Here is a 72,089-nt window from a genome sequence, read left to right as displayed (position 1 = left end):
CATAGTGTTCTTTTTTTGGAGTGCTACACCAAAAAGGTGGGAAAGATTTGAAAAGGCGACACAACAATTACGTATTTCAACTACAAAAAAGTTATATTCTGATATTAGAACACGGTGAAATTCTACCTTTTTTATGCTCCAAAGAACTTTATCTTATAAGGATGTTTTTTGTCATTGTGTGCATTTACATCGTGATCATTTGTACAAGCACTTGCCAACTGATGATGATTAGGTGTTGAGTTAATCGAATGACGAAATTGGCCAAGAGGGGGGTGAATTGGCAATAAAAATTTTGTGGAAGCTTTTGCAGAAAATTGAAAGCAATTGCACAGCGATTTACAGTGGTTCGACTTTCTCAAACAAAGTCTACGTCCACTACCTTAGCTATCCACACTAAGGATTTTCCAACAAATTCACTAATTTGTTCTTTCTTTTGAGGCCAAAGAGATAACCTTACAATTCCCTCAAGAGTATACCCCAACTCTTGAGAACACTCTTTTCTCAAAGAGAAGATTACAAATTTGCAAACTTACAAGAAAACCTCACAAGGTAAGATGTTTGCACAATTCTAGAACAAAGAAAAGAACACTCAAAGATGAATACAATTGAGCACAAAAAGTGTTCTTGAAAGCAAAATGAATATTGAATGAAAATGGGCTTGAAATGCTCAAACTTGAGGTTTGATGCTTTCTCTTTGATTCTCTCTTGATTCTAGTTGCTTGATGTTTCTTGTTATTGATCAATGGCTTCTAAGCTTGCTTAAATACACCTTGAATCACTTCTGAACGTTGGGGATAATTAGAGAGATATTATAGCCGTTTTAGTGTGAAAACATTTAATAAAACAGCTTGGACAGTGGGGGGAATCGGTTCCCTCTCATAGGGAATCGGTTCCCTAAGTGTAAAATTCAAATATTTCGACCGTTGAACAGGGGGGAATCGGTACCCCCTTGGGGGGAATCGGTTCCCTCCGAGCATTCTGGAAATCTCGGAGCCAAACCATTCAGGGGGGAATCGGTTCCTCCTATGGGGGGGAATCGGTTCCCTCTGAGTATTCTGGAATTTTTGGCTTTGAATTGGTTCGAAATACTTTGTAAAATATTTTGAAATTGTTTTATGATTAAAACTTAATTTTACACTTAAGTAAGGATCAAAAATGATTTTTGAAATATTTGGAGTAATGTTTTGATATTCGAATAGTTATATCGAATATACTTAGAAAATCATTTGGAAAATCTTAAAATCCATTTAACTTAATTTGTTATATCGAAATATTAAAATGTTTCAACAATCTCCCCCTTTTTGATATAACAAAACATTTTAGTAATTTTAAGATTTTTGAAATCAAGTTTTGAAATTAGAAAATTAAAATTAGAAATTAAAATTAGAAATTACTAATTACTCCCCCTTACTTTAACACTTATTCTTCTCCCCCTTTTTGTTAAATCAAAAAGACATTGTAAAACAAGGTTTTGTAAATCATTTAGCCAATTGATTTATTAATTATAAGCTTAAGCTGCTAAGATCATAATCAAAAGAGAGGTTAGCCATTAGTTTCATAAATCAATATTCATAAATAATGTGATATGGCAAAATTGGTCATATTGCTAATGATAATGTAAATGATGCAAAAATGAATAAAACACACCAAACATATAAGTTCACACCATTCATATATCCAAAATCCACAATCCACAAAATCAAACATCAAAATGTTGAAACAATATTCATTTTGTTCAAAGTTTTAAAGCTAAACATAAATCAAGCATCCGGATCGGTAGGAGGAAAATGGGCTCGCATAGCGGCCATCTCGTGTGTGAGTTCATTGATACGAGCGTTGGTTGATTCATTGTTTGCACGCATCTCCCGAAGAATCTCTAATTGTTGAGCTCCCATTGTGGATAAATGAGACTCTATAGAGGAAAAACGCGAGTCCATGGTAGCGTATCGGTAATCGAATGTCTCCATAAAGGATTGAAAATATGGAGGCATTTGATGCGTTTGTTGTGCTTGCTCCTCGGGCTGCTCTTCGGGCTGATCAGGTTCTTCTTCAACTTCATCAATATCCCTCATTAATTGTTCAAACTCGGGATCTTCGTCAGCTTCGGGTGGAGCTTGTGAAGAACTAGCTCCCGGAGTAGAAGAACGAACCCATTCACCGGTTTCTTTGTCCTTTACCCATCCCGCTCTCGTTAAGGAAAGAAGATTTATTTGTTTCTTAAGAGGAAAAACGGCATCTAGACCGACTCTAAGCCCAGCTTTGGAAAACAGATTACTCAAAAAGCAACCGTAAACTAGAGATGAACAGTGTTTCTTGTTAGGAACAAGATTTACGGTTTCAACAATTTCAGCAAAAATAATCTGAGGTAGGTTAATTTTAATACGGTTTTCAAAACAATGTAACCACCAAAGATCCAAAGCTCTAAGAGTAGAATAACGACCTCCGGATGGTCGAAACCACCAAGAAATCATTAGATGAAGAAAACGCTCATGTAGGTCTAAGACACTCGCACTATCCCTTCTTTTATAACGAGAACCTAAGATTTGTTTTTCATTCGAAATACCATCATTATCTAATCCAAAAGTATTGGCTATATATGCCGGGTCAATATATAAGAATTGTCCTAGAAGGTAGGAACGAATTCCTATGGTTTCGGTTTCAGCTTGGTTTTTAACACATACGGCATTAGAGTAGAATATACGAACAAGTTGATGGTAAACGATGGGTTCAAGATCAAATAGTTTATCAAATTTCCATTCTTGTAAAATGGGAAGATATTTAAAATTGATAGCTAACATAGCTTGACGAGAAGGAATACGTTCTTCCCGGATTTTGTAAGAATCGAAATACTGATAATACCAATATCGGTGATTTCTAGACCCAGGATGATTGAAACACGAATTTTGGATAGTCAAGTAAGGATCAGTGGGATTGGGATTAGAAATTGGAATAGAAGGAGGATTTTGAGGTGGATTTGGTTGACGACTAGAACGACTAGATGAAGACCTAGGACGTTTAGGATTTGACATGGTGAAGAAAATCGGAATAGATATAATAACCTGCAATTTTAAAACAAGTGTATGCAATTCAATTAATCCCAAAACTCAAATGAGTCCTCAATATTTCAAGATTCTCTAAAACAATCCTAATGGGCAAAGTTTTTGAAAAACTTTTGAAAAATATGGTTTTGAGAAACAATATATGTATAGTTTTTCATAATAACAATATAATTTGATCAAAACACAATAATTTGAAAAATAACATTTTTTTTTTATTTCGAAAATTTTAAAAAATTTGAAAAATTCTTGTGTTTTTGATGAAATTAGTTGTAACATCTAGTTTCTAATCACTAAATAACCAATGCCCGATCACTATTTCAACCTAGAACTAATTGAAACTAATCCTATGTTCAAAAATAATGAAATAAAGAGTTTAGAAAAATTTACCTTGAAATATGAAGATTGAGGGGATTTAGATGTTGTTTGCACGATTTTAATGATTCCAACAGGTTTGGAAGATGATTTATGAAGCAAAATCCGATTATTATCGTTGATTTGAGGCAAAAATGGAGATTTGAGGGGTTTAGAGAGTGAGAACGGCGGAGAGAGAGAGAGGAAGAGGGTTTTTGGAGAGTTTAGGTTATTCTGCCCGATTTTAGCAGAACCCCAGGGGGTATCGATTCCCCTGTGGGGGGAATCGGTTCCCCTTCAAAGGGGGAATCGGTTCCCTCAGGGGGGGATCGATTCCCTCTGCACAAAAATGCTAAAATCCGAATTTTTTAAGCACAAAATGCTAAATTAATCTTTTCTAGTGGTTTTGGCAACTCATATATCAAACTTTAATTATGTTCAAATAATTAAATTAATCTTTAATTGATTTTTGAGCATAAAATTAATTTTCATTAAGAATCACAAACTCCCCCTAACTAATAGCAAGAATGCAATCAAAAAATATAAGCATTTTTCAAGATTTATTAAAAGTGCTAAAATTATTTTAAACACTAAGTGAAGATAGATTGGTCAAACCTAATTCTCTCCTAAGTGTCCAAAATCTTTCCTTGTCTAAGGGTTTTGTAAAGATATCCGCTAATTGGTGCAAAGTATCAACAAATTCTAGAACTACATCTTCCTTAGTGACATGGTCTCTAATGAAGTGATGTCTTATTTCAATGTGCTTAGTTCTAGAGTGTTGGATGGGATTTTTAGTGAGACAAATAGCACTAGTATTGTCACACTTGATAGGAATAGTACCTACTTCAATTCCATAATCAAAAAGTTGTTGTTTCATCCATAAAACTTGTGCACAGCAACTACCGGCTGAAATGTATTCAGCTTCAGTGGTAGATAATGCAACACAATTTTGTTTCTTTGAAAACCAAGAAATCAGCATATTTCCAAGGAATTGGCAAGTACCGGAGGTGCTTTTCCTATCTAATTTGCATCCTCCATAATCCGCATCAGAAAAAGCATGCAAGCTAAAACTAGAGTCTCTAGGATACCAAAGTCCTAAACTAGGAGTGTCCTTAAGGTATCTAAAGATTCTCTTAACAGCTAGTAAATGTGATTCCTTAGGACATGATTGAAATCTAGCACATAAGCAAACACTAAACATAATGTCCGGTCTACTTGCAGTTAGATAAAGCAAAGAGCCAATCATTGACCTATATAATTTAACATCTACACATTTACCTCCTTCATCTAAGTCAAGCTTTGTTGAAGAGCTCATTGGAGTGTTATGAGGTTTCCCATTTCCAGTCCAAACTTCTTGAGCATATCTTTGACGTACTTAGCTTGATTAATGAAGATGCCATCTTTTCTTTGCTTGATTTGGAGTCCCAAGAAAAATGAGAGCTCCCCCATCATGCTCATCTCAAACTCACTTTGCATTAGCTTAGAAAATTCTTGACAAAGAACATCATTAGTAGAACCAAATATTATATCATCAACATAAATTTGAACTACTAATAAATCTTTACCTTTTCTTTTTAAAAACAATGTAGTGTCAACCTTTCCTTTAAAAAAATCTTTTTCAATTAAAAAATTTGACAATCTTTCATACCAAGCTCTAGGAGCTTGTTTTAAACCATAAAGAGCTTTTGTCAATTTTAAAACATGATCCGGAAAATTTGAATCTTCAAACCTGGAGGTTGTTCCACGTACACTTCTTCTTTTATAAAACCATTTAAAAATGCACTTTTAACATCCATTTGATATAATTTAAATTCATTGAAACATGCAAATGCTAATAACATTCTAATTGCTTCCATCCTAGCTACGGGAGCGTATGTTTCATCATAGTCTATGCCTTCTTCTTGAGTATAGCCTTGAGCAACAAGTCTAGCCTTGTTCCTCACTATATTACCACTTTCATCAAGTTTATTTCTAAAAACCCATCTAGTACCTACAGTAGATTTATCACTAGGCCTTTCAACTAATGTCCATACTTTACTTCTCTCAAATTGATTTAATTCTTCTTGCATAGCCATAATCCAATGTTCATCTTTTAATGCTTCTTTGATGTTCTTAGGCTCTATGCATGAAATAAATGCAACATAATTACAGATATTTCTAAGAGAAGATCGAGTAGTTACCCCTTTTGATGGATCACCTATAATTTCACCATCTTTGACATAGTTGTACTCTCTTGGAAAAGATACTTCCCTTTCTTCAATGGTTGGATTCTCGGGGATCATGAGTTTCCTCATCTTTTGTTTCTTCCTTTGATGATGATTCTCCAACGTCATATCTAACGTCATTTGCTTGTACAATACCTACATCATCATTAACAGAAGAATCCTTCCTCGGAAGGGGATTATCATCGAAAACAACATGTATAGACTCTTCTACAACTAAAGTTCTTTTATTAAATACACGATAAGCTTTAGAGTTTAAGGAATAACCCAGAAAAATTCCTTCATCACTTTTAGCATCAAATTTACCAAGATTTTCTTTACCGTTGTTTAAAACAAAACATTTACATCCAAAAGGATGAAAATAGCTAATGTTAGGCTTTTTATTTTTGAGAATTTCATATGGAGTTTTCTTTAAAATTGGCCTAATCATTACTCGATTTATAACATAACAAGCGGTATTTGTGGCTTCCGCCCAAAAATATTTTGGCAAATTATTTTCACAAAGCATGGTTCTAGCCATTTCTTCTAAAGTTCGATTTTTCCTCTCAACAACTCCATTTTGTTGAGGGGTTCTAGGTGCTGAAAAATTGTGGCTAATACCATTAGAATTACAAAACTCAATAAATCCAAGATTTTCAAATTCAGTTCCATGATCACTTCTAACACTAGTGATAGAGTAACCTTTTTCATTTTGGATTATTTTTGAAAATGTGATGAAATTTTCTAATGCTTCATCTTTAGTACTTAAGAATAGAACCCAAGTGTATCTAGAATAGTCATCTACCAAGACAAATGCATATTGTTTTCCTCCCAAGCTAGTAGTTCTAGTTGGCCCAAAAAGATCTAAATGGATCAATTGTAATACTCTACTAGTTGATACATCATTAATAGATTTAAAAGAAACTCGTTTTTGTTTTCCTTTAGCACAAACATCACAGATTTTATCATTATCAAATTTAAGCTTAGGCAACCCTCGAACTAAATCACCTTGAATTAGTCGTTGCAAAACACTCATACTAGCATGACCTAATCTCCTATGCCATAACCAACTATCATGCTCATCCTTAGCAACTAGGCATAAATTAGTCATATCAATAGAATCTAAATGCACCATGTAAATGTTTCCTATTCTATGACCAACAAGCATAATCCGATTAGATGCAATGTCAATGACTTTACAACCATTAATTTCAAATAAGACATTGAATCCTTTATCGCATAATTGACTAATACTCAATAGATTATGCTTTAATCCATTCACATATAAAACATTTTTAATTTGTATGGAAGAGGTATTACCTATTGTACCAATACCTTCAATGTGACCTTTTGAATTGTCTCCAAAAGTCACTTCTCCTCCATTTTTGGCGTTAAGCTCAATGAACCGGCTTTTGTCTCCGGTCATATGTCTTGAGCATCCACTATCAAGGTACCATGAGTTTGAATTTGTTTCCCGTGCCTTGTAGCAATGCTCCTTTCCCTACAAACATAGATTAATTTTTGATTTTTGGTACCCAAATTCTTTTGGTCCATATTCATTAGTTTCCAAAATCCTAGTTCCCTTAGGTATCCATTTTTGTAGGATATCTTTATCTTTAGTAGTAATGAGTCCTTTAGGAACCCATATACTTCTAAATATTTTACCATTTAAGGTTCGTTGAGGATTTCTATGATTGTAGTTTCTAAAATCTTTTCTAACAAAGTTGGATTTTGAATTTTCTCCTTTTTCAAAACGTTTTGTTCCAACTTTTTCAAAAGAGATTTTAAGATCATCAATTTTCTTTTGATGATCATCATTGACCTTTGAAAGTAAATTTTGCAAATCTTTAATTTTACTTTCAAGATCATTGTTGGTTTTGGATATGAGTTTATTTTCATTTTTCAATTTTGAAACATCATTTTTATATTTTAAAAATAATTTCTCATAATCCGAAGCCAACCCATTATATTCCTCTAATAGCTCATCATAAGATAATCATCAAAATCAGATGAGTTAGAGGTTACCTTAGAATCTTCCCCGAATGCCATCAAGCACAAGTTTGCTACTTCTTGTTCCTCTTCATCGGAACCTTCTTCATCGCTCCATGTAGCCACATGAGCCTTGTGCTTATTCTTTGATTGACCCTTTTTCTTCAATTGTGGGCAATCATATTTGACATGCCCCGGCTTTTTGCATTCATAGCAAATAATTGGGTCCTTCTCTTTTGGTTCATTTTTGAGGCCTTCGTTTCGTTTGAATTTTCTTCCTTGGTAAGGTCTCATCATTTTTCTGAACCGTTTGGCAAACAATGCCATTTCCTCGTCATCATCATCATTAGAATCACTCTCATCTTTTGTGGATTTGAGAGCAACTCCAATGTTTTTCTTCTTCTCCTTCTCCTTTGGTGTCTCTTCAACTTTATCAAGGTCCACCTCATCTTCAAGCATCATCTCATGAGTGAGGAGTGAACCGATAAGTTCTTCAAGAGTTAAAGACGATAGGTCCTTAGACTCGATGATTGCCGTCTTCTTTGATTGCCATGATTTTGGGAGGGAGTAGACTAACTTCCTCACAAGCTTTTCATTTGAGATGATCTCTCCATATGATTTGAGACCATTGACAATCGTTGAAAATCTATCCGTCATAGCTTTGATGTCTTCATTTGGTTTCATCCTGAAATTTTCATAGCTATGCGTTAGAATACTAATTTTTGATTTCTTTACCTCATCTGTACCTTCATGTGTGACTTGAAGTTTGTCCCATATTTCTTTGGCGGTTGTACACGATGAAACTCTTCCGTATTCATCTGGTCCAAGAGCACAAAAAATAATATGGATGGCTTTGGAGTTGAGCTGGAACATTCTTGTCTCTCCTTCACTCCACAACCTTGGATGAGTGAGAGGTTTGATGTATCCTTCTTCTACAGCATTCCATGCTCCCATGTCACTTGCTTGAATGAAGTACATCATTCTATTCTTCCAATAGGCATAGTTAGCTCCATTGAAGAAAGGAGGCTTGTTGACGGGCATCGAATCAAGACCGGAGTCGAAGTTTGAAGTGGAGGCCATTGATGACTTTGTAATCGATGTAACTCTTCCCGGATCGACTCAAGAGGCGATTAAACCTTCAAATGAGTTAGGCTCTGATACCAATTGTTGAGTTAATCGAATGACGAAATTGGCCAAGAGGGGGTGAATTGGCAATAAAAATTTTGTGGAAGCTTTTGCAGAAAATTGAAAGCAATTGCACAGCGATTTACAGTGGTTCGACTTTCTCAAACAAAGTCTACGTCCACTACCTTAGCTATCCACACTAAGGATTTTCCAACAAATTCACTAATTTGTTCTTTCTTTTGAGGCCAAAGAGATAACCTTACAATTCCCTCAAGAGTATACCCCAACTCTTGAGAACACTCTTTTCTCAAAGAGAAGATTACAAATTTGCAAACTTACAAGAAAACCTCACAAGGTAAGATGTTTGCACAATTCTAGAACAAAGAAAAGAACACTCAAAGATGAATACAATTGAGCACAAAAGTGTTCTTGAAAGCAAAATGAATATTGAATGAAAATGGGCTTGAAATGCTCAAACTTGAGGTTTGATGCTTTCTCTTTGATTCTCTCTTGATTCTAGTTGCTTGATGTTTCTTGTTATTGATCAATGGCTTCTAAGCTTGCTTAAATACACCTTGAATCACTTCTGAACGTTGGGGATAATTAGAGAAGATATTATAGCCGTTTTAGTGTGAAAACATTTAATAAAACAGCTTGGACAGTGTGGGGGGAATCGGTTCCCTCTCATAGGGAATCGGTTCCCTAAGTGTAAAATTCAAATATTTCGACCGTTGAACAGGGGGGAATCGGTACCCCCTTGGGGGGAATCGGTTCCCTCCGAGCATTCTGGAAATCTCGGAGCCAAACCATTCAGGGGGGAATCGGTTCCTCCTATGGGGGGGAATCGGTTCCCTCTGAGTATTCTGGAATTTTTGGCTTTGAATTGGTTCGAAATACTTTGTAAAATATTTTGAAATTGTTTTATGATTAAAACTTAATTTTACACTTAAGTAAGGATCAAAAATGATTTTTGAAATATTTGGAGTAATGTTTTGATATTCGAATAGTTATATCGAATATACTTAGAAAATCATTTGGAAAATCTTAAAATCCATTTAACTTAATTTGTTATATCGAAATATTAAAATGTTTCAACATTAGGCTTTTGCATCGATGATTTGTGATAAGCTGCAGTTATTTTACAAGATCACCTAAGGTTTTTTAGGTACAAAATATATGACCTAAAATCTTTATTTTCCTAGTATTTGTAGGATTAGGGTGGCATTGAATGGGTGAATTACACATAGTAATATCATTATTTCGAGAATGATAAAATGCATGTTGGAGAAATTTGAGAAATATTAGAATGATATGAATGATATCATGGGTGTTGCCACAATTTTATACCCAAGGTACAAAACAACATTGTTGGAGTATTATTTTGAAAATATTTATGGGGTTACCACTTAACATGAAGTCGAAAGAATTGTGCAACTACGTCGGGATTTGGTCACAAAGTATGAAGAAAGAATGATGTCATCAAATAATGAACCTCAACCGTTCAACGGTGCATCTTTGGATAGTGTTCCACTTGATTTGGGTAACCCAAGTGATTTTGATGCTTATTTTTCAAGGAAGAGACAAAAGAAAACAAAAGTCAGATATGAGTTATATCGTTACTTAGAAGTGGATGTTATTTCTAGGATGTTAGACTTTGATATATTGACTTGGTGGAAGACAATTGGACCACAATTTCCTATATTGCAAGCTATTGCAAGAGATATTTATGCCATTTCGGTTTCTATTGTTGTTTCGGAGTCTACTTTTAGTACTAGAGGGAGATTGGTGAATGCACAACGTAATAGACTTCATCCATCAACAATAGAAGCTTTGGCATGTTGTCAAAATTGGTTATGGGATGAAGAAGGTACAAACATATTTATCGTGTAATTTAAATTATTTTACTTATATGTTTTGTCATTATTTCTTATTAGATTTTATTTTCATTTACGATGTTTTAGAATCAAACTCAAATGAAGGAAACTTTTATGAAGATGATGAAATCAAACAATATGAGATAATTGTAAGTAATAATTTCATATTTGTTACTTCTATTATAATCTTATTTTTAAATATTAATTTATAATTTTATTTTATAGGATTTGAGTGGTTAGCTAAGATTGAAGAATGTGAACTTGTGAAGCCAATGATAATGGATGATTTTTTTCCATCAGACATCCATATTTATGTCTTGTTTTATTATAATTATGTTTGAACTTTGAACTTATTTAAGTATAATATGGATTTATAATTTTAATTGTGAACATGTATTTTAATTGTGAACATGTATTTTACTTCTTGATACTAACTACACTATATAGTTAACTAATCACATTCAAAATCATCATTAAATAGATCTTGAGGAGAATAATAGGTATTATGGTGGTATTTATTTTATTTTTGTATTGCATTATTATCAAGAATGACTGATATGTTTTGGTCATGCTTTATAATCTCTAGGGGCGATACAACATTTAGGTTTATCGATATCTTCGGAATTTAACTAAGGGCATTCACTTATTCTAAATCACGAGGGTATTTGGGTTATTTCGGTACTCAAGGTTATTTTAGTCATTTCAGAGTTTGAGGGTATTTTGGTCATTTTATTCGATTTAATTGCATGTAATATTTCCAGTAATTTAGTCTTTGGGTGCTTGTTCAAAAAATCAGAAATTATAAGCCTTTTACCCTCTCATATGTTAGAAACTGATTACTATAATTTTTGTAACCATATTAGAGATTTAAAATGTGAATCAGTAAGTTTATCTGGTCAAAAATGAGTTATCAAGTCAATTGCACTATTGGGGTCATTTTAGGTTATTTTTACCTCTTAAGGATAATTTTATGATTTCTTATCCCAACATTTCTCACATTAAAACTTTTAACGAGAAATATCAGAAAATAAGGATGTTGAGGTTAATTGCTTTATCGATTAATGCATGAATTTTGAATTATTTCTTATCAGTCTTTTAGTTTCTTATATGCGTCATCCGAGTCTTATTCAATTTACTAATATTTTATCAAAATCAAATTGGGTTTAAAATAATCATCTGTAACTCATGTCCAAAACATGTAGAATAATGTCTCAGATACATTGGTTGGCCATTTAGAATCCATTCAATCACTATCGAGTATGAATTCAATGTCCAATAATATCTCAAATACAAGACAAAATAAATTACATCATAAACAAAACTTAATTGCGAAAATCGAATCGAATTAAAAGATAAAATGCTGAAAAATAACTTACCAAGTTTGAATTTGAAAAACCCAACTCCAAAAACGGACTAACGACATTAAAAAATGACAAGATTGATGATCTTGAAAAAAGTTAACAGTCAGTCAACGTCCGTCAACAATCAATTAACGACGGTCAACGATCATCAATGATGATCAACAATTAATCACTCGATGACTGAATTGCTCCGTCAATGGCTCGATCAACGAATCGATTGGTTAGATCAATGGCTCAATGGACTTGGATTGGTATAACTTAGTCCGATTTAGCTCAAACTGATTCAGTCAATTCTAGAAGACTCTTTTGGCGACAAACAAAGCCCACACGTCAAGGGTGGCGCGTGGGGCGCGTGACGACCATCAAACTTTCTAGAAAGGCAATTCATGGGCTGCCTAGTCCGTTGATGGTGTTGTTTCAAATCGAAAAATGATGGAGAGCGATGAAATAAACATCACACAAACGATCAAGCTTCTGCTTACTTGACTCTCCTCAACTTCGATGGCGACGGCTTCACCTCCGGTACCAGAAGAAGCAAAACTATTAGGGGGGCCCATTGATGCCAATGGTGTTGAAAATGAACGACGGAGGTGACCGATATCCACAAAAAATAGTAGGAACAACTTGGTTTTTCGACGAGCATTGGAGGGGTTTTCTATGGCGAACGAAGAAACACTTCATGATGAGTAGACTGCTGGACTTTGGTCGCAGGATGAAGGCGGTCACAATAGCGGTGTCGATGCACACCACGGCTAGCCGGTGAGACGATCAACGATGAGGGGTAGGATGGATGGTGAAGGGACTTAAGGATTCTCTAGGTTTTTGGTTTGATACCCAAGGGGTAACTAATTTTTAGGGATTTAAATCTTGTTTAAGTCTGATAATATTTAATTTCACATACAAGAGCCTAGCTTAGATGTTAGAGGCATGGGCTCCCTTGTTGCCTGAGTCACGAGTTTCACTCCTACTTACCAACTATTTCATCATTTTTTTCTTGGTTGATAAAGGTTGGGTAAATTTAGGGTTGGGCCCCTAAATTATCTGAAAATTTTAAAACTAACCTAATTTTTTAAAATATCACAATTTAGTCACCAAAATTAAAATAAATAAATTTAAATTATGTTTTTTTAGCCCCTAGATTGGAGTGTGAAATTGTTTGTGTTAGTAGAAAGTCACTTATTAAAAATATATGTTTCGATTATTCAATGTTTGTTTCATGAAAACAACCTAGTCAACAGAAAATTGTATACAAATCAATAAAAAATAATGTCATTTTTCTAAAAATAATGTCATTTTTCTGTAAATAATCTTACGAAATCCAAAAAGTTTAAGTTAAAATTTGGGTAAACTACTCGTATAACCACTCAACTATTGTCACTTTTCACTTTTACCATCAAAATTTTGATTTTATCAATAAAACTACTTAACTATTTAATTATTTCAATTAGGCCACCTATCGTTAACATTTAACGGAAATGATGATGTGACAGTTAACGAAATTGATATAATTAAACATTTAGTCATCAATATTTTTAGAAATTGATGTGGCAGTTAACAAAATTGATATAATTTTAATTCAATTAAATAAATTAATCTCTAACTAGATGGTGATATATATCATTATTAGATTTAAGGATATTTCTAAAAATATAACTTATATATTTTCTAAAAAATAATTATTTTTTTCAAAAATCAATTTTCAAAAGTGATTTTAAAAAGATAAAATATCCTAATATTATCTTATAAATTAAAAACATAACATTTAAATTATATTTACACTTATTAACACTATGATATAAAAATATATAAACTTAAATTATAATAAAAGTATAAAAAAATATTTTAAGATAATTAATTAATAATATTTTTATATATTTTAAAAAATATATCAACTTTCCACATTATTGCATTCACTCAACAGCAACTTCGACATTTTATCTTCAAAATTGGTACACCATATAATTAACTTCAATAAATTATTCCATCCTCCTCAACCATATTTTTTGGGACATTTTAAACGTATATAATTTCTTGTCCACAAACTATCTGGATGGGATAAAATTATCAACATATTTTTATTGGTTTTTTTTATTCTTTTACTTTATAAATTTTTAAAAATATTTTCCCTTGAATAATATAATCATTTTGGTCACAACTTTTTTTTTGTTTTAATCACAAAATGATTTTTTTTAAATGTTATTAACGCTATATTTTTATTTTAACCATTGAGGATTAAAAAAATTAATGTTGGCGTTGACGTAGATTTTTTTAATATTTTCTCTTTTTTTATCAATTACCTACTTGTTAATAATTTTATTTAAATTAATAATATGGTGATGCATATTACACATTTATTTAATTAAAATAAAAAAAATGGTGTTGAAGAAACTTGAATCATGGTCTCTTAGATAAGAGGTCTAACTGGATTATTGGTATATTATTGGTGGAAGCAATCAGATAACCCTTAGGGTGCGTTTGGTTCACGGAATATAAGATTACCAGTGGGAATGTAAGATTACCAAGGAATAGCATTACTGGGAATGTTGTATTTTGTGTTTGGTTGGCTTAGCAGGAATGTAAGATTACCGTGTTTGGTTAAAGGAATAAAAGATTATTGGAATGTATATTTGACCAAATTGTCCTAATTATATATTTGTGTAATATTACAAGTTGGAAAATATTTATATATTTTCTTTAAAAAAATTAAATTCATAATATTTATATATTTTTTACAAAATTAAAAATAAAAAAAAAGTTCAATGAAAGGGTAAAATTTTATTTAAACCCTTGATCTTTATATAAAATTTTAATTATAGATTTTTTTTTGTAAATCTAAAATAATTTAAGGATAATTTGTAATTTAACATTCGTAAAATTTTTATTATTCGATGACAGAATAAATATTTTTGAAAAAAAATAAAAATTTAAGGGCATTTTAGTCCAAAACGCCGGTAATCCAACAATACCTAAGGAAAGGGAGGTAATGACATTCCCGGTAATATACCCCAAAAATCCACTATTGGTAATCTTACATTACCGGGAATAGGATTCCTGGGCTAACCAAACGGGGGAATGTGGATTCCATTCCCATGGGAATCCCACATTCCCCAATCCAAACACCCCCTTAGAGTACGTTTGGTTCACGAAATGTAAGATTACCAGTGGGAATAAAAGATTACCAGGGAATAGGATTACTGGAATGTTGTATTTTGTGTTTGGTTGGTTTAGCAGGAATGTAAGATTATCGTGTTTGGTTAAAGGAATAAAAAATTATTGGAATGTATATTTGACCAGATTGTCCTTATATTTGTTTTTTAACAAGTTGGAAATATTTATATATTTTCTTTAAAAAATTTAAATTCATAAAATTTATATAATTTTTTTACAAAATTGAAAATATAAAAAGGTTTAATGAAAGGGTAAAATTTTATTTTAACCCTTGAACTTTATATAAAATTTTAATTATAGACTTTTTTTTTGTAAATCTAAAATAGTTTAAGGATAAATTTGTAATTTAACCTTTGTAGAATTTTTATTATTCAATGACAGAATAAATATATTTTTGAAAGAAAATTTTTTTAAGAGCATTTTAGTCCAAAATGTCGGTAATCCAACAATACCTAAGGAAAGGGAGGTAATGACATTCCTGGTAATATACCCAAAAAATCTACTATTGGTAATGTAAGATTACCGGGAATGACATTTCCTGCCAGCCAAACGGGATAATGTGGATTCCATTCCTATGAGAATCTCACATTCCCCCAACCAAACACACCCTTACTACTTGAGTGTGGCCTTTCAAGGTGGTTTAAAGTAACCTGTCAAACAATTAACAGAAGAGTCGTAAAAAAGTAAGAACATTTTATCAGCACACTAAATCATGTATGAAAAAGGAAGTATTGCACATGAAATAGGCTATTTTACCGAAAAATCACCCTGATAGGAAATAATTACCTGTCAGGCATCACTTATCCAAATTTTATCGATATAACACCCTTTCTGACAAGGCACGGATCGTCATCCATGCCTGTCTGGGGTTTCGTCTGAGTTGGTGCCATGTCATGAAAGGCGCGAATGGTCATTTGCGCCTTATCCGAGCTGGCGCCACGTAATGACAAGCGTGAATCGTCATCCGTGCCTTTCTGGAGTTTCTGACACACAAAGCGCATAACCATCTGCGCCTTTCATTATTTGTTCCAAAAATCTCGGCCTTTAAACTCTCCCTTCACCTATAAATAACACCCCTTCAACCTTAAACATCACCACATCAATTCTTTATATTTTTGCTTCACCAATTCCTTCGATTTTCTATTGTAAGGTAAAATTATTTTTTATTATATAATATTTATTTTATATATGATTATTTAAAAAAATTATTGAACTAATTATTTTGTATTATTTTTTGCAGTTGTAAAATTGGAAAGTGTGATCATACGTCGGGACATTTTTTGCCGATACGGCAATAATATAAAATTATATTATTTAAATTATTGAGAAATTTTTAAATTTTTTTATTAGGTTATATTTTAATTCATATACTATTTATTTAATTAAGCATATTTTAACTATTGTTTTTGTAGATATAAGACTCTCAATCTTTCAAACTCTCATAATGACGCGTATTTAAGATATTGTTTACTATGATTGATAAATTTGGGAAGATGAAACTGGCGTCCTGTTCTCATCAAATCATTCTGTCAAAATATCCTTCAAGAGAAACATAACTCTTGAGGAGCTGATAACGAAGATTTCAAGGAAGGTTCATGTTGGAAGTACTAGAAGACTGTCCTTACTTCAGTACAAATTTCCAATCGCAGTATTTCCGTTAACTTATACAACGTTCGAACTATCTAACGATGATGATGTTGCTATGATGGTTGATTCTCAAAATCATTATTAAAACGCTGATACAGAGATGTATGCAAAATTTGTTGAAGAGCGTGCTATTCGTGGTATGCCATTATGCTCCCACTATGGACTGGTTCAATAAGTTGATAGCCCAACTCAAGTAATATGTAATGATTTTAACTTGTTAATGGGAAATTCACATCATGGTGTCATCCCATCAAGTTCAATGGGGAGACATTCATCAGTAACTTCTTACAATCTGTACCGAGGTGGCTCTACAAACAATCTGTATGACAACATCGCATTCATTTCAAGGGGAAGGCTTTCATCTGCCAATTTCTTTGACCTGAATATGGAGATGCCCTCGACGTAGCAATATGTGAAGTACCTATTTAACACGATGCCTTCAAGCTCCAGGGGGAGGCATTCAACTACGAGTTTCTTCGACCTCAATGTCGAGATGCCTTCACGTTCAAGGGGAAGGCATGCAACTACCAGTTGCTTTTGCCCTTGTTGAAGAAGAAGATACAGATTCTTGGGATTTTTTACTCAGAAACTTACGCTTACATGTTATCACGAGGGAAAAATCTGTGTCATTTTAGATTGCGGATCTGGGATCAAAGCAACAATGGATTATTTGGGTCCAATGTGGCAACCACCTATGTCAAACATCGGTACTGTATCCGACACATTGCTATAAACTATCATGGAAGGTTCAAGAAGAATGATGAGCGTATTTTACTTATGCGCATGGGTATTTCAAAATGCTATTTTTTATTTATCAATCATTTTCACTTTTTATGGAAACAAAGTTAGTAAGTGCTACATTTAATGCTCAGGTTACGAACTACTATATGAAACATTTGAGTCCATGCTTCAAGAGTTGTGAGGAAAGAACGAGGAAGGATACGATTACATCAGCCTCATCAATAAAGAAATGTGGAAAAATACATATGATGGTGGATATCAATTTGACGACCAAATTGACCGAGGCTATCAATTTGACCTTAAAGAATTGATGCATCAAATGAATTGATGCATCAAATGAAATGTCTGTAACAAGCTTCTCTAGAACCCATGAATTATTTCGTGTCATAGAGATCCCGCGGCCTCTTCAAGGGATTTAATCTAACTCATTCAGAGTTAATCTACGAGACAGATGGTGCGACTGTGGGTTTTTTCAAGCTCTGACCCATCAAGACTATAACCGTTTTATGGACCCCGTATACCTACTTTCAGGAGCGTTAAGGTATATGAATTTGAGTTCCTCATAGGTAATGAGAAAAACCCTAATGAGGTTCAGAATTAGCTTCCGATTGTACTAGATCCGTCCTTATTGAGGGAGCCCGGTCGTCCAAATTTCACTCGAATTTATTGTGATATAGATATTTGAGAAATGTCCAGAGAAAACAAAATATGTGGGCATTGTAGAAACTTAGGAAACACTAGGAAAAATTTCCATCTCTTTTGTCATCAAGTAACCATTGATGTTGTGCTTGATGTAGTTGTTGTTTATGAAATCTAAGTTTATGTAATTTAATTTTCATTTACTTTCAGTTAATGTCATTTGAGCATCACCGATTAATTAAACAAGAAAACAATACAACAAAAAATTTAAAAAGCATTAAATAATAAAAACATCCGAACAATTAAGTAATAAAAAAATTAACAAACAAAATAAATTAAGTAATAAAGGCAAATAATTAAATAAAAAAAATACAATTGCTGGTTCTGAGTCCTCACTCTCATCATCATCATCATCATCATCACCACCACATCATCATAAAATTTAATAAAAATAAAAATTTATTAATTTATTATAATACAATAAAATTTTATCTTCTTAATATAATTTGACCGGGTTTTAGCTTTGAGAGGGTTTGAGAGACTTTGAGAATTTGGTGTGTGTTTGAATGAAGAATGGAGAGGGTATTTATTGGGAGAGGGGAGGGGTTTAGCCGGATGGGGTATTAATGTGGGAGGTGTGAACGGTTGAAAAATTAATGGAAGGCGTGGATGACCATCCACGTCTTTCATGACGTGATGCCAACTCGGACGAAACCCCGCAAAGACACGGATGATGATCACCCTTTGTCAGAATGGGTGCTAGATCGGTAAATTGGGTGCCCAAAAGGTAATTATTACCTGTCAATATGATATTTCGGTAAAAAACCTATGAAATATGCATAAAAATATAATCAAAACATCTTAGATATTGATTCATGGGCATATACAAGGATGGATCGAAGGGGTTAGCATGGTGATCACCTTTTAAAAATTTTAAAATTGTATATAATTTTAATTGATAATATATTTTTCTTCTAAAATTTTATAAATTTGTTTTCGGTAAAATTCTGCACCCGTCCACGGGCATAAAACTGTATTGTATTACTTCAACGTTTACAACAGACTTAGTGTCACTCATGTTATTTATAGTACAGAAAAATAAGTCGATACTACAAGTCCCCAAAAAAAAAAGCTAGCAGATACATTATAAAGCGCACCTTTCTTATTTATACGGTGACATTGTTCTACATATTTTTTATGGAATTTCGTCCTTTTGTTCAGCAAAGCATCCACAACAACAACATGCAGCACATAAGTCTGACTGCCATAATCATACAGGGGGCATATATTTACTTTGCAAATAAGAACAATACAATCAGATTAAAAAACATAAATTTAATGACCCTAAAGATACATCTTTTAACCATGGAAGCTTCATAGGGACTAGGGTAATTCATACAAACAATGGACAAGCATATGGGGGATTTCTTATATATTTCTCTAATTTAACTTAAATATTTTTAGTATAATTTTATCAATTTCTTAGTCTAGCTCAATGACTAGACATTAGACCCCTTATTCTAGAGTTCTTGGGTTCCAAGCCTCCCCAAAAGTCAAAATTTAATCATTCTATTGATTAAAATGAAATTTATTAAGAAAGACACGTAGATGGTAGAGGAGAGATAAACCTATGTAAAAAAATCATGTTAATATTGAAGCTAATTTTGTAACGATCAGTGACCAAAAGAGAAAAATTATATATTGGTGATATTTTATATAAAAATAGTTTGATAACCAAAATAAAGAAGAAATAATATATCTGTGAGTAACGATGCAGTTTACTCTTAAATTGGGAATGATTTTGTTTTATTAAATTAATTAGTTTGGTAAATATGGGTATTATAGTATTTTATTTATACAAACATGACATTTAGATAATTTTTTCACAGCCCGCACATTTGGGTCTGGGACTTGTGCACCGAAACCCACATAAAAGGTTCGTTAGTCAGACTTGGGCCTGATAAGACAAGCTTTTGGCCAAATTCTTAGAGAATGCTAATTCAGTGAAGGATTAAGTCTGAGGTCGCCCGAGAGAAGTGACGAAGGGAGTTAGAAGTTTCAATGGGAGCAATTTGTCGAGTTTCGTGAAGTTCAGACCGAAACATGTCTGCGGATATCGTAGAAAAGTCACACAGAGTGTTGGGCTTGTCTAAAACCACCAGACCTAACCCGTTCTTTCCATAAGGATGAAATTATCTCTTAATTTAAGAAGATAAATACTTAAATTAAAGAGATAATATCGTATTTGAATTTGAAAGATTCTGATATGATTTCAATTCAATTTGAATCTTTGATGTAATTCAACCTATATTGTTAGATCTAGGGGAGCTCAACTATAAATAGGAGCCTCTCCTTCTTATTTGTATTCATTCAATTCATTCATCCTCTTCAGACTAATACAACTTTGCATTTACTCTAAGTTTTCTCTTTTGTTTAATTACTTATTTATTACTTTGCTTTTTCTATGCTTTGTTTCTTTGTTTCTTAGCTTTTCAAATTTGAATCTCTTTTTTTATTAAGCCGTTGTGCTTTGTTACCAATCTTTATGGCTAAGATTGTAACACCCTCAGACCGATACTGGTGACCTAATCCAATCCGAGGTGTCACATTAGGGCCACTAGAGTGACCCACAATAAAAATAACAGAGAAATTTAAAAGTTTTATTAAAACATATAAAAATACAAGTATATTAATCTTTCAAATTGTAAAACATAATTCGTTCATACATCCCATCATAAAAGTTTCATATTCAATATAAAAATCAAATGTGCATTATATACCCCTAATTGCACTTATACCAAACTCTATAGGCAAAGCCAGAGGAACTCTCATAACTGAAGTCGATAGTTGCATTGGATCGATCTTTTAACTTGAAATGGTGAATAACACAGTGAGCTTTGGGAAGCTCAGTAATACAGAACTACCAGATGATACTGAAGGACATGCATATAATTAACAAGCATAAAAATTTTCTTACTGATTCTAGTATCTACAGGTTTTCGTGATGAGCTGAGGTTCCACTGATATTTCTTCAAGTAAAAGACATGAAGCTTACAGTTCAAATGAAAAGTTCAGAAGACCAAGTTTAGGAGATCGAACTAGGATGTCTAATGTGTTCCCACATATTCAGAATAAATAAAATCATATATTAAAATAGTAGTATCTTATTTCAGTTAAACAAATTTTTAAAATCATTGTAATACCCTTTACCCGAACACTCCATATGCAGTTCTCCAACACTTGATGCATAAGGGTTTACCCTAAGCACACAGAAAAAGAGCCACCCTAAAGGAGTACCTTGGGGCCTATCGGCCTACCCAAGGGTCACCTTAGGTCCGTAAGGAATTACCACCTTGATCAGAGCTGAACCTCCGTACTTCAGACTCCTACCCATACAGTATCCAATAGAAATCAGATTGAATAGTAAGTTATAATATCAAAATCATGATCCAAAAGAATATTGTAAAAATGACAATGTAGTTATTTAAATCACATAAATGCCCTCCACCCAGACAACATATGCAATTTCCAAGAACTGTATCCATAAAGACTTACCCTGTAACACCCCAATTTAGGGGCTAAATTTTAAGAAATTATAAAGTATTGGATTTAATTGGTATATTGGAAGAAAATTAGGGATTAAATTATAAAATCGTAAAGTTGGCATACCATTTTAAGAAGTGCAAGAAGTTCAGTGACTAAATTCATAATTTAGCCATTTTTTTAATGAGAGAATTTATAACCCCCTTTCCCGTACTGCAGAATTTATTTTTTCAGTTTTTCTATTCCGTTGACCCAACTTTCAACTCCGATCTACTCGCCGTCTGACCTCCGATCGACAAGCCGAAACCACCATCGTGTTCGTTGTCAAGCAAGGAACAAAACCCCTCAAACCTTTCGTCGTGAATCGTCACCATTCGTCGTTAATTTCAGTCGGAAGTATCGTCGGTAATAACTCGATTTTAGTTGGTTTTTCATCGATTCACGATGATCGAGTCATCCGTTTACGACACCTCCCGCACCATCGTGTTCCTTGTTCCGTTCCGAGTCTGCCGGTGTCATCCTTGGTCTCTGTCGACGGCGGCGCGTGAGAAGGTGAAGCGGTCAAAGTTTCTGATTTGTTGAAATCGAGCTCTCTGTCGTTCAAAATTATGAACCGAGCTTTGTAAGTATCTCAGAATCGTTCAAAATAATTTTTAATAAATTTTCCATGTTTTTTAGGCAGCCGAAAGGGGCCCTACGTGCCCCCACGCGCTGCCACTGCTCGTGGGGATGGTCCAAATGACCGGTTTGACCGGTTTTGGAGCAGAGTTGACTGGTTTGACAGGTCACAACCCGACCCAACCCGTTGACCCGACCCGACCCGTTGACCCGACCCGTTAACCGTTGACCGTTGATCGGCGTTGACCACTATTGACCAAAACTTTGACTGGCTTTGACCGGGCATTAAACGACCTTTGACTTTGACTGAGTATACCTATCCTGACATTTTTCGACGTTCCAAATCCGATTCCGCTGTCCGTTTTTCGAAATTTGAACTCGAAGACCTTGAAATTACCAGTCAAACCCTTTGACTTTGATTTTGACCGAAAATTCCAAATTTTTGAATAGTCATATTTTATGCTTTCGACGTTCTAAATCCGAATCTGAAGTCCGTTTCGCCAAATTTGAACCCGGTAAGCTATTTTTCACTGATTTATCACCCGATTCGATCCGTTTATCATAATTAAGCTCCGTTTTTTATATAATTTATGTTGATATGTATCTGAGGAATTATTGGAAGTTGAATTGAAGATCAAAGGCGTTCGAATGTAATTTTTATGGTCGATCAATATTGCACAAAAATCGAGGTAATACTTTACTACCTCTTTATGCTTTATGGAACATGTGAATATTGGTAAATGCATGATTAAGATAATGTTGGTCTCATTTTTTTAATCAATTAGTTTCTACACTCGATCTGAATATGGTAAAAGGGTTCAGTAATTGATTATGGTTTAGATGATTTTTATAAGAAATTGAGGGATTGTTAGAATTAAATTACAAGTTTTGTGCTTAGTGATAAAGAAATCAACATGGATTTGTAACTTATAGTTTATTTCATCAAAGATTAAATGTTAAAGGTACTTGGATGGGAAATTATGATAATAATCTGATAGGGTAAAATTACGAAAATACCCTTAAGTTGTAAGATGTCAAGCATTGTCCCTGGAAATTGATTAATAACTCTGGAAAGACATATTGATCCGATATAATTACAGATGTGCATAAGAAATGCTAGTTTTGCTTAGAAAATTTGGATAATTGGTTTTTAACACTAAAAGGGTTCGTATAAGATACTATAAGTCTGTTAAGGAATCATTTCGAGATCAAAGAATGTTCGGGAAAGTAATTAACCATTGGATCTCTAAAGTATAATTATTTTCGTTAAGAGTTAATACCGAAATTATCTGATTAAGAAATTACGAAAATGCCCTTGAGAGGTAAAAATAGTCCAAGTTGACTCTGAATGAGAAAGTAACAAGAGAATTTGTTTTTAAACCGATAAATTACTGATTTGATTGTTGAGATCCTATTTTTGTATGGAAAATTCTGATAATCTGTTAGTAACATCTGAGAAGGCATTTAACTTGGAAATCTCCGATTTGAGTAAGTACGTGAAGAATAATAATTTATCGATGTTGATATTTTGTCAGAATAGTTCAAAGGGACTGACATAATTGATAAGTTTGAATTAAATAATAAGACCGAACAGAAGGAAATGATTGAAATATTCTAGATTGTAAAATGACCAGAATACCCCTGGAATGAAAATGACTCAAGAATGTCACCAAGCTCAGGAATGAATGGATATACTCAAGCTTTGAAATGAATAGAAAAACGTTGAGCACCAAAATGATCAAAATACCCTATTGGCCTAGAATAAGTAAATGTCTTGGATTAATTAAGGAATTCAAATAAACATGGATGTTGTACTGCTCTTAAAAGTTATGGAACGTAACTTAAGTGATCAACCACCTTTAGTGCTATATCATTACCTGAATGATATAAGTACCACTTGAATGTTTGTTCATCTTCTCAAATTTGGATCGATGATAATTATGGAAGTACTTGGCTCAGCTCAACTCTAGAGCACATACAGTACTAATAAGTGGGTATTCGTGAGTCAAATCAACCACAAATACCATAATAACTTTATTATATGAATAAATTGAACTAAAATGAAGTACAACGTGTATTTGAAATTCAGAAACGTCTGAATTATTCTAGAAAACTTTAAAGTAATCGAGATAGACTTGCTTACTAAACGAACTAAGTAACATCAATGACTGATGATTGAATAGGTGATTGGATGAGTTTGGAAACACTGTTGAACTTACATGATGAATTTTCCTTATGGGTTATGGGCCATGGATCAAGTACGTCCGTATTTCCTGATATTGTTGAAACGTAGAAATGAAATAAAGACCGTTGGAAGATTTATTCAGTGGTGATTATGGGGATGATCTATGGATTTGCATTATGGTATTAATGAGTGAATACACTGGAAGGATAATGAATTGACTTGTTGACATGCATCAGTTTGGGAGTTGTGTAACTGGATTTGTTTGATAATACGATCGATAGTCATAGATTGTAAATGACTTGAATCTTCGATTCTATATTTTCATCTAAAATCACTTCGGTCATGTTGGAAAACGCAAGTAAGCAGAAGGAAAAGATTCTGAATACCTCATTTGGTTCAATTAGGCTGAAAACCTATGAATTCAAAGTATATTCCTGAATACCCCTGATTGTTTGGGTAATGGAATCACTCACAGTAAATCTGAATTTAGAATTATTCTGTATAAAGGTTCCTGAACGTTTTCCTGATGCATATAGAAACTTAGTGGAATTCTAAAAGTATCAATCTGAAATGTCTGATTAGATCGGTTAGAAATCGATTCTCTTCAATAAGATCTTATTATTGGAATCTGATCAAATTGCACAAGTTCATGTTATCCATATTGATAACTACAAAATGCATCTGAAAAATAATTGGATTCTCTAGTGTATTCCTTATATTTTGAAAAATTATTTTATTGTTTTAACATGTGGTACACTGAAATCTATGGTTACTGTTTTATGGATGCACCGACTTAACGGTGATGACTTATGGATTTGTATCATTGTATAAAATGTATCTTGGAGATACAGATTTGTAAAGTACAACTCTGATCAAGCTGGAAAATTTTTATCGATCTAATATGACTCTTAAGTAGGCTCTGCGGCCCTAAGATATGTTCTTAGGTAGGCCTCAAGGCCCCAAAATCTATCTTGGGTAGGCTCTCAGACCCTAAGATATTCCCTTAGGTTAACGCTTCGTAAGATGGTTTTAAAATACGAGTTTAAAAAGCTCTACTACAATATGATTTATGGGATTTTACTGAACTATCATTTGATTAGTGTACCTATTATGATTTTATCGTACTGATGGAACACACTAGAAATCCTATTCGACCTCATGAAAACGTGAATGTATGAAAGGTTTCTTATGAACTGAGATTCATGGCTTCTACTCGATGAACTACTAATGGAAACCCATATTATTCCGCAATTGGTATACGGTTGATTCAATAAGGAAATTATGGTTTCCCATTTATCTACATGTCCTATAGAATCATCTGGTAGTTCTGTATTACTGAGCTTTTCGAAGCTCACTCTATTACTCACCATTACAGGTTAAAAGATTGTACCAGTACAACTATCAACATCAGTAAGAGAGTTCTTTCGACGTTGCTTGCAGAGTATGATACATGTGATTAGGGGGCATGTAGTTGTATTTTGCTTTATATATGAGTCTGAAAATCTGTTATATTTCGAATACTGATAAATTTTATTTTGTACTCATAAATGATTTTATGAGTTTACATGTTTTAAGAAAAGTTTTAAATTTTTTGCTATTTTACAGTGGGTCGCTCCAGTGGCCCTAATGTGACACTCCAGATCGGATCGGGTTATCCGCATCGGTCTGAGGGTGTTACATACCCTAGGCCCAATGGACCTAGGAGCAAACCAAAGGGAATTCCTAGGGGTTTGAGAGCCTATGCAAGGTCACCTTAGGTCCGTAAGGAATTACCAGCTTGATCAAAGCTGAACCTCTATACTCCATAATCCTACTCAGACAATATCCCAATAATCGATTCATATCATAAACAAAAAATTCCATGATCCATAAATCATGCCTAATTATATTTTCTAGTTGAAACAGGTAACCAAAGGACATATATCATGTAGCCATAGTTCATGACCAATAAATCAATAATTAGTAATTCATAATTTTAAACAGTTATAAGACTCAGTAAATCAGTAACTTCGATAAATCGCATCCCAGGATCGATAAAACAATCATATAGTACATAGGGAACACACTAGAAAATTCAGTTATTTTTCGAATGCAAGTAGCAATTATCGGAAGGGGAACACGAGCTTCGGCAAGTTGATTGGATTTCAGAAATAAGGTCCCTACTAAAAAAAGGGTTTAATTGCTAACAGATCTAAACATACCTTCATATATTGATGCTTCATGACCATTTAAGATTTCAGGTGTACCAGAAAGGTATTTAAGAACCTTTACATCAAAATAAATTAAGTTTTCAGATATAACCAGAGTGAATTATTTTTATGCCATCAGGGTATTTCGGACGCTTTGATTTCTAGTGGATTCTTAGCAACTTAATCCAATAAGGATGAAACGATGATTTATGGTATTCAAGATTCGTGTCGATTTATCAGGATATCGGTAAACTCAAACTAAACAAATCCAACACTGTGATACCTGCCATGCACTCAAATCGATGCATTTAAGAAGATTCACACTATAAATACTGATAATGCTAGTTGAACTAATCATCTATATAACCATCGTTGAACGAATCTTAATGAACTATATGTATTCTGATGGTATTTGTTTTATTTATGTATTGTAACAATCTCCAACATAATCAACATACTTGATTTGTAATCTATAAACTTTAGGGTTGATATAATACTTAGGTTTTCTCGTTGTTTCCAGAATTATCAAATAACATTCACTTATTTCTAGGTCATGAGGATAGTCAAGTCATTTTTGTACTCAAGATTCCTTCAGTCATCGTAGAATTCAAGTTATTCTAATCATTTTCTTCGATTCAGTCATATATATATATATATATATCATTTCCAGTAATTTAATCATCGAGTGCTTATTCCAAAAATAAAAAATTCTAAATATTTTATCGCCTTGGGGATTTAAAATCGATAAACAAGATGTTTCTGAACAAACCAAGTATTTATCAAGTGAATAAGTAGTTTATCAGATCAATGATGACGTTTTAGTGTTTTTTAGTTATTACTGATCTTGAGGATTAAGAACTGATTTTCAGGTCTTGCAACCGATTTACAGGTCTTGCAAACAAGTCAGGAGTTCAGTCGGTGGATCTATAGTTCTATCAGGTCAAGAATTAATTATCATGTTAATTCCAATATTCAGGTTAATTCCTTTCTCTTTTTACTTCTTAAGGGTATTTTCGTAATTTATTTTTCAAAAATTTTCAACGTCAAAACATTTAATGATAATATTAATAGTTTAAGGATTCTAAGATTAATTCCTTTGTATATTAATCACTAACCTTAAATTTATTTCTTATCAATCTACCAATTCTTTGTGCAATTCAATCGACTCTTAACCAATTTATCAATCAAACCGTATTCAGTTCAAGTCCATCCATAACCAAACATACATAATAGACCCATCATATATATCCATGCATTTATCTACTATGGACATGTTCTATAAAACATGTAAAGAGGTAGTAAAGTATTACCTTGATTTTTGAGCCATATCGGTTAATCAATTAAACTTCATTTGATCACCCTCGAACTTTAATTCCACTCCCCATAATGTCTCGGACACATGGAAAAACCAATTACATTAAAAACCGAACTTAAACGTGCAAAATCATATTGAATCGGGAGATAAAATACCAAAAAGTAGCTTACCAAGTTCAAATTTGGCAAAACGAACTTCAGATTCAGACTCAGGATGTTGAAAAACATAAAATATGGCTTTTCAAAAAAATTGACTTTTTGGTCAAAGTTAACGGTTAACGGTCAAAGTCAATATGAAGGTCAATGATAATGGGCAGGTCAATGGTCAGGTTAAAGTCAATGGTTCTAGTCAAGTTCAATGGGTCAGAGCAGTTTGAGTAGACTCGGTTCGATCCGAGTTGACTTGGTCAGGTCAAACATTCCCGGTTCAGACCGGGTAGGGCCAATTCAGTCCACTTGGACCGTTTCTATAAGGAGCTACGGTTGGAAGAGGAGCCCCAAATACACACGATGACACTTGGGGATCATGGCGATGACGATATAATTAGGGGGGATAGCCGTCTACTCTGGGAGCACCAAGACATCACTAAAAAGCCATTTCAATACTCAAAACCAGCTAAAACCATCGGAGTCAAGAGAACAAGGTTGAAACACTTACCTAAATTAACGATCGATGATGGAGCGATAATGGGTTACGATCTTGGTTGAGTTTTGAGCGCACAGAGGCGAAGGTAGCTGCTAGATTTTACAATTAACTGAGGAGACAAGAGAAAGTTTTAGCGGTGATTTAAACCTTGATTCACATCGATTGACGTCGAATTACGCTACGGTAGTTCTTGGGCTTTGGTTGATGATCGATGGCGGGTCAGCTGATGATGACGACGAACTCCAAAGGTTACCGGACGACGCTGATTTGATAGAGGGTGTTGTGGCGGCTAGGGTTTGGGTAGGGAATTTGGGGATTCTTGGGTGTTAGCTGATCCAAAACTAAAAAATGAGTTTTAATAATTTAAAACTCAATATGAACCTAGCCTACGTGGTAGGGGTGAGGGCTTCACTGCTGCAGCACGTGGGTTCAAGACCCTACAGCTGCATCCTCACCTAAAATATTTTTATTTTTATTATTTTTTAGCTGATAAGAGATGGAACATTTCATGTTTGGGTCCCTCAACTATCATCAAGCTTGTAAAACAACCATCATACTACGAAATTAAGCATTTTAATCCTCAACTTTTCCCTCATTACTGCTTTAATTCAATACTTTAAATTAATAAAATTTAGTCCCTAAATTACGATATGACAAAGATAGCTCCAACAATGTTTGTCCACAAAGTTATTGAAGCCTTGGTAGCATGTTTAGCCATGAGTGGGTTAATCTTTCGTATTTTTTATTAACCCTAATAGGATTGATCGTTGCTTAGTGAGTTAAAGTTCTCACAAAAGCAAGGTTAAGGCTGACTTAGGTGCTAATTTATTCCAGAAAGTGTCTAAGGCCACACGATTATCTAGTTGAAGCTCTAGCCCCATGACAAGTGGTATCAGAGCAAGTCATTGTTGGTGCAACGAGTGTTCCAAATTGATGTGTGAAAAGTGGTAAATAGAGTAAGTCAGGTGGACTTACCATTGAGCCAGCTTACAGTTGCAGTCAAGCGTGGTAAGTGTTTGCTTTCGATCTAGTCGAGGTAGTGATCAAGCTAGTTCGTGACAAAGTGTTAATAAAGATGATACGCAAAAGAGATGTTTCCACATAAAAGAGTATAAAGACTCGTGATGGGAAACAACAGGAAAGTCTAATAACTTGTTGATGTCGATGGTGCCTCGGCTCAAATATGTCTTGGTGAATTTGGTAGAGATCCTTGAAATAGTAAAATCATGCCAAGAGGAGATGGACTCGACAGGAAAAGAGTTCAAAATAGAAGTTTGAGGCTACTTAGATCGTTTTTACGGACATCTTGGACAAGAGGGATGAAAACATAGTGTTGATGGCGAAGAAAGTAGCTAGACTTGGGAAATATGAATAAGCTAAGGAGACCCAAGGTGTTATGGAGTCACATCTTCACAAGTGTGAATCCATGAAGGATTAGATCAAGTACGAGACTTAGAAACTTCTCAATGAGTTGAGTTAGAGATTGTTCTAGAGGAGTGATACGCTTGAAGCTAAGGTGATGGCTTTGAGGGAATATATGAATGGAGTGAACATAGAGCTTATCATTTGTAAGTCTTCAATGAGTTATCATGATGCGCTTAATAAATTCAAAGAGGGAAAGAGACTTTTGGAGGCTAAAACTGTAGTAAAGTCACTGATAGAGATTGCAGGAGACAAGTTAACCAATAGTGAGTCATCCAGACCCATGCCTAGAGATAGTGATAAAGATGGGAGAGACAATGATGAGGGACAGTTAAGGGATGGCTAAAAAGCTTTTTGAGTGGACAAGTAGGGCCATCGAGTGGTCATACTATGGAAAGCAAGACGAATGGTGAGGCTAAGTTTGTGTTAGAGAAGAAGAATGAGGAGCAAGCCACTGAAGTGCTACTTCTATGACGGTCCTCATTTGATAAGAGAATGTCCAGAAAAGAGTTGTCTTGCTACCATCACTAAGAGAATAGATGATCTAGAAGGGAGGTAGCAGAGCTTGCCGCAATTGCAAGTGTCAGAGCTGCCAAGCCAGAAGGGAGACGTGATATTACTGTAAGTGTTGAAACAACCAAGCCTGTAGCAAGACGAGGCGTGACAATAGATGTTAAAACAGTCAAACTCAAGGAGATATCCAATGTAATTGCAAATTTAAATGGTGTCATGATAAGAGAGAGATTTGGTGCAATTACATATTCCAAAGTAGTCAAGTCAAGAAAGAGAACCGATGCGACAATGAAGGATAAAACCATCAAGCCGAAGAAGAAAAAGAAACAATGAAAGTTCTACAGGTGTAAGTGTCACATAAGTTACGAAGATGCCCAAATTGAGTCAAGCAATCCAATAGAATGGGCAAGGTCGAGACTAGTAAGCTTATGAGGTTTGGTTCGATGGTACCCAATTAGGCTAAGATGAGTGATGGTCGAGAGTAGAAAGTATTGTCCAAATTAGAGGTAACCAAAGAGCTTACCAATGATGATTATGAGTTGAACAATATCGCTTTGAAAGTAATAGTAAACAGAGATCCAAGTGCGTCTGAACTGTTAAAGGAGCAACTTTGTTTAGTATTTGTTGATTGGAATACGTGTTTAAGTTGCACTGTCTCAAGAATAAGGGAACATTGAAAGAGCATATGAGTTAATTCAGAGAACTTATGCTCATAGTCCCTAGTTTGATTGAAGAAGACATGTTTTTCACCTTAATGTATGGATTGAAGCCATGGGCGAAGAAAGTGTTGGAACAAAGATGAGTCAAGAAGTTTTCCAAAGCCTTGACAACCATCGAGTCCATCAAACAGTTTGGTCTTAAGAAGACCAAGCTGTCCCAGGCCAAGATGAAAGCCAAATGTAATGGCAAGGGAATAAATAATGAAGGGCAATCAACAAATAAAGAATATAGTTCCTCGAGTAGCGGTGAGAATATACTTAGTGATGATCCAAAAGATGGTTTTGGAGAATATGTGTGTGAACTTGACACAAATACAAGTGTCAAAGACGCTAAGGCAAGGGTAAGAAATAAGAAAACAGAGGTTCATCGAGATAAGGAGCCACAAATATTGCTTACTTACTCGAGTGAAGAGAAGTTATTGAAGGTGATGGATGAGCCCATGATTCAGTTGTCCAAGGAAAATAATGAACCCAAGAACGATGAGGGATTAAACTTGGCTTTTTAGTGTTTATTCTTATCGAGGCGAGTAGATGCCAAAAATAGGAAATGCTAATTACGATCCAAGAAATTATCAAGGTGCTTATTAAGCATATTGGTGTTGAGAACGTCACTTCAAAGACCACCATTACAGAAGAGTTAAACAAGGTTGAGCCGTTGGGGACAATGCAACCATGGTGAAACCACCCATTTTTAAGGTGAGAAATGAGTAACATATTTCAAATAAGAAGTGTTAACGTAAGAAATAACATGAGACTTCAGAAAACAAGAATCGATGCATGCTACAAACTTCGAATTAAAAGGGATGATGCAATGAGGGGCGTTGGACTTTGTAGTAAAAAGGGTCGATGCGAATTATTGTAGCAAACTTCAAGGGAGAAGTATTGATGCAATAAGTGCTAGATTTCACAGATAAAAGAAGACTAGCATGATTTAGAGTAAATGTATCCAAAGGTAAACCAATGGGCATGCATCTCAAACAAATTCTAAATGTTTTTTGAAATCTAATTTTCATTCTTTGATGAGTGAAAGTCAAGAGCTAGACCTTACTATCTGTGTAGAGTGGCTAAAGGTTAGTTCCTTTGCCAAAGGATCGAGGGATCCTTGTCTAGGAAGATATAGACGAGTAAGAAAGATGATCCTACAAGTGAAATGCGCTTGAAGACGTGATATATTGTGAAGTTACATGGCGGTAAAAGCCAAGGCGAATAGTTCATATGATGGGACCGTAATAAGCCGAGGCGTCGAGAAGTGTTCAAATAGATGAAGTCTTATTTTGTTCTAGAGGCGCAAAGAGGGTGACATGAGTTTCAGTTAGAAAGAATGTCACAACATGCACATTTGAATATGTGACTTGTGCGTAGACACCCGCAGAAGAGGTTATTTGCGCAAACTTGGGCTTCAAAGGGCAAGCATTTGGAAAAGTTTTTGGAGAATGTTAATTCCATGAAGGATTAAGTCTGAGGTCATTTGAGAGAAGTGACGAAGGGTATTATAAGGTTCGGTTGGGGTAATTTGTTGTGTCTCGTGAAGTTCATACTGAGACATATGCGTGGATATCCGTAGAAAAGTCATACGAAGTGTTGGGCTTGCCCAGAACCACCATACCTAGCCATCCTTAGAAGTTTCCAGAAGGATGAAATTATCTCATAATTTAAGAAGATAAATACTTAAATTAACTATATAATATTGGATTTGAATTTGAAAGATTCTTATAGGATTTCAATTCAATATAATTAGTTGATATAATTCAATCTAGACTGTTAGATCTAGGGGATCTCAACAATAGGAGCCTCCCATCCTTTTGTGTAATCATTCAATTCATTCATTCTCTTCAGAGTAATACAACTTAGCATTTACTCTAAGTTTTCTCTCTTGTCGGTTTGTCACTTCATTTCTTTTCACTTAGCTTTTCTAAGCTTTACTCCTTTGTTTCTTAGCTTTTCAGCTTTGAATTTGTTTTGTTCTTTAGTTTTTTTTTTGCTTCATTGCCTATCTTTGTGACTAAGATAGCCCTGACAATGTTTATGTTTCCACAAAGTTGTTCAAGCCTTGGTGGCATGTTTAGCCTCGAGTGTGTTAAGCTTCCACATACTTAGTGAGTTGAAGTTCTCACAAGGACATGGTTAAGGCTGACTTAGGTGCCAATTCATTTCAAAAAGCGTCTAAGACCGCAAGATCAACTAGTCGAAACTCTAGCTCCGTGACAATATCATGATAATATTTACATATGTGGTAAATCATTTTATGATAATGGAATAATAATTGAATAAAATATTTGTTATATTGTTTGTATATCGACTAAAAATTTTTAAATTGAATTTTGAATCGTTTTGATGATCAACTTGATCTTCGAGATTGGACTGTAACGTTTGGGTTGGATTTATAGGTTATATTGGATGGTACCAACGCTAGTAGATTCATTAACCTCAGATTATGAAGCCCACTAGGATCACGTTTGAAAACTAATAAATAAAAATAATATTCAAATTTGATTTGATTGTCAAGAAAAAGAGGTTTAAATAAAAATAATATTCAAATTTGATTTGATAGTCGAGAAAAAGAGGTTTTTAACGAAGATGAATAGTCCCAATCGCGCACATGGCCCCCAAATTAATTACAATCGACATGAAAACAACTCATTGATTATTAATAGTAATTTAAAGGTGCCTAATTGATCAAATTAAAAACTTTCAAGGCTAAAATAACATCTAAATTATGACTTTAGGGAAAAATTAAATACAGATAAAACTACAAATGAATAAATGTGTAATTATCTTTTTCTAGACAAAAAAATACATATATATTTTTAGAACAAAAAAAATATTCATATCTTAGTTGAATGGATAAGGTGGAGTCACAAATTTGATGTTGAAATAACACTGTTTTGATGCTGTCTATATTTCCTCCCAATCGATATAATTTTGGGGCAATATTTAAAGCTTTTTATTTCATTTTTTTCTCACTTTCTCCCTCCTTTTCCTTCTCCTTCTCCTTCCCTCCAAACCCTAACATTGCTTTCTTTATTACCACCTATTTCCATTTTCCCTAACATGATTATGTATTAGTGTTGGAACAAAATATCTATTTAACATATCGATGGTTTTAATAGAAATATTTGTTTACATCATCATTTTATTCTTAATTTTATAGATTTTTTTTGAAAAAAATTAGATATTTTCCTTATTTAATAAAATTAACGGATATTATTAATTTAAAAAATATTAATTAACGCAAAATCATATATGAAAATACTAGAATATTGATATCTATCAAGTGTTGGAACAAAATAGATGAATCTAAAAGTAAGATACTGAAAAGAAGGTAAGATGTTGACTACATTGCTCTAGAAACTTAGACGCTAGCCATTAAAACACGTTATTTTATCCAAAAATAAAACCCTAAGAATCAATTACCAAAAAAGAAAATGAAGTTTTGGTGCATTCCTCTCTGCTCTAAGATGTACAGTGGAGTTCCCACATGGTGGCGAGGAACAGAGCCAGATGACAAGTGATAAGAAACACCGCCATGGAAACTAAAAACACCCCAAGCTTTGACCATTTGCTTTGCAATGCTTTGACATAACCTTCTTTACAGCTTTGGCAATTGTAGCATAAAACATCCCTATTGTTATTCCATGCATTACAATCGGCATTGCCCGATGAATCTGTTTCATTATCTTGTTTTTGCCAGAAAGTGGTGTTCACGTACTGCATGTGGCAATCTTCAGGCGGCATGCAACATCCCAACTTTACAGGGGGGAAAAAAGGATAGATTAATACAAGATGATTAGTGTTAATTATTTTGATTAGCTAAATTATGTACCTCGACGGATGATAGTTTCTTCTTGTCGAAACCGTGTGGTTTGACCGGCATCGATGATGCGGCTAAATCTTGGCAGACATGAACGTTGTAAATGCAACCTTTGATGTTGTTCCAAAGGCCATCGTCGTCGGCTTTCATCTTGAACCACAACGGCGTCGCCGGGATCTTCCGGGATTCCAAGCTGTTAGCACCGAGGAGAGCGAGGCCGACGGTGAACATCAACGTCAAGGGAACCATGACGACGATGATCCCCACCATGGGCAACCGGGTTCTCAAGAAGAGCACGCCGTTGCAAATCAAGAACACGAAGATCAACCCGATGCTGATGGCAATCTGCAAATGAGGCAACTTGATGAGCCACTCGCAGTCGTAGCTCTTCATGTAGAGCAACCAGGTGACGGAGGCGAGGATCGGGATGGAGAAAACGAACGAGGCCAAAGATAAGATGCCCGTAACGTGTTTCACACGTAAGAGTTTGAAGATGTTCTTCTTTGAACCGCTATCAGTCATGGGTGTATGTGCTTCATCCGCCATTGTTAATTTGGAAGGAAAATTGAGATTCTGGTTTACACACTGCCAGTGGAGATAAGCTAGGAGAGTAGTAGTGTTTAGTGCAAGGCAAAGTATCTAGGGAAGTGATCGCCTGCTATGTTTTTATGCAGATATCCAGTGTTGTGTGTCAAGTTTTTACCAAGTCTCGTTCTTTGCAATGCTTAACCCACGGATTTCGTTGGAGAGAAAACAGAAAGGAATTGAGAGATTGTAGGGGAAAAGTTAAACAATTTGTTTCCTTTGAATTTCACCTATACACATTAAGTGGTTAATTTGGTCCAATTATTGATTTTAGATAGGGTGTAAATAAATAGAGTATTTAATTAACAGTTTTTGATCTATTTGTATAATGTTTTTTTATGTTCTTTTATTAAGCTAGATCAACGATTATAAACAAAACTTTTATGCTCACTTAATAAACGAGCGAACATGAAGTGTGCTCATTTATCGACTCGTTCATTTATATTCATGAACAAGCTTATTTACTCGATTCTCCTTTTTCTTTTATTTTTTTTTACAGTTTAAATATTAGTAAATGTAGGAACAAAATTGAACACATGGTAAAAGTTAAAATTTAAACTATAAATTTTAAAGAATTTAAACATTAGTGTTGTAATTTTACTATTTTTAACTTGAAATGAAAGGGTAAACCTAAAAACTCAACATATAAACTAACAATAAACATATACTAAATGAATACATTCACAAACATTAAACAAACATGTTCGTGAACAATAAATAAACGAACATGAACGCTTAAAAAACAAACAAACAAACAAAAACACGATATTAAAAATTTAAACGAACACGAACCGAACATGAACAACTTAAAAAATAAACAAACAAACACGAACATAACATTATTCATTAGCTTAGTTCATTTATACCCCTAATTTTAGATATCCAAACTGAATAAATCAATTAATTCATCGCATATATGTAACTATTATAATTTTAGTATAAAATTAAATATTCAAAATGAATTAATTCAATCTAATTATTTAAATAAAAAAAATTAAAAATATCAGGAACCAACTCATCTAAGTTGAATATCATATCCAAGTTTGACCCATAAACTTGTAGTATTTAGCACGTCAAATAACCCAACCGTAAATTTTATTTTTATCTTTTTCAAGAAAACTACTCATTTTTTTCCTATCAAGTTGATGAATCAATGATACAATATCTCAAATCATATATTTTTGAACACACACTTTCTATTACACTCACATTTCTACTAATATTTAGCACAAACTTTTAGGACATTTTTATTTGATAATTGAACTTTTAAAACTTGAATGATTGAATTTTTAATTTATTTTTATTATTATTATCACTGCTATCAACTATAGTAAAAAATATTGATGCATCATATTATTTTTTTCTTCTCTCTTTTTAATTCATGGTTAAATATTTCTATTCAATATTTGATTCCAAATCTATCACTCACCACTTCACTATCCCTTCCGACTTAATTTAGGAAGAGTTCTACGAGTTGGTCACTTAAGCTATAAGAAAATATATTTCAAAATTTTATTATCACCAAAAAATATCAGTATAATATTTCATAGGGTGCTAATTATGGTAGTTCTAATCTTTTTCTTACCAATAGCATTTTATTATAAAAAGTAAACTTAAATTATATGTCTCATTAGGAAAAGAGTATATATAGTCACGCAAACCGAACACATAACCTAACATAAAAGCCGTTTAACAACAAACCAAAGAGTCTACTAGACCCAAAACTGCAAATTCCCGGACGCCAACAAGAATAAATGAAAAACAACTCCACTTGAATCATTCGAACAGAAGAAATAGAGCTTCATAGTGAACCCGGGAAGGAGTCCATTTGTTCGGATATTCAGGATCGAATATTTTGGGTTCATGATATTGCTGGAAATCTTGGGGGTCAAAAGGTTGTCGTAGCTGCTGGTCGATGTTAAGGAGCTTCAAGTTTCCTTTAATTTCGATAAGATTTGGAAAATGAAAGTACCACCTAAAGTCAAATCGTTTTTATGGATGCTCAAAATTAATAGGATTCCAACGAAGAAGTTCCTATGTTCGAGAGGTGTTCAATTAAGCTCAGGTCTCGAATGCCTTCGGTGTGAGTCAGGTATTGAAAATGTGGACCATCTTTTTGTTAACTGCAGGTTTATTAGTAGCTTTTGCTGTGATTTTTGTGCTTGGTGGTCGTTAGGTAGTGTTACAATCAATGGTTCCATTGATGACTTGTTTAATTGTTGTTTCAATGTGAATTGGGTGCGTATTGCTAGATCGTTGTGGTTAGTATCGGTTGCAGCAGGTCTATGGAGTATTTGGTTGGCTAGGAACGAAAAAATGTTTAAGGATAAGGTGATTAGTTTAAAGGAATTGGTTTTCAGTTCCAAAATGAGAGCATTTATATGGTTAAAATCAAGAAATGTCTCGGAGTTTTTTGCTGAGGGTGATTGGTGGTAGTAGTTCAAAACCGAGCCAGTAAAAGTGTATCGGAATGGTGTCCTCCTTTAGCAGGTTCAGTGAAGTTTAATGTAGATGGGGCTGCAAGTTGTGTTTTGGCTGGATGCGGTGGGCTGCTAAGAACGGATTCAGGTGAAGTCAGGGTGATGTTTTCTGGTCCAGTGGAGTGTTTAGGTTTGGATTTTGCTGAATTGATTGCTATCAGAACTGCGCTGTTAATTTTCGTAGAAGTGGGCTGGAGGGGTAAGTCTTTTTTAGTAGTGGAATCGGATTGCCAAGTGGTGTTGAATTGGATAGCTTATCTACTTATGAGGCCATGGAAATGGTGGAATATTTTTGATGAGGTGGTTAGATTGGCTAGAGCCATTGACAAGATTCAATTTTGTTATATTCCGAGAGCTCAAAATGGTATGGCGGACTTCTTAGCGAATGAAGGTATGTCAAGGGCTGAATTATTCAAAGATTGTGGTGGGGTTTCTTTGAGAGAGTGTTTTGTTTTATCATTGGTTTGGGTCAGTTCCTGGCGCTGTTTGTGTTGTAAGTAGACGGTTCCTGGCGCTGTTTGTGTTGTAAGTAGACGATGGTCTGCGCTTCATGTCTGTTTTGTTTCGTACTTTTGTTTATTCCAGGTTGTTGAGTATTGTTTTCCTCCAATTAGGTGTAGGGAGGTTTTTAATGAGGCTCACAATCTTGGTTTATATTAAAAAATTTATTTGTTGTGAAAAAAGAAGAAGAAAGAATTGAAAACCTTGAAAATAAAACAAACTCGACATTCTTATGTATCAACCACAGAATTAATGAATGGAAAGCCTTACAACGAGAACAAAACATCCATTCCAAAGAAATGAGCCAAGGTCCACACCACCATCAACCGCACAAAGAGGCAATATCAGAATAAACAAACTCCAAACAGCTAGTAAAACCAGATTACTCAAACTCCAGTATGATTAATCACTGTAGCGAGCTTCAAATAGAAGCCACACCCCCGAAAGGATATATAATGAGACTGCTTTCACCACCACACTTTGATCATAGATTGCCTGTGCATTCCTGAGTTAACGAGGGAGGCTGCTATTAAATTGTAGCTTCTATTCGCATTGATAAATCGGATCTTGACGATCGTACGAATCAGTCGATCCTTTTTTCTGTTTAGAACCCGTCATATCCTGTAATTCCAATGTCATGTGCATCACCAACGATAAACATCACGACACTAATCAAATGGGTAAATTTCCAATGAACACCTTCTCATTTCGTGATACCTAAAAGCTCCATATGACCATTGCTACTGAGGTTAACTACAAACAACTTCACTTGCATTAAACACCAAACAACGAAGAACTTATTCCTCGTCATTATCAAATTTATGAGATTTGCACTTGAAAGAAGTGTTAAGATCATTCGATACAAGGAAAAGATGATCCTCGATAGATGATGTCAAACTAAGCTCCTTACTCCAGTTGCTTCCTTTACCTACGTGTGAAACCATCACACGCTAAGCATACACTTAGTGAGGCATTTTCATAACTAAATTAAAACATATCGATATATAAAATATCATACAGTAATATATGAACATATGAAACAAACTTATTAAAGTCATTCTCTCATCATATAATCTGTAAAACAATAGTTTATATATAAAACATGTCTTATCAAATTAAAGATTTACTTTCAAATGAATCGATCAAACCTGCAGTTTTCAAGTTTCTTTTAAATCATAGCCCAATGTATAACAAATAAGAATACAGGGTGTGCGAGTCACATGAGTATGCACAATATGCAGTTTTACTACCACGTAGATAAATTGCACTTTTAGTGCCACATAGGATGTACATGTACGGTATAACATATCATTGTTGCACCAATAATTAGGAATATCACAATGCCGAAGTCACATCGCATCATCAATTCTATATTGCACAATTAGTACCACATAGAATGTACAAGTATGTACCAATTAGGAATACCATAGTATATCAATACTATGTACCCAATATAATAATTACTCCATCTCTTGACATGTCAATTATACCAAAGACTCTCAATGTACATACAATGAGTATTTTATCAAAATCAAATATAATTCATTTATAAAAATTTTCATAAAAACATATATATGTCAAAATACCATATAACAGTGCATTGGGCAATTCATACTCGAAATCATTTTCTTTTGAAAACATGGCTCATCACAAGCCTTCCTTATATAATATATAATAATGTAACACCCTAAACTAGTACGACACACAGTCAAACGATTAGAGTGTTACACAGAACCACTGAAGTGGTTGACCAACATTTTTCTCATTTCTCTTAATTTAAAATGATCATTTTCATAATAAAATAAACCATATAATATAATATAAAATTTACATTGGGGAGCTCCCAAAATAAATGTATACATTCAAAAATAATACAGACCGACTTATAATTGAATTGACGACTCACCTTTACAATAGGGTCTATAAATATACATGTCCTTAAAAACGTGAGACATACTCTGATCTCCACTTGGTCTGGACCTCGGTCTCTCAAAAGGCTTCCACGAAAGTTCTACCTAATCTGCATAAGGAAACACATTCCAAACGCTGAGCTAGCTAGCTCAGTGCCACACTAACAACTAGATCATACTAAAAGTGTACCAATGAAATGCTCAAGCTATCAAGTTTACTGCTTTAGTGGGTATACTTGTATACTCACTCTCTACTCTATGGTAGACATCATGGTGTGACTGAGGGTTCTGCATGTCAGAGCTCACACACCCCTCTAGTCTACCAAGGATGATTGCTTGGAATCTCTGCATCAGTCACCACCCTCGACTAACCACCCCTTGCGAGTGTAAGGCCTTGGCCCTAGTTAGTCAGCTTAACGTGCCATGCACACTCGCTTAGGATATCCAGACTGATTCTATACTTTTGACACCCTTAACTTTACTAAAGGAACTCGGGTGTCCTGGTCGTTTCCCAAGCATTCAAACAAAGCTAGTTTTATGTCACCCTACTTTATATTGTTTTTACGTTTGATAAAGCATTATGATTGTTCTCACTTGTAGTCTTATTTGGGAGTAATTATAAGCTGTTGGGAAACCTCACTTGCCTCTATAATTCTTCTTGTTTTAAAGACCAAAACATAACCTTGGTATCGATATTGGCCTTACAGTATCAATACCCTCTCATCAGTATCGATACCCTACCCAAGGTATCGATACCCTAGCGCTGAAATGCCTTGGAAGAAAAGGGGAAGTATCGATACTCATGTGGGAGTATTGGTACTTGGACCATGGGTATTGATACTCCCTAGAGTATCGATACGAAAATGGTATTATGGATTCCCTGTTTCGATAGCAAGCCCCTCAGTCTCGATACCAAACCCTTAGTATCGATACTCTTGCATAGGGTATCGATATTGTTCTTTAAAAACTCTCAAATTATGACTTTCATATGAATAGTGTCAATACTACTTTTTACAGTATCAATACTTACTCTTAAAAATGCCCTATTTGGGCAAGAAATTTCCTCTTAACCTTCCTAATTTTACTACCTAAAGTTTCCCAATTCGTATTAATATTTTATGTGATCATGAGGCTCGTAAATAAGGCTTTAAAACACATCAAAACTCTAAATCATGCAACTTACCATGAAAATGTACTTAACATGCTCAATTTCAACTCTTAAGCTATCTTGCATTTGTAATGACCCACTAAGGGTATGAAGGAGTTGTGAGTGTGTTACTAATTCCTTTGCTGCTAGAACCTCTCTCAATCAACTAGGAGACACCTTTTCTTTCCCCCTTGCCTTAGAACTTTATCCCACTTTCTTAGCTAATCAAAGGCAAAACTAGGAGTTACTAACTTGTCTAGAGATTGAAATTGAATTAGGAACACTCTATACAACTTAAATTTACTAAAAACAAGCTTAAAACCCTTGATTCCCATAAACCCCTTAAAAACGCATTTTTGAACCAAAACTCGAGATTTTGGGCTTGAAATGAAGCTTGAGGGATAGAGATTATGCTTCTTACCTTTGTTGACTAAACTAAACCTGGAATTCCAAAAAGCTTGCTCTTTTAACTTACTCTTGGGGATGAAAAAGAAGTGGAAAAAGAGAAGAGTGTTTTGGTGGATTGGTTCACGTGAAAACTCTTAATATAAAGGGGTTTTTATTCTTTAAAAGAAGCAAGGGTTAAACTATACTTTTGGTTCCTCACATTTAACCTAAACTAAAAATCACCACTATTTTGAACTCTTGGGTTAAACTTAATCCCAATACCCTTTTGAAAAGGTCCAAACTGCTTGAGGAGATCTAATGGGCTCGATTGATGGTTCTCGGGTTGACTCGAACTACTGACCTTGGATTCGGGGTATTACAAATAGTATAGTTAAGAATACAGTCACCTGACATGCCTCACTAGCAACCTTTCTTAACGATAATCTTTACTCTTAAATTATTTTCTTTGTTTTAGCTCGTTTGGATCTTAGTTATGGTCACGATCTACAAGTGTATTATTTACAAAACACTTAAAATTCTGAAGTACATGTTAGTACATTACTAACATAGTAAGCGCATAATAGGAATTAAATTCCTAAAAATTCTTTCAATACTTATTTAATATCAATTCCATTTTATAAAATCAATGCAAACCTTAACACTTCAAAATACAACTTCAATTTCATCAATATTCAATTCAATGAGTAATTCACATAATCATTTCCAATTTTACAATTTAACAATCAAAATGAATTCTTTCCAAAATATTCAAAATGGTCCCTTACGATTTAACTTCAAATTCAAACTTCTAACAACATTTTCAAGAATTCTACATCAATTTAAATCAATTTCCATACTGAACCTCTTATTTCCCACACTTGTGATATGGTCCCCTAACCTTTACATACTTCCAAATTGGTCTAAACAACATTATAAAGCTTGTAGAATCATCTATTCATCATATCTAACCTTAGTATAATTTTTCACAAATTTTCCCTATTTATTTCACCATGGTTGAACCTATCAAGAGAGCTTAGACATGATTTCAACTTGATTCAAGCATAATTCAACTTCCAAACATCATTTCTAAGCATTTACAATCAATCTCATATCAAAACCAATTCAAACTTCCAATTCCATAACAAACCCTAATTGACTGAATCTTGTATATATTAATTCCTATGGTTTTCCATAATCTTTCAAGCATGGAAATGATTCAACAATATCAACTACATCATAATAAAGCCTTAGAACATCCAAACCTAACATTCCCATCATCCATCCAATTTAGGAACTTTTGGTTTCAAGCATAGAAGGCATGAACAAATTGATGAGTATTCAGAATCGGTAGTATTTGCTCGTTAATTCTTTGATCTTATGGATTTATTGCTACTGATTTGGTTGTATTATGCTTGTTTTCTTGCAAGGTCTTGCTTTCCAGACTTAGTGGTAAAATAGGTGCATTCTGCATTTTCTTATTATTTGGTCACGGCTGGAGACATGGGCATGACACGTATGACGTGACAGTTTCTAGAAGGTCCAGTCAGCGGCAGTTTCTAGAAGATTTAGTCAGCGCGCCTTCTGGAAGATGGACGACCGACAGAGTTGCATTAGGAGACTTATTTTAAAGTTTGAATTAGAAAAACAATTATCTTTAGAATTATTTTTATTTTAATTTCTTTGTTTATCTCTAGGTTTTTAGAGGCTATAAATACCCTATTGGGGTAAGCCTAAATACACAACTCAGATTACAATCTTCTTCTTCTTTCTAGTTTTATTAAAGCTTTCTTTTTTTATTTTATATTTCAAGTTTCGGTTTTCTCCTTTTATTTTCAATTTTTTTTTAAATATGCTAAGTATGACTTTTTTCATGCTTAGCTAATTTTCTCATAAGCCGAGAGCTGAAGCGATGACTCAATTCCAATGGGAGAATTGAAACAGACCCTTAATAACTTCAGAATATCTCTCTCAATCTTTGTGCTTATTTTTCAAAATCAAAACAGTTTTCAAAATCAAATATTGACTTTGGTCAAGAGGTTGTTGTGATTAAATGAGTGGGAGGAACGATCGGCTTATTGAAAGCACATTCGACTTTCTGGAACACACTTGGCGAGATAGCTTCGTCAAGAGGGAATTGAGATCGAATTAGCGGCTATTGAAGCAACAATACGAGTCGGTCGCCACGAACTTAAGCGATAATTGATCTACGACAATTGATGTTGATTAGATCAGTTTCTGAAGCCGGAATCAAAGATTGCCTTGGGTATTCGGTATACAAGTAGAGTCATGGGGATTGCCCTTGTAGACAAAGTAACTGATGTGATTCTCGAAGGAAAAAATCTACTTCGATGATCTGAAGGAAATTGAGTCAAAGTTAGGCTTGTGACTGATTTTGCCGTATCCATTTTCAACCTTAAAAATCTTTTCTTTATTTTTAATTTAATTCACTTTTATTATTATTTAAATATCGTTTTATCAAAAACCCCTTATTTACTTTATCACGCCTGGTTTAAACAATTCACACAGAAAGTTAGAATTTTCTAAGTCCCTGTGGAATCGACCCTTACTCACGTATTTCCTTTATTTATTAATTGAGAAGAAGGAATTTTATTTGACATCAAAACAACAGTTGTCACAAATGGTACAAAATGATAGAGAAATTTCATGCATAAATTTTTTTTATTTCATGCTTTCATCCAAATTCCTAATAATTTGACTTAAAAATCAAAAAGGATATATTTTCTTACCTTAATGGAAGTTCACGGCTTGGAGAAGAATAATGAAGAAATGTCATAAAATTTCTAATTAAAATTCATAACCCACTTGTCATGTTTTAAAACCAAACAACCGTTTTGCCCTTATAATCACATGTTCCATAACTTTCACATGTAAATTTGTTCATCCAAACGTAAAAAAAATAAACCAAATAGTTAATACATACTAACTTTGCCCTTGGAATTTCTCGAATTTACAATCTTGTCGTATTTCATCCAACAATCCCTATTTAACATGAAAAATTAACTTAAATTCAATGATCCATATTAAATCATACCATTTTATGGCATGAAAATGAAATTATTAACATTGTCTTTTCCTCCTTCAAAATATGTCAAATATTCGATTCGATTCGATTATCTAAATTTCTCTCGAACTTTATTGTTTATAGCCTTTAATACAAACTCCAATAAAAAAAATCCGATTGACACAAAGAAAAGGTCATTTTTTGTGTAAACTATTCATTTACTAGACTAAAAATATATAAAATTTTAAAAAATACAATTTAGTCCCTAAACGTTTTCTAAGATTATACTTTAGCTATTAAACTTTTAATTTATTCATTTTGGTCACTAGCCAAAATTTTGGGTATTACAACCTTGAACCTGACTCTTTCCAGTTGTTTGATAGATTCCGGCTAAATACTTTTATCCACAAATATTTCCTGTAGGTATGACCAGTTTGAATCCTCCAACATCCAAAATAGATATTCATCTTCTATTGAAAGTAATAACGTTTTGCTGCCCATCCTTTTAACTTTGACATCCTCAAACCCCCATCTTTGTAGTTTTCACAATGCTCCATACACTGTGAATCGTGGAGGTAACTCCTACTAGTCTTCTCTTAATTTTCCAAGGAGCCTTCATCTCGACGTGACCTGTGATTCTTTTGGTTTTCGTACTATCACTATTGCTTGACTCACCTTTCAACTTTTCTTTAATATTAGTCTTTCCCATCAAGTCCACACTAACCTTCGGGTTCTTTATCTTGGTTTTCGCGGTTGAATTCACGATGATAGTATCAATCTTTTCTGATGTTGATTTGACAACGGCCAAAATTTTCTCCAATATTTTTGTTCTTCCATTGTATCTAGCAGACTCGACCGAGATTTTATATCTATATTAGTAGATTCTGTTTAATCTTTCATTGCTCTTGCTACGTCTACCTTCTTTGAAAATCTAACAAAACCAAACCTCTTGTCCCCTGATCAACTTACTTGCTATGAAAACATCAACAACATCACCATGATACCCAAAGGTTTACCAAAGTCCTTTACAATACATCTTCGGTATATTGTTCACGAAGAGAGTAACTATCCTGCTGGCTACCGAAGATCCAAACATCACGATAAAGCTGGATATGACTATAAAGTCTGGTAGAATGGTACATAAAGCAACACATTCACCTTATGTATCCAAACATGTAATCTTGTACCACTACACATAGAGTATACTCAAATTCTGACATGTCATTATATCTAAAGTATAGCAAAAGATTCAATTGTTAATAGATCCATGTTAAACACATTTAAATTTTGTTGTGGATGCACCATTTATTCAAAAGAAATTCATTTAGAAATTATGTATCAATTCTTGTAAAATTCACACGTATTCACCTCTAATGCCACTATAACAACTTATGTTGCAACACATTTAAATCACCATGTATCTCATCACACACTTTTCAAGTTCATATATGTGCATAAAAAATGGACAAGACTCGATAAACATCCTGGAAATTTAGCAATGTATCTTCATCTTGCTTATAGTTTAAACCAACCAATCAAGTATTTTTAAAACATTAATGCTTGTAATTAAACAAAAGGAGAATCAAATTCAACTACTCGGGAACTTATAATAGGGTATTAACCTACTCCTAAGTCCCTAAATAAGTGCGAACCCACAGCTACATCGAACACTCACTGAAATATCAATGAATCAGACACCACAAGCTCAATGAAGAAAATCCTTCTAATCTTTAATCATCACATTTTAATACTTAATGTCCATATTGTAATCATTAAAAATCATCAATCTAACATATGAATAATTTAGGGTCATTACATCAAAGATTAATAATGGAAATACAAGTTTTGATTTTTTTCAGACTCAAACATTTTCGGGTTTTGATTTCTTCATATTTATTTATTTTATTTATTCTTTATGAAATTTGGCTTAAATAAGTTTAAATTCAAAATTTTTTTCCTGGGATTTGTGGGTCGCATGGATAGCAGTTTGCATCGGTATCAAGCATAGGATCTACCAATTCAACCATCTTCCAACAAGTTGATGGTATACTTCTAATGCCCCATATTTTGACAATTACTTTCTTTTAATGAATTTGTTCTCGCTTCGCATTTATATTTTCTCGTTATAAGTTAAGATGTTGTCTATCTTCAACCTAGATTTAATATTTTCGTTAGTCCTAATATAATTATTTAAAAAAATAAAACGAATTACAATTTTGAAGTTATTTCCCAATCAATTCTACAACAAATACTGTTAATTCCACCAGAAACAGGTGTTGTCAAGAAAGCTCAGTCGTGAACCTAATAATATATTTTAGTACCAAACAAGTGTTGTTTTCGGATCGCATTCAAAATGGTACTTTTTTTATAGTTAAGTGTTAGAAGGTGAAAAAAATAATTAACGACAATTATTATGAAACGAAACCGAAAAAGCTTCACCGGTTTCTTAGATGAAATATAAAGCAAAATTTTGCAGATTCTGGAATTTGAAGATACAAATTTTTATGCAATTATGAATGGTCTGATTTGTAATAAAATCCTTTACTAAAAAAATCCATCTTTTACTTTACTATGTTGTATCGATTTTCTTTTTGATTGGTGTATTGGTTTAGTCAAATTATTTTTAGCGTAATGCCAAAAAAATGCTCTTACAATTAAATAGTTATTTTGATCTTAACGTTTTATTTTATGATAAAAAAATCTTATTATTTGACTAAATAGTTATTTTAACTCTCCTCCTTTTTGTGAAGTATTTTGATCCCATGTCCCATTTTAGGACAAAAAATCCCATTTGACCATTTTTACTAAAAATTTTCATCTGCGAAGATGTTCCCTCCTCCCTCAAAACAAAATATTAATTACTAAATTTCTCTAAAAAAATAAATACCAAATAAAGTATTTAGTTAAACATTAAAAGTATTTTTTTCTTTAATGACATAACTTGTGTTAGTCTTCGGTTTTTTAAATTGTATACTTTCCCTTGCAAATAGCTACTTAAGCCACTTGTTCTATAACGAAAATTGCAAGCCCAACAAACTAGTCATTAGATAGATCATCACCTTAACATGACTAGTTGATCAACCAATGAATCTCTCATCAGTTCAAAGACAAGATATAAATAATAAAGAAATATATGAAATGTTTGATTAAATAATTATTTTTCTTTATATTTTTTTGAAGTAATTCTATTTTATTATTTTATAATAAAATGATTCACGATTGGATGAAAATCGTTAATAAATTAATGATCAATATTTATGTTAACGTGATCATTAGCCCTGCCAATTTTTTTAAGTATTAATTAATATTATATATATATTAAAAATAAATAAAGTAAAATTTTTCAGTTATTCAATTAAAAAAACTATATTTATGGAAAATAAAAATATTTTAACCCCACCATAATAAATTCATGTGTCTTAATTAACTTTTAACTAGTATATTAAAACATGATGAAAAAAAATTCTCCAACTAAATATAATATTAGTATTAGAGTACCAGAGACTTGAAAGTGGATCCATTACCATAAACAAACCAACAATTGAAAAACCATAAATTTACATTAAGTAGGAACCAATTCATGAGCATTGAGAGAGACCCTCCTCCCCCCAACCATACGAGCCATTAATTAGTTCCTCATTGCATTAGACCATACAGCTGTCCCCATTTTTCACCAACATCATATATAATGGAAACACGTCGAGGTTTAGATGTAGCAATCATTAGTACCAACCAAATTTAAAACTTTCTTTCAATCTCGTTCAGCTTTTAAATTGAGATTGCATGAATCCAGCCATTCTAACACTTACCTGTATTTTTAATTTGTCACCATCATTTTTCGTTTTCCCCCTTGGAACTATAAGTACCCCTCCCTCGACAAAAGAAATTAGCTTCACAGACTCAAGGGAAACCAATTTCTCTCTCCCCCCCCCCCCCCGGGGAGAAAGAAAAACAGAGACAAAATGGTTAAGCTTCTAGCATCTTGGCCTTGGGAAAACTTGGGAATTTTCAAGGTACGAGAAAACTATATTTCTTTTATATCTGATCTATGATTTCTTCCAAACTGATATGGTTTTTTGTTTTTCTTTTCACAGTATGTGTTGTACGGTCCTTTAGTTGCAAAAGTTGTGTATTCATGGATCTATGAGGATGGCCTAAAGGATGTATGATGTCTTCATATACTCATCATATGTGGTTTGAGAGGTTTGGTTCATCAGCTATGGAGTTCTTACAATAGCATGCTTTTCCTGACACGAAACCGTCGGATTAAGCAGCAAGGAGTTGACTTCATGCAGATTGACAGAGATTGGGACTGGTTTTTCCATGAAAGATACCTTTTCACCCATTATCATTCACTTCACCATTCATCTTCTGTGCTTCATCCCTACACAGGTGAAAAAATCATTAACACCCATGTTTTTATTATGCTAAACTTTGATAGTTAGTCCCTTAACCTTAATATAGTACGATTTGATCCTCTACTTTTGCAGGCGGACATGCTACATTTTTAGAGCACCTTGTATTATCCGTAGTGATCGGAATTCCTTTAATGGGGTCGGTTGTAATAGGGAATGCATCAACAATCATAATTTATGGGTATGTGTTGGGTTTGATTTTATGAGATGCATGGGGCATTCCAATGTTGAAGTTGTTCCTGCTCAGGTTTTCAACAAGTTACCATTCCTTAGATATTTGATCTACACCCCCACGTAAGTAGCTCTTTCCTCCGACTCATGCAATCAATGTGTACCCTATCTCTATATCCAAAATTCATTCTCAACTACTTCCGTAAAACCATTCCCTAAAATCCTCTTTCGTTTCTATTCTCCCGTAAGTTCATTTTAGCAAATATTTATAAAAGGCTTCACTAAATCAAATATCTACAGGCATGTAAAATTTTCCTTTCATGTATCATTGCTAGCAAGTTTCAGTTCACATACAAGGACAACTCAGTTCTTTTACGACAGTAATTTAGTTTAGATCTGACTTTCTGAAACAAGGCAATAATTGTTTTTAGAGTTGAATATTTAATAGTTACTGTTTTCGCTACTTATTTAAAACGAATTTATCGCATTGAATGAAATACGTACTATGCCTAAATTTACAGCCTTTCTTTTCAATATGAATGCATTTTAAATGTTTTGCCTCTTAGTAGACTTGGCAGAGCCTGGCTACTTGTTGAGCACGTAGTTAAGAAAATTTTATTATGTATAAATCTGGTATTAATTTATATATTTTTAATAATCCAATTTTTTTATAATGATTAGTTTTCATTAGTATAATATATATCTAACAAGTGATTGAGATTCAGGAATTTGAGCTTGTAAAGCCAAGTTTGAATCTCATCATCATCACTCTTGATAGACAATCTACAAAGTCCTGTGTAAATCCCAATTGGGTCTTAGGCATACCCTAACCCTAGATTGAGGGAGCCACCCATGACCTAAACTTTAGTGTACCAAAAAAATGTTGGAAAGTCAAACATGATTTTGACTCATATGTTGGCAAGAATTATGTAGAATATATTAGAATTGAAACATGGATGAACGTGGCAACAACAAAAGAGTTTGAAAAGTCAAAGGCACTAGAATGATCACAACTAGCAACGTGGAAAACAAAGTGTCGGCAGCACAAAGATTTTTAAAGGAATAAATGAAACACCTGGAATTGTGTAGAATTGGATGTGGCTGCACCTATCTAAAATAATGCTAACCGACATATGTATGCTTAATTATTAAGCATATTAAACGTGAATCAAGGAAGTATCTAGTCCCCAAATATGTCGGTTTATTACAACTATATATATGTATGGAAGCTATATGAAAAATATAAGTGACAAGTGAGCTAAAGAAAAATATACGAGAGAAAAAATAAAGAAAATTGAGAGAGCTTAGCAAATGTTAAAATAGTGAGGTTGAGTTTGTAAACTAGCAGCAGTAAGTATTGCAGTATTGTAATATTGAGAGTGTCGTTGTAACATATTTTTTTTCGTATAAATAAAAGTTCGAGTGTTATAAATTACCGAGTGCCCATCTACGCTTCCAACAAGTGGCCTCAGAGCTTGGTTCGAGTTCAACGTGGTGGAGAAGATGGCCAACATGATTCAACCACAAATTCCGAGATTGACAAAGATGAATTACGGAAATTGGAGCATTCAAATGAAGGTGTTACTAGGCTCCCAAGATTGTTGGGATATCATCGAGGATGGTTACACCGAGCCTGAAAATGCAGTAGCAGAAGCAGCCCTGACCAATGAAGAAAAGAAAGTATTGAAGGAATCCCAGAGAAAAGATAAAAGAGCGTTGTTCTTTATTTTTCAAGGAGTAGACGAATCTACCTTTGAAAAAATTTATGATGCGAAGACCACAAAACAAGCATGGGAGATTTTGCAAAAATCTCTACAAGGTTTCGAAAAAGCAAAAAAGGTTACAAACTCTCCGAGCTGAGTTTGAGATGTTAAAAATGAAAAATATAGAAACCATCGATGATTATATTAGCCGTGTGAAAGTGGTCGTAAATGAAATGAAAAGAAATGGCGAATCACTCGACGATGTTAGAGTGATGGAAAAAATTTTACGGTCATTAACAAGAAAATTCGATTATGTGGTTGTGGCAATCGAAGAATCAAAAAATTTATCCCAAATTTTGATTGATGAGCTAGTGGGTTCACTTCAAGCCCATGAGCAGAAAATAAAACAAAATGAAGATTTTGAAAATTTGGAGCAAGCTCTACAAAGCAAGATAAATGTCAACGAAGGAGAAGCCAGCAGCAGCTACATATGAGGTCGAGGAAATCGTGGCGGTTATCATGGAAGATATAGAGGAGGACGAGGAACTCATGGACGTGGTGGTCGATCATATGGCATCGATCAAATAAGTGGAAACAATCCAACATCAGGTTGTGGACGAGGATTCAGAGGCCGAGGTAGGGGCATATATCAACAAGGTAGTAAAATACAGGTACAATGTTATAATTGCAATAAGTATGATCATTATAGTTATGATTGTAGATCTACTCCTAAATAAGAAAAAAAAAAATAACGTAGTAGCTGCTGAAGATGAGAAAATTGGAAAATCTCATGTATTCCTCACTTATAAAGGAAATGAAGAATTCAAGAAAAAATATTTGGTATCTTGATAATTGTGCCAGTAACCATATGTGTGGTCAAAGGGAAGTGTTTGTGAAATTAGATGAAACAGTTCATGGGCGAGTAATGTTCGGAGATGACTCGCATGTAGAACTAAAAGGAAAAGGCGAAGTCATGATTACTCAGAGAAATGGAGAAAAGAAATACATTTCAGATGTTTATTATGTACCTGCTTTGAAAAGCAATATCATCAGTCTTGGTCAACTCCTGGAAAAAGGATATGAAGTGCAGATGAAGAACCACTCGCTTGCCATCAAAAATAAAGAAGGAGAATTGATAGCCCAAGCTGATATGACTCGAAATCGTCTCTTTACAATTGATATCGAGTCGGGAGAAGTCAAGTGCATGAAGACCGCGATCAAAGATGATTCATGGCTATGACATCTAAGATATGGACATCTTGGATTTTCTGGTTTGAAGCTGTTATCAAAAACAAACATGGTGAAAGGACTACTAGAGATCAGCCCTCCAAATCAATTATGTGAGGCTTGCATCAAAGGAAAGCAACTTAGACAAAGCTTTGAAGTTGGTAGATCCTAGCGTGCCCGAAGACCGCTGGAGATAGTACACACAGATATAGCTGGTCCTTTTGATATATCATCGCTTGGCGGTAACAGGTACTACCTAACTTTTATTGATGATTTTAGTAGGAAATATTGGATTTACATCTTGAAATAAAAGTCAGAAGCGTTGGAAAAACTGAAAGAATTTAAAGTAATGGCTGAAAAACAAAGCGGTTAATATTTGAAGATACTCATATCAGATAGAGGAGGCGAATATACATCAAAGTTATTTGAAGAATTATGCAAAGAGCATGACATCATCCATCAGCTGATAGGCAGATACACGCCACAACAAAATGGAGTTGCAGAAAGAAAGAACCGCACAATCCTGGACATGGCAAGAAACATGATAAGAGGTTCGATGTGCAGTTTACCTATTGAACCGATGTCCAACAAAAAGTGTGAAGTATATGACGTCAAACGAAGCATGGAGTGGACAGAAACCAGGAGTTGGACACCTCAAGATTTTTGGATGCATCGTATATGCCCACGTTCCTGAACAGACCAGAAAGAAGCTTGATGAAAAAGGAGAAAAATGTATTTTCATTGGCTATGATGAAAGGAGCAAAGATTACAGATTATATAATCCTCTTACCAAGAAGGTGATAATTTCAAGAGATGTCGAGTTCGATGAAGCAGACTATTGGAGGTGGAGCAAAGAGGAAAAGAAAGTTGAAGGACTATTTTTTAAAGATGACGATCTTATCAATCAAGATGAACAGGCTGATGATCAAGGTCCTCAACAAAATGTACCATCGTCGTCAAGCAACAGCAGCGATGGCAACAACATAATAAAAGATCCTGAAGCACCTCCCACAGAAGTTCGAAGATCCACAAGAGAGAGAAGAATGCCAGAAAGGTACAACGATTATGAATTAAATAATATTTCACTATTCAGTCTCTTTACAAAGAGTGATCACATAACAAATGAAGAATTGATTGGAGATGACAAGTGGAGAAAAGCTCGGAATAAAAAATCAAGTTTGAGGGGGAGTGTTGGAAAGTCAAACATGATTTTGACTCATATGTTGGCAAGAATTATGTAGAATATATTAGAATTGAAACATGGATGAACATGGCAGCAACACATGAATTACTTAGCAACAAAAAGTTTGAAAAGTCAAAGGCACTAGAATGATCACAACTAGCAACGCGGAAAACAAAGTGTCTGCAGCACAAAGATTTTTAAAGAAGAAATGAAACACCTGGAATTGTGTAGAATTGGATGTGGCTGCACCTATCTAAAATAATGCTAACCGACATATGTATGCTTAATTATTAAGCATATTAAACGTGAATCAAGGAAGTATTAGTCCCCAAATATGTCGATTTATTACAACTATATATATGTATGGAAGCTATATGAAAATATAAGTGACAAGTGAGCTAAAGAAAAATATACGAGAGAAAAAATAAAGAAAATTGAGAGAGCTTAGCAAAACTTAAAATAGTGAGGTTGAGTTTGTAAACTAGCCGTAGTTAGTATTGCAGTATTGTAATATTGAGAGTGTCGTTGTAACATAATTTGTTTTGTATAAATAAAAGTTCGAGTGTTATAAATTACCGAGTGCCCATCTACGCTTCCAACAAAAAAAACACTTGAGATTTAATATTAGCATAATGAAAATAGAAATAAAATAAATTTTAAATGGGTTTAGTAGTAAAGAAAAATGAGAGGATGTTATTTTTTTTATTGTTATGTGTAATATTAAATTATTTTAATTTGAAAAGAAACGATAGTGAATATGTAAGAAATATAGGAGTTAATTAAAAATATATATTGTAATTTATGTGTAATAATGTTTGATTTATGCAAATTGTTAGGTACCATAACTTGCACCACTCAGACTCAGAGGCAGGGAGCAACTTCTGTCTCTTCATGCCGCTGTTTGACGCAATGTGGAATACGCTTAACTGCAACTCATGGCATCTGCACAACAAAATAACTACAGATTCTGGTACTTGCCAAGGAATTTTGTTGTGTATTTTCTGGAACAATGAAAATTTCTGAGATTTGAAGCCGCTGGTAAAAATGGGAGCGTGCCGGATTTCGTCTTCCTAGCACATGTGGTGGACATAATGTCGGCGATGCATGTCCCGTTTGTGATCAGATCATTCGCATCCATACCCTTCTCCACAAGGATCTTTCTGCTGCCGTGTTGGCCGTTTACGTTTATGGTAATGCTAATGTTGTGGGCATGGTCCAAGACCTTCCTCCTCAATTTCTATTACCTCCGGGGACATTTGCACCAGACATGGGTTGTTCCCAGATACGGTTTTCAGGTGATTTTAGACATCCACTTCTGTTATTGCAATGTAAAAATGTGGGTTTGGTTTAGTTTAGTCAATCATGTACACCATAACAACTTTTGTTTTGGGCAGTATTTCTTACCATTTGCAGCGGAAGGCATCAACAAGCTCATAGAGGTGGCGATTTTAAGGGCTGATAGGATGGGGGTCAAGGTCATTAGCCTTGCTGCATTAAATAAGGTCAGTATTCTGTGACCTAATCTTAATGTCGAAATGAAGCCAAAAAAATTGTTTATGAGTTCATAGTTATGTGTTCAATAGTTAAACAATGGTTTTTAGTAATTTTATTTAATAATTATATAGAATATGTAAATTTAGAATATATTCTTAAAATAATATATTAATTATCATTTACAAAAATGGTTTGTCTGACATTTTCTAATTAAGTTGATATTCAGTAATCTTCGAAATTGATAGAGATGTCTAAATTTACATAATATATTATTAAATTATTAAAATTTAAATAAATAAATTGGCGGGTTAAACATAATTAAAACACACAAATAAGTTAGGAAACAATTAATTGTAATTCCCGCTATTTAAACATTAAAATCTTCTACTTGATGCCTATATTCATATTTGTCCCAACTTTATGTACTATACATAAAATATAAGTTTAGGTACTGGATGGGTGAGTTAGGTAGTCCTACGAATAGGATTTAATTATTTGAGTTAGATCAATTGAAATGAAACAATTTATATAATTTCAAATTAGAAATCAATTTGAATTAGAATTTTTTAAATTCCATATTCGAATTATTTAATTCATATCTTTGAATTCAAGCAATTGAATTATTTGTATTCAATTTAATATATTTATTATTTTTTAAAACATGATGTGGACTTTAATAATAAAAAGTTCCGAAAGAATCACAAAATGGGTTAAACATGGTAATCAGAATGAAGCATTGAATGGAGGAGGAACACTGTTTGTAAACAAGCATTCAGAGCTTAAAGTGAGAGTTGTCCATGGCAATACCTTGACTGCTGCAGTTATTGTTAATGAAATACCCAAAGATGTCAAGGAAGTGTTTCTAACAGGTGCTACTTCGAAGCTTGGTCGAGCCATCGCCCTCTACCTTTGTCGAAACCGAGTTCGAGTTTGAGTAAGTTGTTTACTTAAGAATTTAATTATCCAACTACAAATCAATTGCTTGTGGCTTAGAATTCTAAACTTGGTGTACAGATGTTGACTTCATCGGCTGAAAGATTTCAGAAAATACAAAGAGAAGCCTCGGCAGATACACAAAAGTACTTAGTCCAAGTTAAAAAATACCATGCAGCTCAAAATTGTAAGGTATAGCCATTCCCAATTGTTGAATTATTCTAGTATTTTCGTAAGAAGTGCAAAATACGACTAATTATTAAAGATGATTTGATTGTATATAGACATGGATCGTGGGAAAATGGATAGCACCAAGGGAGCAATATTGGGCTCCATCTGGAACACATTTTCACCAATTTGAGGTTCCTCCCATTCTATCTTTCAGAAGAGACTGTACTTACGGTGAACTCGCAGCCATGAAATTGCCTCATGATGTTGAAGGCCTTGGGAACTCTGAGGTGACTGTTCTTTTTCACGTGTTATTATCTTTTTTTAATAGTACGTTGTGATTATAAGATAATATCTATTCAGAATATTTTTTAATTATTGATAACAGACATGCAATTGCACGAACCAAAGACCTCTAACAATACTCTTTTATCACTGATGTCACTCAATGAAATTCATGTGTTATTTATTTATTATATAAATCGGGTGTATATATGTTTACTAAGTTGTGGTGGATGTTGTGGCAGTACACGATGGAGAGGGGAGTGGTGCACGCATGCCATGCTGGAGGAGTGATTCATCAACTAGAAGGTTGGACTCATCACGAAGTTGGAGCGATTGATGTTGAAAGAATCGACCTCGTATGGGAAGCTGCCCTCAAGCATGGTTTCAAGTCGGTCTCAACCCTAAAATGAAAAAGTTTAGACATACATAATTGTATGTAACAAGTCTTTGTTACAACTTACAAGTCTAGACCCTTGGGGTTTATAAACATTACTAAAAGTGTCGACGCCCGTGAAATTGCTTGTTGGGACGTTGTTGATGTTAAAGCAGAAAGCCAATGAACTCGCTGATTTTTGTGCTAAATAAGGTGTTCCTAGAGTTTCTGAGCTACTGTCGGGTTTCCCTAAGAGACCCTGCCATGGATGTAATAGTCACAACTTTTATAATACCAATTGCTTTTCAAAAACAAGTCTTATTTTTCTTTATTTTTAAGAGCAAACTCTCACTTTTTGTCTCTGTTGAACAAACGAGCATTCTGTTTAGAGCTTAGTGAACACATTTGTAACTTTATCAATGGGTAGTACAAGATAGGCGCAAAGCTCCCTCTTGTTTTTTTTTCTATGATAAAATGAACATTCAATTTTACATGCTTCATCTTGGCATCTAGAATCAGATTTGAAGCAATGTGACTTCGCTGCAACAGTTTTGAGGTGGTCCGACCGGAACGACACGAATGCTTAATAAAAACAAATGGAAGAAAATAAAAGATGGAAATTTTCATCATTTTTTTATTTAGGTGTGATTAAACACCATAAAATAAATATATCCTCATTTAATAAAAATGTTGTTCTACACCCTGAGAAATCTTCCGACTTTTCAGGGGTTAATGTAGTTAGTGATGATATAAGGTATTTTCATGCTTGTTTGTCTGCTATTAGTATGGTTGATTATTCTTGTACAAGCCTCGGTTTATTTGGTCTAACTATCAGGAGGCAAGTCCTCTTGCTAGTAGGTTTGATAGAGGTGTGGTTAACTTTGTTTAGTTTCGGTGTTTCAGTTGTTCGTATTTTGAGGATTTGGCTCCTGGGGAGTCTGGCCATTGCCCCTTTCTGATGTATCTTGATAAGGTGGTTAAGTCCTTTTCTAAACCTTTTATATATATATTTTTATTTTCTGGACCCATCATCCTTCTTTCTTGGGCATTATTGAGGAGTTTTTGAAGAAGCCAATTGTTGGGTCTTATCCTATGACTAAGTTGTTCTACAAATTGAAAGGGCTTAAGCCCTTACTTAGGCAGCTTAATGCCGAGCACTTTGGTAACATCTTGAGTAAGGTTAAGGAGAAGATGACTGAGCTTTAAGGTGTTTGATTGGAGGTCTTATCTATTGGGAATAGCTTGGATCTTGTGATAGGGAAAAATCTTTTTATGTTGAGTTGCAAGTCCTCCTTGCTACGGAGGAGAGTTTTTATCACCAAAAGTCTAGGGTCATTTGGGTCCAGGAAGGGGACTAAAACACAGTTTTTTCATGATTTGGTGGCTAAGAGGCAGAACATACATACTATTCGAAGTCTCCACTCTGAGGATGGCAGGTTATTAGTGGATTTTGAAGATATTAATGAGGAGGCTGTTGTATTTTACAAAATATGATTGTTCAGTCTAACCCTGAGGCTGTTGGTTGCTCGATTAAAGACCTTAAGGTCATTCTTAATGTTACATTTTCTACTACATCTAGGTAGGAAATGTGGAGAGTTGTTACTGGAAAGGAAATCAAAGAGGCTATTTGGAGAAAATGGAGATAAAAGTCCTTGCATTGATGGCTATGCTCATTTCTTTAAATCTACTTGGAGTGTCATTGGAAGCAATGTTGCTCAGGCTGTGTTGTATTTCTTTGAGAGCTGTCAGATGCACCCTACCTTCAACAAAACTACTCTTGTGCTTGTTCCCAAAGTGGATAATCCTTCTTCTATGAAGGAATTTAGGCGCATCTCCTATTGTAGTATGATCTATAAGTGTATCACCAAGATTATTACAAGGAGAATTTCAAAGTACTTAATGGAGATGGTTATTGGTAGCCAAAGTGATTTTGTGAAAGGGAGAACTATCACTGACAATACTCTTATTGCTTAGGAGCTTGTCAATGGCTATTGATAACTCCGTAAAAAGGCTATATTTATGGCCTTTTCAATTAAGTTATTGATTGTCTAAAGGCTCATATAGGTTCATTTAGATGCATTTAGGAGCATATAGTTGCATTTGATGGATTTGGTTAGCCTTAGCATTTTGGTTTGTGAATTGTGCTATTTTATGGGGAAGGTCTTGTTTTGGATGTTGGTGTGCGGGATTCTAGGAGCAAAGGGTGTGCAAGGAAAAATGTCGTGGCAAACGAAGTTGCTTAAGTAGAATGAAATGCCATGGCATTTATGGGCACATAAGAAGATAAAAGAGTGAAGATATTTTCACAAGTGGCCAATTGTATTTCCAGCACGTGTTATTTGTTGCCAGCCTATTGTACTCACACTCACATGAAGGGAATGATCCTAGGGTACTATGAGTATTTTGGCCCAAAAACCTAGGATATTTTCTTAGTATAAATAGAAAAGTTTGGCATAAAAGTGAGGGTGCTAATTCTTTTTGGGAAATTGTGAGCTAAACAAGAAAAGGGGCGGTTAAAGGTTCCACCTTTCCTTCCCCTTTCACCTTTTCAAAGGTTTTCCTCCGTAACCAAGCTAGAGGGAGTGGCGTGCTACACGTCCGAGAGGAGCTAGCTGCTAAGGTGATGTTAGTGGTGGTCTGAGGAACTACCAATAGCCGGCGTTGGAAGTTTTCCTCCACATTTAATCTTTTATTTTCATTCGAATATTTGGGTTGTATGGAATGAATTATTTTCATGGATGATTCGAACCCCACCATGAACTAAACTTTATTTGGTGTGGGTTGTCATGGATGATTGATACAATCTAAATTCCCGTTTGATACAATTTACCTTGGATCATGATAGATCGGATGAGAGTACTCATGTGGCTAAATAATTAACCATATTAGCATATCATGGCATATTTGTTTACGCCAAAAATATAAGTTCATCAGGGAATTCTCCCTGAACCGGTGCATCAAGCTGAGAGATAGGAAGGTGGCTTAAATTGTATGTGACTAATTTTTCTCATCCTTTCTTGTCTTAAATATGAAGATTAAACTCTGTAAAGGTAAAACTTATCGAATTAAGAGCAGTTTTGCTTATTTCTTATTCAATAGATATTTTAAAGATAAATGATCAGAATAAACAATTATGTTAGCACCAAGAAGATAAGAACAAAATTTATCTAAGTAAAAAATAATGGTAAAAAGTTCTTTTTTCAGAAGTCGAGTAATTTCGTTGATCCACGACTAGTGTCCTAGACGCATAGGATATAATGTGGGGGCTCTTTGACGATTTTCTGTCCAAACACGACTCTTACGCTTAAATCACTTGTGTCACACATGATCTGAAAGGGATAATCCCAATTTGGCGATTGTACTATTGGTGCCGAGATAAGTTGTTTTTTAGGATATCCAATGCTTCTTTGTATTCGTCGTTGAAATCTAAAGGTGCATCCTTTTATAGAAACTTACAAAGTGGTTATGCTATCTTGGAAATATTCTTTATAAACCTACGATAGAATCCTGTGTGTCCAAGAAAAGAATGAACTTCCCTCATAGTTGTGGGGTAAGGGAGTGAGCTGATAATATCAGTTTTTACCTCATCGAAATTCCATCAGCAAAAATAATGTGACCAAGAATTAAAACTTTATCAACCATAAAATGACATTTTTCATAATTAAGTATAAGGTTATATTCAAGGCATCTTTTGAAGACATTAGTGAAATTCAAAAGACACTCATCAAAGGAGTTACCGTATACCATAAAATCGTCCATGAAAACTTCAATTCTTTCACTACATAATCGGAAAATATGCTAAGCATGCATCTCTAGAAAGTACTTAGGACGTTACATAGGACAAACGACATTTAGATTTAAGTGATTATACCAAAGGGACAAGTAAATGTCATTTTCTCTTGATCTTCCAATACTAATGGAATCTAAAAGAATCTTGAAAAACTATCTAGAAAACAATAGTGAAATTTACCAACAAATTCAACTATTTGATCAGTAAAAAGGAAGTGCAAAATGATTTTTTCGAGTAAGTGAGTTCAACTTCATATAATCGATGTAAACTCTTTATCTATTTTAAACTCCTGTAGGAACCAGTTCGCCTTCAGAATTTTCAATTATTGTTACTCCAGGTTTTCTTAGAAACATGAACTGACCCAATTACAGTCGGATATCAGATAGATTACGTCGGCGTCTAAAAGTTTTTGGATTTCTTTATTCACCACCTCCATCATTGGAGGATTCAAAAGTATTTGTCCTTCTCGGGATAGTTTCATGCCTTTTTTAATTTTAATCTTGTGCATGCATGTCGATGGACCAAGTCCTTTGATGTCTGTTATAGTGAAACTGATTTCTTCTTTATGTCCGCGTAAAAGTGTCACCAAATACATTTCATCTGCTTTGAAAAGTTTATTTGAATTAATAACCGGGTTGGTGGAGTTATATCCAAGGAATGCATATTTGAGATGATTCAGTACTTGTTTTAACTCAATTTGCGGGGAATGCAAATTGAAAGTAAAGGTTTTGATTTGGACGGGGTTAGGCTCAGATCAGATTGGATAGAAAAATATATTTTCTAACTCCCTGATTTATTCTTCGTGATTTTCTAATTCCTTACGCAAATCATCGGATAAGTCAATCTCAATAAAATCATCCACCAAGGGTTCAATAATATCAACAAAATTAATACTTGTAACACTATCTGGATACTCCATTGCTTTGTAAACATCAAACTTTACAACCTCACCATCAAATTTCATAGTAAGAATTCTACTTTAACGTCAATTTTAGTCTGTGTAGTGCTTAAGAATGGGCGACCAAGAAGGATCTAAGAAGAAGAATTGCTTTGATCATTTTCCATGTTGATGACATAGAAATCAACAGGAAAAATTAAATCACTTACCTTAACAAGAACATTTTCAAGAAGTCCCTCAAGATAAATGACGGATCTATTAACGAGTTGAATTGTTACCCTAGTTTCCTTCAAAGGCTCGACAGATAAAGGCATTACATTAATTGAAGCACCAAGGTCACATATAGCATGTTTAAATCCTACCTTGTCGATTTTACAAGGGATAACAAACATACCTTGGTCCTTTAATTTTGGTGGAAGCCTGCGTTAAAAAACAGAGGATACATTTTCACCTAAATTTACTTGTTCATTATCGGTAAGTCTACTTTTGTTAGTGCAAAGATATTTTAAAAATATGGCATACAATGATACTTTCGGATTACTTCAAGAAGCATATATTAATATCCACCTTTTGGAAAATATCAAGAATCTTCTTTTCCACGTCTTACTTGTTACATTTTACTAAACTTGAGGGGAATGGAGGTGTCATACTAGAAAGGGATATTGTAGGAGGAGTTGGTGTTGAATTTTTCTTTTTCCTCTGGTGTTGTGTGTTAACTTCCTCTTTTTCCTCCTAGGATTTTTCTTCTTTCCTTTCCTTCCTTTCCTATGTCACCTTCTTCTTTATTCTTCTAGGGTCTTGGTTCTTCATTTTCTTTTTCTTTACTGGGCTTTATGACATGCTTTTTAGGGATTGGTGCAATTACAGTGCCACTCCAAAGGGTGATGGTACTAACGTTTTCTCATGGGTTTGCCTTTGTTTAAGATAGTATATTTACCTGTGATTCCATGTGTCCCATGCTCTGAGCTAGTTGACTCATTTGCTTATCCAATTCTTGAAGATGTGCTTCAGTTTGATTTTGAAATTTCTCTTAAAACAATTCCAACTTCTCAACGATGGATTCCGGTGAGGGTTTTGACATTTGGTACTACTTTTGTTAAGGTGGCCTTGATTGATATCGTTGTTGTTGAGGAGGCCTTTGGTTCTGCGCATAGCTGAAGTTCGGATGGTCCCTCCACCTCGGATTATAGATATTTTCGTTTGGATTGTATTGTCTCTGAGGGGTCCTAGAAAATTTTCATATGCGTTGACTTGTGCGGTAGAGTCTTATTGTAACATTGGACAATAATCCGTGGGATGGTCCGACATTGTGCATATTTCGCATAGTCTAGTTGTAGTCATTTTTCTTGAAACGATAGATTGAACAATATCATCTAATTTATCAATTTTATTTTCCAATAAAATTGTGCTTATCTCATAAACATGTTGAGTGGGCTCACTCGCAGAGCCAAATTTTTTAGAGTTAGAAGCCATAGTTGAGATTACTTTTTTGGTTGCATTCTGATTCATATTAACGAGTGCTCCTCCACTAGTTGTTTCAATAATCTTCATTTCCAAAGGAAGGAATCCTTCGTAAAGTATTGAAGAAATGTTTGCTTTGATAGTCCATGTTGTAGGCAGCCAGCGTAAAGTTTCTTGAATCATTTCTTGTAATCATATAACGATTATCCATTTGTTTGTTGTACTCCTAAGGTTTTCTTTCTTAATTCACTCGCTTTTGCTGCAGGGAATAACCTGTTAAAAAAAGACAAGTCATATTAGCCCATGTATTAACAGAATTAGGATGTAAATAAAATAACCAATCCTTAGTCAAGTCGACTAAAGAAAAAGGAAAAACGTAGAGTTTAATTTGATCATCGGATACTCCATGTGGTTTCATGCTAGAGTAAACCAGATGGAACTCGATAAGATGTTTGTGAGGAATTTTGTTGGGCAGTCCATGGTAAGTAGGTAGAAGATGGATCAAACCTGTTTTCAGCTCAACCAGTGTCTCTCTGTAAGGGAATGCAATGCATAATGGTTGTTTTTTGGTTGGTGTCCCAGCTAATTCTCGGATTGTCTGTTCAATCATCAAAATCAGTTCTTTGAAATCTTCTTCGGTGTCGAAGAAGGACTTGGCATCAAAGGATAACTCCGAATTAGGTTATTGATTTGATTCGGATTGTTGTTGTTATTGTTGTTCTTTTCTTTCTCGTAGTGTATGTGCGCATATTCTTCGAGCTAGTACTTCGATGTTAGGTATCCAATCTACTAGTTCGTTGACTTTTCCTGGTCATAAGTCGAAACAAACTTTAATTAGTAATTTTGTCGTGATCCCCGATAATGGCTCCATTTTGACAAGCATCGTAATTGTCAAATAAATAAACCATTTTTCTCAGATAAGTAAGCTATAAATGTAGAATAGGGAAGAAGGGGTCGATCCACGGGATTCCAAAATTTATAATTTAGATTTGAATTGATGCTAACCAAGAAATCAGTAAAACAAAAGAATTAAAAAAGGGTTTTGAATAATTAAGTAACTAAATAAATTTAATAAAACTAAAGTGAAAGCAATAAAAATAAGAAAATTAAATTGTAAAGAATTACTTAAAATGAGAGATAGCCTTCAGTTATCAATATGGAGGGTGTGCAAGCTGGAATGAATATCGATATTGATATTTCATCTTTATCTCTTGAAATCTAATAATATATTTCTTATTCTCTTCTCATATTCTCTATTAAATTCTCCGAATCACAACACATAACCACTATTCTTTTTTTTAATATTTTAGCTCTTAATGTTCAGTTTTTGGTAAAGATAGTCTTTGTTTAAGGAAAATCATTAGTTCACTAATTGTAACACATATTATGGACATAATATTTTTACACGTACTTAATTGATAATGCGACACATATCGTATCATTATTTTAATGACATGATATATGTCGCATCATCACTTTAGATAACGTGAAATATTTTATATCATTATTTTAGGTGGCATGACACATACCGTATCTTAGTTTAGATGACCATTAGTTAAGTATTAGTTTTCATTAAACATAAACTATTATAATAAAAAATTAAAATGTTAAAATTAAAATATCTGAAAAATATAAGGGTCAAATCAATATTTTAAGGAGTTAATTTTATCATTATGCGTATTTAAACTTGAATGGTTAGGGGAGGGGAGGGAGGGGGCATGCGCCCTTTGCCCTGTGGCCGGCTCCACTCTTTAGTAACCCTCTCATTTTCTCCCGAACATAACATCCAAAGCTTAAAGTAACCATTTATTCAACATGGTCCTACATCCCATAAACCTTGTCTATGCGAATAAATATTTCGTGAACGTGAGCCTATAGAAGAAATGAAAACATTAAATTAAGGAGATAATAACAAATTCAAACAATACTGGATTAGGAAACTCAATAAACCCAAGGTGATAAATTAATATTTTATACTTCATAGTATTTTTGTATACGAGAGAAAAATATTAACATCCAAAGATCTTGAGATGTGTGTATGTAGGTACTAAGATTTAAGTAAGGGAGTATCATGTATATATGTATAGATGTAAGGATTGAAGGAAAGACTCCCACGTGGAGACTATGTGGGAGGGAAAGAAGATGGGCAAGAGGCTTAAGTGCTTAGCTTCTTTTCTTCTTTGTCTAGTCCTTTTTAAATTTTTGGTTGATAAAAAGAAATAGGTAGATGGGATGTGAGGGACAGTTTAAGAAATGATGAGTCCAGTTTGGGTTTCTTGTTTTATATTCATAGCAACTTACAAATGTTGGATTTGCATTAGATTAGATAGAATTAAGATTTGAGTGACCCTTTTATAGTTTCCATTATGCATTAAAAGTTCCCATAATAATAAGGACAAAAAAAGGGTTTTAAATATTTACCCTAAGTTTATGGGGTGGGCCATAAATGCCATGTGCTTGCATGTGCTTTGTCTTTCCCTCTTAGCCCCACCACTTGTTTTCCTTTGAGCAAAATAAATGAAAGTTTATGTACATTCTTGCCTCCATCTCTTGGATTCTGATTCACTTTCTTGGATCTGTTTCACTCTGAAACTTCCTTCATCAAAAGAATAATTTTATTTTTCTATTTCCATAGAAGAAGCTCAAGCAAGGTAAGGGTCTGGACTTCAGCATACTACTGGTATTTCCTACTTTACATTATGTATTGGTCACTTGCACATAGTTTCATGGTGTCTGCAAATGCTGTTGTCTTCTTTGAAACCCTAGCTCCACTTTTCCCCTTAGAAAATATATAAGCATTAGGAGAAACTGGATAATTTCTTTTGTTTATTTGTAGGATGCGCCCTCATAGCTCACTGAAGCAAGAGTTTCTCAAGAAATGGATAATGGGTCTCCAAAGATGTAGCTTCTCGAAGAAGAACATGAGCATCTTGGAGAGGAGAAAGACAATAAAATTCTCAGCAGATATAGCCATGGCGTCTGCAAGAAACGGTACCACTTGTTGGAGTCGTGCCCTCATTTCCAATGCTTCCAAAGACGGCTCCAACAACCACCACCTCGTCAAACAAATGTTGGGTCCAGAATCCAACAGGCCGACGGTGGCCGCGAACATAGCGCCGACGAGACGAGCATTGGTGTGCAAGAAGATCGTGAAACAGAGTCGCCGGATACGTCGAAGAAGAAGGAAATGTGTTGCAACAAGCTCCATTGCCAAACATCTAGTGAGGAAAAGAACACAGATTTTGAAAAGTCTAATACCAGGAGGGGAACTCATGAAAATCCGTTTGATTGAGGAAACTCTAGATTATATTGCATCTCTCATAGTTCAAGTTGATGTAATGCGAAGTCTTGCCAGAGCTAGTGAACCATAAGAAGAAGAGCATCAATGGTGAATCGCTATTTGTTTTTGTTTTTCAGTTCATCTTTGTTTTCTTCCTTTTGGACCAGTTATATAATTGAAAGGAAAATGGAAGCTGGAAAAGCCGTAGCATCCATTTACAGATAAACTATATTTATATATGTATGTATGTCAATCGAGGGTTGAATTTCTATCCCAAGCATATATATGATTATTATATATTTCTATGGATTTCACCTTTTTCCTGTTTAAATAGTAATGAGATTGGTTTGATTATCAGCAGAAACGAGACATATATTTATAAAGAAACAAGAACAGTGCTTTAGATATATATATATATATATATATATATATATATATATATATATATATATATATATATATATATATATATATATTCAACCGTTTTATGTTTGGCGTGCATTTGGTGAGGGAGAGGGGAGAAGCGGAATGCAAACTAATGAATGAATGCAAATAAAATAAAGCCCTCTTATTTGATAGAGGGGGCAAGTTCTTCCCCTTTTTTACTCTTTTTTTCTTCTTCCTATTTTGGTTTAAGAAAACTAAAATCTTATTTACTAAGGTTGATTATGCTAGGAAGGTAAAATTACAACTATTTCATAGATTTTAAACCAATCCTCAAGAGGTTTTTAATTCGCGAAAATTATATTAAAGAGATAATAGTTTTTCTTAAAAAAACTTATTTTCATATTTTTCTAAATAAACCAAATAACATATGTAATATTTTATGTAATGTGTCAAATAATATTATATCTCTAGAATTCGATTCCCTTAGATAAACTTCCCTTTTATGAATCCTATTCCATAAATAACCATATATTTTGTGAACCAAATGATCCTTTGGATATTGTTGATACATGAGTAACCAAGTATTCCGGTGGGAAAAAAGGTAAAAATTCAATCTCTTCAAAACACTCAGAAAATTGATCTATTTTTTTTTCCATAAGTTACTTTAGTAATTTAATTTTTTTAAATTGAGATTAATTTTATTTTATGAATTGGATTAACGAATATTTTATTTTAACAAATGATTACGAATTAAAATGTGATAATTGAAGAATATGACGACTCTAGTGACGAATTAAAATGTATTTACAAAAGAAAAGTTAGAGAGAGTGAGAAAAAAGAACCAAAAGAAGCAGAAGGCAATATTGTTGAGACTGTTGTAATTGGTTGAGATTAAGTAGAGCAGTTATTGATTAGTTGCAGATAGTTTGTTTGTAACAGATTATTGTTTGTCAGTTTGTATATAAGTACTTGTAATCATTATTTCAGTTTTATCAATGAAAAGTATATTTTGATTTTGTATCAGTTACTAGGTCTTCTCATTTTCTCTTGGGCTCTATTTCTCTTGCCTGAGTAGATCCACCAGTATTCCAAACCTTCCTAAAATCCTCAATTCGTTTCTCTCTAGGGTTCTTCTACGATTTTCTTTTCTTTCTCGTCTTAATGGCTAACACAATTCTCGATTTCAATCATCCTCTATTTCTTCATCCGTCTGATATGCATGGGATTATCTTAGTTTCTCACCAGCTTGTTGGAATTGATAACTACAGTATATAGAGCAGGGCGATGAAGATTGCTCTCTTGGCCAAGAATAAGCTGGGATTTGTTGATGGTTCTTACAAGAAGGATGACTATGAGGAATCGTTGCAGCTCCAGTGGGAGAGATGCAATGCAATTGTGTTGTCATGGATCCCTCAATTCAGTGAGTAAGGAGCTCTCGATCGGGATCGTTTTTGCTACAAATGTTGCTCTAGCTTGGAAGGATATTCGCGAGAGCTTTGATAAGGTCGATGGATCCAGTGTTTTTTCTTCATAGGGAGATTACAACTTTTAATCAAGGTGAGATGACGGTTTCTACCTATTTTACCCATCTTAAATTACTGTGGGATGATTATCATGCTCTTGTTCCTTTTTCTGCCTGTAAGTGTGATATTTCTCAACAAAATCTCAAGCATCTAGTGCAGTAGAGGCTTTTCCAATTTCTGATGGGCCTTAATGAAACGTACTCTGCAATTTGTAGTTAGATATTACTTATACAACCGTTGTCATCTGTTATCCAAGCATACTCCATGATCATTCAAAGAAGAATCTCAACGAGTCCAGCTATCTGGAATGGTGCCAGTTGCAGAAAGTGCAGCAATGTTCACTTGTTGGAAATTCTGATCGAAGGTGTTTTCAATGGTATTTGTAGCTATTGAAAAGTTAAAGGTCATAAACGAGAGAGCTGTTACAGACTTATTGGGTACCCTGCTGACTTCAAATTTACAAAAAAGAAAGGATCTCCAGTTCCTGTGGCAGCAAATACCAAAGATGTTGATTATTTTGATGTTGAAGCAAAGTTGGTTGATCCAGGAGTTGTCCCACCTGTCTTGACGAATGCACCCCTTTTTACTCAAGAACAGTACAACCAGATCCTGCACCTTATGAATAAGAGCCCTGCTACTGATTTATCTGTTCATCTGGAAGGTACTGCTTCTTACTATCTTGTTGCTGCTAAGAATAGTCATAGTTGGATCTTGGATATGGGTGCAACAGACCACATGTTGTCTGATTCATAGAGCCTACAGTCTTCGCTTCCATATGCTTCTGATTCCAGATTTGTTCATCTGAAAAATGGTAATAAGGTTCTTGTTTGTTCAACAGGTTCTTTTTCCCTTAGCCCGGATCACACAATTACAAATGTTCTATCTGTTCCCAATTTTAGCCATAATCTTCTCTCGGTATCCAAATTATCTCGTGATTTACACTGTTTCATTATTTTTTTCCTGATTTTTGCATTTTGCAGAATCTCTTCAATGTTGGTTTTTGGCAAAAGTCCCACATTGGTTGTGTATAAGGAGGAGGGGAAATTCTTTTGTTATAAATAAAGCCCTCCTCCTCCTTAGTTAATCATCCCACAAATATAAGCCTTCTTCTATTTTAAAGGCTATTTGTATTCTTTCTCTCTTTGTAATATTTCCTCTATTAGTGAAATATTTTGGTGTTCTCTTTTATGTCTATTTAATAGCTATTGTCGGGTATAGTTGTTGTCAATTATTGTCCTATTAAAATTACTTGTCTTGGTAGTTCTGTCTAAGGAAAGTGGGTTTTAAGAGGGACCATTGTGACCCCTCCTCTTTCCTGGGAATCTACCTTGGGGTGATTTTTAGTACAATCGTTTTCACACTAGTCACCTAGATAATAGTTTTCACGGTGAATCTGTTATTGGTGGAAATTAACCCGAATTTCACAACAATTGGTATCAGCGCTCTTGGTTTATTTTAGTATGCTCTGTGGTTGCGGCTTAGGCTGATCTTCCACATCAGAAAAATTTCCTTGGGATAATTGACATTCTGCATTGGCAGCTATTAAATAGAATTTGTAGCAGAAATGGCAGACGCTTCTTCATCTTCAATTTTGGCAAGAAATGCTGTGACAAATGTTAGATTTGCAGTGGAGATTTTTGATGGCACCGGTCATTTCGGCATGTGGCAAAGCGAGGTTCTAGATGCCCTATTTCAGCAGGGTCTAGACATTGCTATTGAAGGAGAGAAACCAGATGATGTTGAGGAGAAAGAATGGAAGAGGATCATAGAATGGCATTGGTACTATTCGATCGTGTCTTTCTAGAGAGCAGAAGTATGCATTTTCTAAGGAAACTTCTGCAAGTAAATTGTGGAAGGCACTGGAGGAGAAATTTTTGAAGAAAAGCGGTCAGAACAAACTCTACATGAAAAAGAGACTGTTCCGCTTCAACTATGTACCAGGTACCACTATGAATGATCACATTACTAGCTTTAATCAGCTGGTGACTGATCTGATGAATATGGACGTGACTTTTGAAGACGAAGATCTGGCTCTGATGTTGATGGGATCACTTCCTGATGAGTTTGAGTATCTTGAAACTACTCTACTTCATGGGAAGGTTGATGTGTCTCTCAGTGAAGTAACTGCTGCCTTGTATAGTTATGAATTGAGAAAGAAAGACAAACAAGAAAACACAAGTGTCGAAGCAGAAGCTCTTGTTGTTAGAGGCCGTTCCAAGAGTCAGAATAAAGGAAGCAGAGGGAGATCGAAGTCAAAGTCCAGATTGAGCAAAGATGAATGTGCTTTTTGTCGAGAAAAAGGGCACTGGAAGAAAGAATGTCCCAAGCTAAAGAATAAAGGCAAACCTGAAAGGGGGAAGGCTGTCTCAGAATCAAATGTGGTCGAGTATGATGATGGAGATTCAGATTTCGCATTCGCTGCTACGCCATCAACCAGCTGTTCCAGTTCATGGCTGTTAGATTCAGCTTGTAGCCACCATATGACCCCCAATAGAGAATGGTTCTTTGATTTTAAAGAACTAAAAGGTGGAATTGTCTACACAGCAAATAATTCCCCTCTTGACACACTTGGGATTGGTTCAATTCGCTTGAGGAATCAGGATGGATCAATCAGAACCTTAACAGGTGTCCATTATGTACCAGATTTAATGAGAAATCTCATCTCTGTGGGAACCTTAGAGTCAAAAGGTTTAGAAGTGAGGGCAAAAGATGGGATTATGAGGATTATCTCTGGTGCACTGGTGATAATGAAGGGAATCCGAAAAAGAAACAATGTGTATTACTTTCTGGGTAGTACAATTGTTGGGACAGCAGCAGTGGCAGCTTCTACTGATGAACAGGAGTCAGAAGCAACCAGGTTATGGCATATGCGCTTGGGGCATGTTGGTGAAAAATCCTTGAAATTACTGATAGATCAAGGATTATTGAAGGGTGCTCGGGCTTGCAAATTAGCTTTTTGTGAGCATTGCATCAAAGGGAAGAAGACGAGGGTGAAATTTGGAACAGCAATCCATGATACTAAAGGTATTTTGGATTATGTTCATTCAGATGTATGGGGGCCTTCCAAGACAACTTCATTGGGAGGAACACACTATTATGTCACCTTTGTTGATGATTTTTCCCGGAGAGTTTGGGTGTATCCAATGAAGACAAAGGATGAGGTGCTAGGATTTTTCCTTAAATGGAAAAAGATGATGGAGACTCAACAGGCAGAAAAATCAAACGTCTCCGTACAGACAATGGTGGAGAGTACAAAAATGATCCATTTCTGAAAGTCTGTGAAGAGGAAGGTATTGTTAGGCACTTCACTGTCAGAGGTACACCACAACAGAATGGAGTGGCAGAGCGTATGAACCGGACATTAGTGGAGAAGGTTCGGTGTATGTTGTCTAATGCTGGGTTAGGCAAAGAATTTTGGGCTGAGGCTTTGGTCTATGCTTGTCACCTTGTCAACCGCTTACCATCGACTGCTATTGGTGGTAAAACACCATTAGAGAAATGGTTTGGAGTACCTGCTACAGATTATGATTCCTTACATGTGTTTGGTTCCACTGCATACTACCATGTTAAGGAGTCAAAGCTGGATCCAGAGCAAAGAAGGCGATTTTTTATGGGGATCACCTCTGGTGTGAAAGGCTACCGTCTTTGGTG

The 72,089-nt window shown here is 34.3% G+C and overlaps 2 protein-coding genes and 1 pseudogene across 3 annotated transcripts; 2 read left to right on the top strand and 1 right to left on the bottom strand.

Moving 5' to 3' along the window:
- Positions 1–34,709: 34,709 nt before the first annotated feature.
- On the bottom strand, positions 34,710–35,661 carry LOC120174161 (tetraspanin-15-like). The gene is made up of 2 exons (XM_039181113.1): positions 35,128–35,661; positions 34,710–35,051 (listed from the first exon to the last, which is right to left on the bottom strand). The coding sequence occupies exons 1-2, from the start codon at positions 35,659–35,661 to the stop codon at positions 34,758–34,760; spliced, it is 828 nt and encodes a 275-aa protein (XP_039037044.1). The 3' UTR covers positions 34,710–34,757.
- Positions 35,662–48,783: 13,122 nt separating this feature from the next.
- On the top strand, positions 48,784–57,245 carry LOC120174160 (annotated as a pseudogene).
- An 8,556-nt stretch (positions 57,246–65,801) lies between these two features.
- LOC120174158 (transcription factor IBH1-like 1) lies at positions 65,802–66,724 on the top strand. 2 transcript variants are annotated; one of them, XM_039181110.1, is made up of 2 exons: positions 65,802–65,899; positions 66,085–66,724. In XM_039181110.1, the coding sequence occupies exon 2, from the start codon at positions 66,086–66,088 to the stop codon at positions 66,617–66,619; it is 534 nt and encodes a 177-aa protein (XP_039037041.1). In that variant the 5' UTR covers positions 65,802–65,899; position 66,085; the 3' UTR covers positions 66,620–66,724. The 2 variants fall into 2 exon arrangements, with proteins under 2 accessions (XP_039037041.1, XP_039037042.1); XM_039181111.1 differs by having other exon boundaries at positions 65,828–65,928.
- Positions 66,725–72,089: the final 5,365 nt, after the last annotated feature.

This window comes from Hibiscus syriacus, unplaced genomic scaffold (genome assembly GCF_006381635.1).
Source record: "Hibiscus syriacus cultivar Baekdansim isolate YM2019G1 unplaced genomic scaffold, ASM638163v2 tig00112004_pilon, whole genome shotgun sequence".
Taxonomy (NCBI): domain Eukaryota; kingdom Viridiplantae; phylum Streptophyta; class Magnoliopsida; order Malvales; family Malvaceae; genus Hibiscus; species Hibiscus syriacus.
This window is presented reverse-complemented; position numbering and strand designations above follow the sequence as displayed.

Excerpts from the sequence above, each read along its gene's own strand:
- LOC120174161 (XM_039181113.1), bottom strand. The coding sequence starts at position 35,661 with ATGGCGGATGAAGCACATACACCCATGACTGATAGCGGTTCAAAGAAG. Across the intron at positions 35,052-35,127 it reads AGAAACTATCATCCGTCGAG|TTGGGATGTTGCATGCCGCC; the intron begins GTACATAATTTA and ends CCCCCTGTAAAG.
- LOC120174158 (XM_039181110.1), top strand. The coding sequence starts at position 66,086 with ATGCGCCCTCATAGCTCACTGAAGCAAGAGTTTCTCAAGAAATGGATA.